The 71,769-nt window shown below is 43.3% G+C and overlaps 2 protein-coding genes across 3 annotated transcripts; both read right to left on the reverse strand.

The window, feature by feature from the left end:
• Positions 1-3,037: 3,037 nt before the first annotated feature.
• CFAP20 (cilia and flagella associated protein 20) lies at positions 3,038-16,357 on the reverse strand. Its single transcript, XM_061387358.1, has 6 exons — positions 15,979-16,357; positions 6,279-6,358; positions 5,476-5,587; positions 4,669-4,857; positions 3,963-4,073; positions 3,038-3,466 (listed from the first exon to the last, which is right to left on the reverse strand). Exons 1-6 carry the CDS (start codon positions 16,060-16,062, stop codon positions 3,461-3,463), a joined length of 582 nt encoding a protein of 193 aa, XP_061243342.1. The 5' UTR covers positions 16,063-16,357; the 3' UTR covers positions 3,038-3,460.
• A 7,779-nt stretch (positions 16,358-24,136) lies between these two features.
• Positions 24,137-59,458, reverse strand: CSNK2A2 (casein kinase 2 alpha 2). Of its 2 annotated transcripts, XM_061387359.1 has the most exons (12): positions 59,001-59,457; positions 58,117-58,228; positions 49,953-50,054; positions 47,095-47,145; positions 38,005-38,064; positions 34,824-34,907; positions 33,907-34,017; positions 33,528-33,629; positions 32,586-32,686; positions 31,639-31,787; positions 30,133-30,226; positions 24,137-24,580 (listed from the first exon to the last, which is right to left on the reverse strand). In XM_061387359.1, the coding sequence occupies exons 1-11, from the start codon at positions 59,102-59,104 to the stop codon at positions 30,150-30,152; spliced, it is 1,053 nt and encodes a 350-aa protein (XP_061243343.1). In that variant the 5' UTR covers positions 59,105-59,457; the 3' UTR covers positions 24,137-24,580; positions 30,133-30,149. The 2 variants fall into 2 exon arrangements, with proteins under 2 accessions (XP_061243343.1, XP_061243344.1); XM_061387360.1 differs by lacking the exon at positions 34,824-34,907 and having other exon boundaries at positions 59,001-59,458.
• Positions 59,459-71,769: the final 12,311 nt, after the last annotated feature.

Genomic DNA, 71,769 nt, shown 5'->3' on the forward strand with positions numbered 1-71,769 from the left:
GTTAAGGAATGGGAACGGTGACTTTATCTTACCCCATATTCTGTGTACTGTTTGAATTTTGCATGAGCCTATGCTACTTTTACAATCCATTAAACACAAACCTTTGCCCCACAGCTTTCTATCCTCAGCCTCAGGCCCTGAAGTTCAGCTAAAGTGCAACCATGAAGGAACACCCCAGGCGAACCCTCACCACAGAGGCAGAGCTGAGTCTAGTCTTCCTGAGCAGCCAGCTCTAGCCTGGCCCAGCCTCCCAGGCAGACATTATCTTTGTTTGTTTTTACAGTATTTTTGTTTATTTGACTGCACCGGGTCTTAGTTGCAGTGGGCAGGATCTTTTAGCGATGGCTTGCAAACTCTTAGTTGCAGCATGTGGGATCTAGTCCCCTGACATGCGTTTCAACCTGGGTCCCCTGCATTGGAAGCTTGGAGTCTTAGCCACTGGACCTCTAGGATATCCCCCGACAAAGGCATTATCTGCCCCATCAACGCCTCTACAAAGAGGACAGCCAGCCACGGAGGAAGCAGGGGAATGCCGGCGCACAGGAGGACAAGGATGGCATATGACTCCCATGAGGGTTCTGTGTCCGTGTTCCACGCCTGCCACCATAAGAGTCGCTCAGCCCGACGCTCTCTAGGTTACAGTGTCCTCATCAGCAAAATGTGGGAAGAGAGGGCTAGACAGGAAGAGCTCCAACATCTTCTCCAGTGAATTCCTGACACTTGATTTTGGCTAACGCTGCCGAGGAGCTAAGGAAATCAGCTTGGGGGGCTGTTCTCTGGCATAGTTGCCTCCTTGAGAAATGCCCCAGGAGGCGGCTGGACCAGCACCGTCAGTCTTACTGGGCTGGCTGTGGGGAAGCAGTGAACATGCTGGTAGCAAATAAGGGTTACCGTAGCAGGTAGGCTGTCCCCCTAGATGGGCCCTGTTGGGAACAACTGCGTGGCTGTCCATTCAAGTTCACACCAATTAACCAACACTCCTATTTGGGAGGGAACTCCTTCTAAAACACACACCATGGCTTCCAAGGAGCCAGCTAACGTGACCCTGCCTGCTCCAGTTTCCTCAATCTAAGGTCACTCTGGCCCCGGCTCCGTGCAGGAGGCCTCTGGGCCCTGCAGCCTGTCCCTTCCTTCCTCCTTCCCTTGGCCCCATAATTAGCTGTCGTCATCTTCCTAGGGAGCTGGAGACTGGAGGGGCAGGGGCCGTCGCTGGTGCCACAGTTCACGTTGGCCGGGGTCCAGCTTAGATAATACATCCCATCACCCTCCACACCCCCTCACTTCCTCTTGGATGGATATGTGAAGCATCTGTGAAGTCAACAGCTGCCGCCTTCCACCCTGAAGAGGGTGGTGAGGTAATCCCCGTACTTAGTCTGACAAGGGCCTGGGGGAGAAAGGGGCTCTGTGTGGAGGAGAGTGCGTTACTGTGTTTCTCCGGACTTCCAGGAGCGCTCCGCCGATGTCCCGGCACCGGAGAGAGATGAGAAGTTGACCGGGTTTTCTCGCCTCCACAAAAGCAGCTTTCATCCCACAATAGACTCCAGATTGGAGGGGAGATTTCACCACACAGCGGCCAGAGACAAGAAACTCTGTTGACGTCCCAGAGTGCCCCACCTCCACCCATTTCTGAGGATTCCTCTGTAACCCAGAAGGCTCAGGACAGACACACGGAGTCTAAGCACGGGAACCCTTGGGTGTTTAAGGATGGAGAAGCAGAGTCAATGTTCAGATGTGACTGGGGGTGGCCCTGAGAGAGCAGGCTGTCACCTGGGCCGACGGGTGCTCTGTGACAGAGCCGTGGTGACTCTCCAAGGAGAGTGACCGTGGCGAAGGTGGCTCCATTTGGTTAGCAGATGAGGAAGGCAAAGTCATCTTGGCTGAGCCTACCTCAGTGTCAGGCCCCCGACAACCATAAGAAACAAGAACTCAGTGAGTGTCTGAGGCAGCAGCAAGGCACCCTCCCCTCCAGGCCTCCACATCCTCAGTCTCAGCCACGCTTACCCAGAGTGCACGGTGCAGAGTAAGGATGTGGGACAACAGGGCTCCTTGCCACTTAACTTCTCAGGAGGCAGCCATGGTAGTGACCAATTCAGCCCTGTGTTTTTTTTTTTTTTTAACTTCTAATCAAAGTAAAAATGCCCACAATTCCAGTCTTATCCTGTGGGATGAAGCCAAATCCGGGGGAAGGTCGGTGAGAGCACGATATCCAGGGTGGCCTTTTGTTGTTTTTTGACTTTGAAATGTTATTACTAAATACGACCTCAAAGAAAATGTTTTTTATAGTATTGAGCACACCAAAAAGTATATAAGCAAAAGCACCATTCTCTCCAGTAGTAATCACTGCACGGTTCTTATGCATCCTGTGAGATCTTGCAGGTGTAGTTACATAGGCTCTTCTCCGCCCCCAAATTGTTTTCCCTCCAGAAATATTCCATACGGTAGAGTTGTGTTAAGGGGTCAACTTTTGTAAACTCAGCTGTCTGTGGCAGGGTCATTTCACTAGCCCCAGGCACATGCCCTAGAGTAACTGGGAGCTGGGAGAGTGGTGTTAAGATGTCAGTTCTTTCAAGTGAGTCTAGTGGTTTTTTTAAACACTTTTCTTCTAGGTTCCTAAACTCAAGGCAAGTACTTCATCTGGAGCTCAAACAAGGAGGCGGTGATCCGTTCCAATGCTGAGGAACACTGGACGTGCTGATGGTCACACAAGGGCAAGTGAGGCTTCAACGTGACACCTTCCCAGGGGGTTTAAGAGCAATCTGGCACATATGCCGTTTTGTCTAAAGCTCCACTTGAGACCCGCTCCCCCAGAATAAGATGATTCTAGGTGATATGCTATTCATGTTTCTTCCCATTTAGTTTATCTTGGGAGTTGTTCCAAATCAGCATCTATAGATGTCCTGTTCTTTCAGTGCTTACTGCAAGCTACTTCACCACATGAATGTATGGGATGTTCTTCGCAAAGAGTTCTATTTTCATACCATAAAGAAAGAGAAATGTCACCAATTAAAAAAAACCCAACACACAAACCAAGAACAAATTTACAAACCAAGAATATAACATTTTATTCATTTCCAGATTATGAGCACTACACAGCATATACATATATTTAGATAACATATAAAAGAAAGAACAAACCGTAGGAAGAAATATCGGTCTGAAACTGCCTTACGGGACCATCTTTAATTCTGTAAATTCGTGGTAAATCTCTCTCCCCACACATCAAGGCAGGCAGTGAGATACACTCCAGCATTCACGTATCAAAGGACGGCTTATCCCCCACTGTACTTACAACGCATGGCATAGTCACTGGCGTCCACGACGAGGGACGCCAAACAGTAGGTAAAAGAATCACAGCACAGTGAACTAATACAAATATCTGTTTTTTTGCATTGTCCTCCAGATAGTTTCCTTTTTAAACTAAGAGTCATATCCAGGGTCTATCCCTTGAGCTGCGTTCCAGTTATTGCTGAAGGGAAAAGAAAAAAAAAAAAGAACAAATGCATCAGTTTAAGTTATTAGAAAATAGATGGTCAATGGCAGCGACCCCCTACCCCTAGGGACACTCAAGGGGATGCTGGCCCACGGGGCAGTGCATACGTGTCAGCAGTGGGCAGGCCCAGAAGCGCCCGTCATTGTGCCAGAGGGGAGGGGTCGGCTGATAACAATTGGGGCTGATGAAGAGGTTCAGATGGAAGATATTCTTCAGGGAAGGCCTGGGAGCAGGAAGAAGCAGGATGCCCCCCAAAGGGGCAGGGTCACTTCACGGAGGTGAGGCAGCAGCTCATGGGATTATTCCTGACTCCCTGCTGGTAGCAGGCCTAAGATCTTCTGATGTAAAGGCCCTCCATACTCCATGTCAACAGAGAGAGGGTCTGCACCTGACCTTGTAGAACGGAGCCCTTTCCGGGGACACAGTTTCTCCAACTCACTATCTGGCCTTCCTCTGAGGAAAGCCGGCTCACCTTTGCCTTGTTCTGAACTGGGAGATACAGTTTGAACTCTGCTGGCAGTTCGTCTTCTGAATAGAGTCTGTCTGAGAAGTAAACCCGTCGGATGCGACAGTTTGCATGGATCTGTGGATGCAAGACTTAAAATAAGTCTCTTAAAGTAAGAGGCAAATAATGACTGTCTTCCTTTTTTTCCTGACTCTCCTCCAGCCCCCTCACCCTGCATGGTGCTGTCACAAGCGTCATCTCTTTGGCATCTCCTCAGCTTGGCTTAGGCGGAGATTCTGACAAGAGGGAGAAGTTGCTTGTTGTATTCTCCACCATGAGGCTTCCCTGGTGGCTCAGCGGTAAAGAATTCGCCTGCAATGCAGGTGTGGGTTGGATCTCTGGGTCAGGAAAATCCCCTGAAGGAGGGCATGACAACCCATTCTAGTACTCTTGCCTGGAGAATCCCGTGGACAGAGCAGCTTGGTGGGCTGCAGTCCATAGGGTTGCAAGAGCTGGACACAACTTAGTGACTACATCACCCCCACACTCCCTACTATTGCTGAGCCGATGCCTGAACAGGTCCTGAGCCTCTGAGGTTAAAGCCCCCTGGACAGTGACTTGGGAACTCTAGCCAGAAAGCCACAGAGTTCTGCCACCTAGGTCACAAGCTCGGAGCAAACAGAGTGCAGCCCCCTCTCCCATCTGGGGCTCCCTCTTGAAAAGGAGCCAGTACCTGCACCCTGAGGGTCTCAATGTAATTTGTGCCATAGGCCCGCCGAGTGAAGTCTGACAGGTTGAACTGAATCTGGTTCCAGCCGTCATCCAGCCGCATGGGCATGGTACAGATGAAGGGCTTGACCCGGGTGGTGCTCTGGTAGTTGCTTGCCCGAAACCGCCGACGCACGTTCTTATCATCTAGTACCTACGAAATATGGAGAGGAAGAATCACAGTAATTCCATCTTGGAGCAAACAACCTTGGTAAGACCAGGACCTGAAACTCCCACAGCCTGGTTTCCCAAGGCTGAGACCCAAGGGAGAATAAACAGACCCACATGGGTCACACTGGATGCAGATGGCCCGGAAATAGTGAGTTTATCTTGTCTGTTGCCAGGACGACATCAGCTGCTTATGACATATGACACATGCATCAGGCCCTCAGACCATAGCATGATTCCATAAACATTCTTCCCTTTGAAAAATTAAAAATGCTAGACTAGAGACCAACAATAGCCAGCCTGATATTAAATAGTAACTTCCCAGATAGATACTCTTCCAATCCTCAAGCTTTGAAATCTTTGAACTATTGATTAGATTTTCTGGATGCTTTACTGCTTCTTTTAAAACTTGGCATGAAACTCAGATTACTAATACTGAAATTATGTCATAATAATAATGGCAGAATCAAGTGTACAGCAGAGGCAGAAAAGAATACATTCAAAAGGATAAAGATACTTTCCTACGGTTACTTTTTTCCCATAAATTGACCAGCCACCTCTCTGGTATAGTCGAGAGTGTACAGATTCACATGCATATGCTTACCTGTACTTCAAAGGTAAAATATTTCTTCAGGTTTTTGATGATCATGACAAGGAAGGGAAGTTTAATTCCCAGTGTTTTCTTTGGGTCTGCAGGACATGTGATATACGTGGTGCTGTAGAAAGAGGAAACACCAATAAACACACCACCAGCCTCTTCCTTTGTGATAGGCAAAGCAGTAACAGCCCAATAAGGTAAGCTGGAAAGCAGATCTAAAAGATCCAAAGATCCCTTAACCCTTAAGTTAAGCTAATGCTTCTAAAAAAAGTGCCAGACTCTGAAACAAAAGCTTAACACAGCGCTAGATACCAAGAAGAAGGTATCTGAAAAGCGAAAGCCAGGCCAGCAGATCGGATGAAGTTCTTCCAGTGAGAAAAGATTTAATTCTGTTCTAAGAAACTATAAAGTGAAAGAAAACCAAAACCAAGACCACTGTAACACTGAAAACTACACTGACCACCCACTGGGTGATTCTGGTAACACCCTCAACCTCCCCCAAAAACACTGGGGTTAAATATTAGTAACTAAGACTTACATAGCCCTTATTATGTGCTAAGCAGGTTTTATATATATTCACTTATTTAATCTTCACAATAATTCTCTAAGGAAGATGTATTGTTCTTATTCCTATTTTACAGATGAGGAAACTGAAGCCTGAGGGATAAAGTGACTTGCCCAGGGTGAGCCCTAAGCAGCAGAGCGGGATTCATACTGGACAGTCTCGCTCTGCAGTCCCCGCTATCAGCCTCTGTGATGTGCTGCCTCTGGGCATACAACGTCTCTGGGAGAACAGGCTGGCAACCTACCTGACATTTGTTCCTTCAATCTCTAGCACCAGGGACTGGATGTCATTATCAGTGATTCTTTTGATGTGGCCATTTCGTACCTACAAGGGAGAAAATTAAACTGGTGAGTACTGAAATATTTGGCAAAAATTTTGTTAAGATTTCGAAGGCTGAATGCAACTATTTAAAGAAAACTACAGTAGTCCAAGAGGCATTAACACAGAAGTTTGTGACATGATATGTTGAAGCTTCTATGTAAATAAGCCACGCAATTACCTCTAGATAGGGCCCAATCACCCACCACAGGAACTGCAGATAGCTGGGCCATCTATAAATCAGGACCAATTTCTTCCCAAAGAAATCAATTCAATTTCAATGTAGCTAATGTTTACCAAGTGTCTGCTAAGCACTAGGAACATTCCTAACAACAACAGCAATCTCAGTCCTAATAAGACCGACAACAAAAATCACAAGGTCAGACTTCCCTGGTATATGACTCTGCCTGCCAATGCAGGGGACACACCGGTTTGATCCTTGGTCTGGAAGATTCCACGTGATGTGGAGCAACTGAGCCCATGAGCTGCAACTATGAGCCTGTGGCTCTACAGCCCGGAAGCTGCAACAACTGAGCCCACGTGCTGTGCTGCACCTACTGAAGTCCATGCACCTAGAGCCTGTGCTCGACAACAAGAGAAGTCACCACAATGGGAAGCCCGTCCACTGCATGGACTAGCTCCCGCTCGCTGCAACCACAGAAAGCCCGAAAGCAGCAGTAAGGACCCAGTGCAGCCAAAAGATTAAACAAACAAATAAATGTGGAAAAAAAATCACAAGGTCATTGGTGTTGTTTCCACTTGACAGATGTGGACACTGAGAGGCAGGGAGTGCAGATGACAAGCCCTAAGTAAGGAAGGCAGGAGTAACAGCCAGGCTTTCCACTGCCCGATACTGCCTCACACAGATGGTTCTTTGGCCAGAAAGGTCAAATGCTGAGTGTCACTGACAGGGAGGGTGGCAACCCAAAAGTGAACATATTATTCCCCGAGGTTTACTCTGACTTCACGCTTCCATATCTTCTTTTCCCTAAGTTTCTACTTTTTCAAGTATGACCTCAAGTCCCATCTGAGCCACACACAGACGCCTTCTTTAGTACTGTCAGCCTACACTGACCTCTCTTCTCTCTGATTTGCTTCTCTGGCTCATGCAGCCCAGACTACGTGATTCAGCACCTCACCCTGCGTTGTTTTGCACTGTTTGTGGCATATGTAGGGGTATATGATGGAGAGGAATCAATATGCAGTATGGACTCCTCCTCTCAAAAATTATTTAGGAAAGCACAATTATCTTCAAGTATTACATTCAAGCACTGTAGATGGACAGAACAGAGGCACACGGAGGCACTTCTGAGATGGGGCTGCCTCTTCAGGCTGAAAGTATTAACTAACACATGAAAAAGATCAAGCAGGGTTAGAACTGCATGCACCGGAAAGGTGAGCACATGGTCTCTTAATGGGTAGAGGGAAAGCGGCTGCTTGCGCCGTCACAGTCAGTGATTATCACGTGGCTCGCCATCAGACTTGCGTATAGGGAGAGAATACCGCACTGACTGACAGTTACACTGTTCAACATGGATTACTGGTAACATGGCATTCTGTCTTGAGACCTCAGCCTCTGTGAGCTCGTTTACTGTGAATTTGATCCACTTGTGGTGTGCTTGGTATTCCCCAGGTGACATTGGGTATTACTGCCCATCTTTTTCTGCAAGATGTAACTGAATTTTGTCGCCTCCAAAAAGTATAAGCACAACGGTAAGGATAGAGCATGAAACACTGTATGTTCTACAATGCTCAGTACTCTGCTAGGCATCAACTAAGCATTCAAATATTTGCTGACTTCTGGAATTTGTCACGCTAAGAGTTGGCACATCTGAAGAGATTCAAGGAGGGTTTTTTAAAAATTCCTGGATGACATATCCACCATGGACTATTATGGGAGGCCAGAGATCCCAGGGTATATCGCAAAGACAGTGCAGTTGCCAGCATCAAGAATGCCTTCCCACAAATCACCCTTCAGGACCCATTGTCAGAAACAGAATGCTGGGTGCATGGGCCCCGGGTCTCTGCCAAGGCAGCATTTCTGGATTCTCAAGTCACAGACACCACATTGAAGCTCAATCAAAGCTGGCAACATCCAGTGCCCTCCTGCTTTGAATTCCGGGCCTCTTTCCAGAGGAGATTAAGAGCACAAAGGCTTGGATCTGTGTAGCCCATGCCAACACTGCCCACCTCATTCCCCACATAAATGCTCCCAAAGTGGCAATATTCCTCCTCTATTTGCTAGCCCACAGCTGCTGTGGAAAATCAGGCTGACTCGCTGGTAAAGGAGGAATTCATCCAGAAATTCTTCCATATAATATGATGTAGTCATATTGATAAGAACTGACAGTACCCCACTAATTTTATAACACACCACTAATTATTCTCTGAAGAGTAACTTCATTCTTTCTTAAAAAGGTACAGAATGCAACAAACCAAACAGATGGGTAAAAACAAAGAATTAAGCAATCAGGGTCCAGAAACTACTATTGCTAAAAGGCAACACATTGCAATTTATCCAACATTGTTTAAAAGTGTGACCTCCTGGTCACACTGGACCACCACTTCTGTGGTCCAGTGGTTAGGAGTGGAACTACCAATGCAGGCTGCCTGGGTTCGATCCCTTATCAGGGAACTAGATCCCACATGTGAACTCCCAACCAAGAGTTCGAATGCCACAATGAAAGGTCCCTGGTGTTGCAAACAAGACCTGGCACAGCCAAATTAAAAGAAAAAAGAAGCAGCGTGACCTCAGATCTTACATCCTGGATGGTCTCTCAGATCACAGTGGACAGGAAGCCTCCCTCAACTTCAGAAAATTCTGCCAGATTACACAGGGAGGAAATGTTAGGAAACTTGCCTTCTGCCCATCTCAAAGTTTACAGCATACGACTTCACTCCAGTAAATGTGACCACTCAGGTCTTTACAGAAGAAAACAATGCCTTATACTGCAAGCAGAAGCCAACAGACTAAAAGCCAAAACAGACTTTGTGTATTCTTACAGATTTCTGGCCCAGAGGCAAGTTAAAGCTGGACTGTCAGAGCTTCTTAAGAGAAATTTCTTTCACATCAACATCCACACTCACAAACTTAATTCTTACAAAATTAGTTAATGCAGCCCATAAAAACTCAAAAACCCAGAGGAGAAAAGGCAGTTTTTTTTGAAGGAATACCCACCAGTTTCTCTAGAGTTTTAACCTGCCCAGTGGTGAGAAGAGTCTAAATAGAGCTATGCCCAAGAGCAAAGTTCAATCCTCAAAGAAGAAAAGCAAGTACGGTCATATCACAAGCTGCCAGAGCTTTAGAATCAAATTGAATTAATTTCTTAGTGAATTATGATTTTTCTTCTTCATTAAGTTTTAAGCACTATAGATACAAATTCACTGGAAGAAAAGAGTGGAGTGGGGATGGGTGCAATTAACCAGAGATATGAGCAGTTAAAGAGTAGGAAACCTCCCAAAACCTTTCTCTAGGCTCTCAAACTAGGATCAAAGGAGAAAGAGAGGTGGTCAATTTGGGGCAAGGCCTCCCAACCTCCCTGGCAATCTGCCTGTCACTGCCTTAGCTTGTCAAGGTCTTCCAGGAAGCAACCCCCTCCTCAGTCCAGCTTCTGACAAACATGGATAATAAGATACGTGGCCTCAGAAAGTATCAACTTCCTTTCCTTACCTCCTTCCAGTTCAGAGGCCACTAGGCAGGCCTCGCTGTGAAAAGAAGATAAAACACAAGAGGCGGCATTTATTGCTCGTGGTGAAAGTAGGTTTTATTTTACTTCCTTCATCTAAATTAGAAAGTATCTTTTGTTTCTGAATTGCTGTGAGTGTGTGCTCAGTAGCTGCAGCCATGTCAGACTCTTTGCGACCCCATGGACCCATAGCCCACGAGGCTCCTCTGTCCATGGGATTCTCCAGGCAAGAACACTGGAGTGGGTTGCCATTACCTCCTCCAGGGGATCTTCCTGACCCAGGGATCCGACCTGCATCTCCTGCATTGCCGGTGGATTCTTTACCACTGAGCCATTGGGAAAGCCCTCTGACTTGCTAATTCTTTTTATTTCATGACAGGTTCCTGCAGTGTGACTTATGAGTGTTTCATTCCTCCAAAATAATAATAATAAAAAATAAAGCCAATCTTACATTTTTTAATTTCATGAACACCTCCCCTCCTACCCCCACTCCCACCCCTACCCATGAGCTGGAGGTACTTTAGAAGCTTCAGAACCCCAGGCTACTAGCAATTAGCCATCAGAATGGGTCTCAGCCTCTGCAGACAGCAAAAGGGAGCCTTCAAGCCCTTTTTTGCAATCACTCTCCCAGGCTTTCCATGGTTGCTGGGGCAACTAATAAAGAACACTGATTTTTTTTCTTTCCCAAAGTAAGCCCCAGGGAGGAGGGTCACGCTGAGGCGGGGAAAATACTACTGGGATGGGGAGGAGGCTGTCCAATGCTGCTTTAAAAATAACAGGAGCTGTATCCACTCCCTACTCCCACTTTTCTCTTCTCTGGCCCCACCCACTTATCGTGGCAGACAGCTGAGCCCTTGGGCCATCTGGCATCCTAGTCTTAATGACACATGTTCCAATTTACATTAAGCCTTTAGAGCTGTCCATTTCAGCGGCAAAGTTTCCACCCTGAGCTAGGGGCTGGGCTCTAAGTCAGAAAACAGGCAGAGGGAGACCTCTGTGGGGAGAGCTGGGCATAGCGGTCTCAAGGCCTGGGCCTTGCAGGCGCCAGCGGGTCAAAGGCTTCTCTCCCTTTGCGGCACTTAACAGGGACTAACCAAACAGCAGACAGGCGACTCTGCATTTACAAGCAGCCTTTTAAAGTAAAGATGATTCTGTGTACCATAACCAGTCTCTTCCTAACAATGCCTTGGAAGGGCAAGTGTAAAACCCAGGCCTTTGCCCAATTACAGTAAAAGCTATCACTTGGAATAATGAAGAACATCCTCAGACTGACTCAGGGATAGTCTGAAAAAAAAAAAAAAAAAGTGCTACTACTTTCATGTCCAAACGCTCTTAAGTCTACTATTGGAAACTGCATTAATTTAACGTGTGCTAACACGGTTTGCTAATTAAAAACTAGGGTGTGGGGACTTTTTTTTCTGCAAAGAGCCTTCATTCATTTTTAAAATTAGGAACTGAATGGGAATCTAATATCTTCCAGCAACAACCACAAAAACTATGGTTCTAATCCTCTGGGAATGTGGAGGATCAGCAGCAGCTGAGAAAAAGACAAGATGAGAGGAAAGAAAGATAGAGACGCTTATTATGAATTATCAATCACATGTAGCAGACTTTAAGGATATTGCCGGTAAAGCCTAAAAGTTATATGTTTTACACTGGTCTAAGTGGGAATGGAATCTCCTGGTATTTTCTTTACAAATCAGAAGTAATGTTTACATTAAACATAAAGAGCCCTTTAATAATGTAGTATTTGCTGATCCCAGAAGTTAAGGGATTGTTAAGAAATCCCTGATATGTGTTTGTGTTTAGTCACTCAGTCCTGTCTGACTCTTTGTGACTTTTTGGATTGTAGCCCACCAGGTTCCTTTGTCCGTGGGATTTTTCAGGCAAGAACACTGGAGTGGGTTGCCATTTGCTCCTCCAGGTGATCTTCCCGACCCAGGGATTGAACCTGTGTCTCCTGCATTGCAGGTGGATTCTTTACCCCCTAAGCCATCAGTGTGTGTGTGCTCGGTCACTTCAGGAGTGTCTAACTCTGCAACCCCAGGGACTGCAGTCCCCCAGGCTCCTTTGTCCCTGTCAGTGGGATTTTCCATGCAAGAATACTGGAGTGGGCTGCCACGCCCTCCTCCAGGGGATCTTCCCAACTCAGGGATCAAACCTTCGTCTCCTGCATTGCAGGTGAGTTCTTTACTGCTGAGCCACCGGGAAAGCCCCTAATTTCTCCTAAATTCTTGGTTTGAAAAACTACAAAGGTCTCTATCAGGAAGCTTACCATTCAGCCAGGAATATAGATCCTGAGAAACTAATTTCAAGTTTGATGAAAAGGAAATGGAAGTGGATATAAATTAACCTAACCTGAGGAAATGCCTTTGACCTGTGACCTAAGACTAATAAAGGCGGAAAAGAAGAAGTGGGTCCCAGCAGAGGGGCCGGCAAGTGCAAAAGCCTGAAGCTGAGAGGCTTCTTTCAGCTCAGTAGGAAGTCACTGCTAGATGGGGAGGTGAGCCTGGAGAGCTAGTTAAGCAAGTACCAGCCCACAGGCTATGTGTCCTGAGAGCCATGTTAAGGTTTTGGACTGGGAAAGCCATGGCACAATGACTAAATTATCCTAATTTCAGAAGTCTGAATTTACTGGACTTCCTGTTCTAGGCATCTGAATATTGGGCTCAGTTATAAACTATTCCTTTACTCTTGAGCAAATGCCTCAGTTCCCTGCTTTATTTAATACTGTATGCCCTAACTGTTGCTAAGCATTTATATACCTCTTCATTTAATCATCATAACCAGGAGAAGCAGGTGGCGTTATTACAAGATGAGAGAACTGAGTGAAGTATTGTTCAAGGTTACACAGCACAGGACATTACGTCAGAGCCAGGACACAAATTCAAGGTGTCCGACAACACCCAGCACTGGGGTTTCCAGGTGAGATACTAGTCTTCCCCTTAAGGAACCTGTAGTCTAGCGGAAGATATACAGTAAATAGGCAACTGCCATACGGTGTGATACAGAACACCACAGGAGCACACCCGAGACATAACTGAAGTTCCCACTGAAATAATGTTTAAGCTGAGAGCTGAAGGATGACATGGGGGAAGGGCTAACTTCAGTGTGTCAGATAAACGCAGATATTGTAAATGTAGCCACACCCACAAAATGAGTATGACTATGGCATTCACTTCTCACATTCACAAGACACAGAGCCTAAACAGAAACCAAACCTAATTTTTCCAAGACTGTTTTTCACTATAAACAAATGACAGAAACTCTCTCTATAAATTCAGGAAGGAGAATAGTAAAGTTTTGTGAAATCAAAATATGTAATAACTAAAAACAGGCAGTTATAGCCAAAATGCACCTACTGGCAGGAGGCAGGGTCATTTCTAGGTAAGTGTGGACTATCCTTCCTTTCTTTATTATAACTCTGCCTTATTCAGAATCATGGGAGTGGGGAAAATGTCTTCTCTAACTCTATCTTCCCAAATCTACACAATGCCTCACTTAGCTGTTGCTCAATAAATCCTTGTTAAGTATATCAATTCCCAGCGTTTCCCCTTCTGGACTGGATTCCCAACACTGTCTGAGGACTTCGTAATATAGCTGAGAAAAGGCACACATATACATATACCAAAGCCTGTGGATCTGGCCCCAAACTTTCCCTTTTTTCCTTCCTTTCCTTCCCTTGTCCCAAGGGGAAAAATTTACAGATAAACACTTTTTCAATCTAAATAAAAAGAGTAGAAACATTTAACTCCCTATTACAAGAATTTCCCTTAAAATGAGAATTCCTCTAAAGGTTTTCTTTGCCAAAATGTCTGCTTAATTTACTCCACATAGCCCTGCCAGTTGATCTAACAATATTTTCACACACGTTTATGTCATTAAGGTACCATCTGACCTCTAGTGGCGTTGTTAAGGGACACAGTGCACTATGGTTACTCTGCTTTTATATTCTGTATGTAAACATGTTGACTAGTCAAAAAACTGCATTTGAAAAATAAAACATACCATAAAAGATCAAGCCCAGAAGGGTTAAAAGGCAACTCTGATAGAAGTTTCACTTAATAGAACTCTTAATAGCCTTTCTAACACTGGAATTGGACTTAAGTTCTTTGACCTGCTCTGAAAACCTCTTCTCCTACATCAAGTCCCATTCTCTATTTCAATTGTCTCCTACTGACACTTTTGTTTCAACTGGCACACAATCCACTCTCTCCAGACTTTGGACAGTCCACAATTAAGGCAAGCCAGGTGGCTCAGTGGTAAGGAATCCACCTGCCAATGAAAGGGACATGGGTTCAATCCCTGGGTCCGGAAGATCCCCTGGAGAAGGAAAACGCCAGCCACTCCAGTATCCTTGCCTATAAAATCCATGGGGTTGCAAAGAGTCAGACACGACTTAGCGACTAAATAACCACCACCACAACAGCTGAGAAGCCATCATGCTTACAAAGTTCCCAGGTACACTCATTTTGAGCTCTCTTTGTAGAGGTGCAATTTCAGAGTTTACAAGGTTTTTTAATCCAATGTGAACAAAACCATGGAACTGACAAACTCAGTAATGTAGGAAAGCAACTAAGGAACCGCTTTCTTGTGTAAAAAGCAATTCCCAGCATTAGATGTAGTTTGGGGACAGAATCACTGTGAAAGAAGAGAAGCTGGTCAGATTTCTCACACATGCATAAGGCCAAACTCGTTACATTCAGATCTTTCAACTGTCTTATAAAAATGACACTGTGAATACACCACCCCAAAAGCTGCTCTCAGAATAAAGAATTCCGTAGCAGCAACAGGCAGAAAGAAGGCTGTTTGTGTTCTCAGTCTCTCTGTGGCCGAAAAACCTTCATCTGTGGATGTGGGAAGACAAAAACAAGGACTTGTTCTGAGATGAAATCCAAGATTGTTGGCCTCATTGCCAGTAAACTGCTTATTTAGATGATCCCACATCCTTCTCTATAAAAACAGCATTCAACATACCACCTCTCTCCATTTTCCTTGGAGGAGTGCAGTACTAAGTCACCTGTCTTCCATGGTAAGAGTGCTTTATATTAACTTTTATTTTAAAAAGAGTACAGAAAACTGAGAATTTGCATAAGAAAGGAAATAGCACAGTAGTTAAGTGAGAACCAACTCATAGATTGCTAGGCACACATGCCCCCTAATCAACATCTCTAGAATGTGGACAGGGTCACCATCCTCTGGAGTCAGTGGAAGCATCACCCAGTGGATGCCTGAATAAAGACGATGAGGCTTGTACTTGGCTTTGAGCACGTTAACCTAGACAAGACTTGTCACCATTTTACAATTTTCCTGATGGAGATCAGTCACTGAAGGCACAGCACAGACCCCAAGTCACAGTGAGTGTGGAGCAGGTGCCAAAGACCACTGAATTCCGGCTCCGTTGGGATCAGTGAGAGGAAGGGAGCAAATGAATGAAACCCAAACATAACCGAGTTCTGGCTGTGCCTCTATAAGGGAGCCTGGGACAATGGCTCTGTGTCCAGTGCCCAGCACAGAGCCTGGCACAACACAGGATATCAGTAAATACTTGTGAAATCAGTGAACAGCAGTTTCTTTCATCTGCACTTTCCCAAAGCAACCTCATGTGACTTGACGCTTTTCACACTGTTAGATGGGTACTACCAACCCCACCATGTAAGTGGGGAAATCGAAGCTAAAGAACCGCATGTCCGTCAAGTCTGCGGCGAGAGACACTGGTCCACACCACGGCTGTAGGACACTTAAACTCCAGCCACGCCCACCCCACATGCACCTCCGCTGCTTACACTATGCCCTCACCTCGCGCCTCAATCACCCCAGGCTGGGGCCAGGGCACAGCAGAGATCGCCGGGCCTCCCCCAGGCCCCAGCTCGTCACAACTACCTGCCACCCCAGACCCAGCCCCGAGACCTCGCCCCGCCGCCGCCCTCAGTCCCTGACCTTTTTGTCCCAGATCTGCAGGGGTTTGCTGCCGATGCTGTAGAGGATGGAGAGGAAGCCGCTCTGGAACGTGTTTTTGAACATCTTGCCGGCGGCCTTCTCAGCCTCGCCAAAGCCGACCTAAATATGGGCACCAATTGGCAAAGGCAAAACAGGGGGCTGGCTGGTCCGAAGAAGGGAAGCTGAGCCCCTGACGTCCAGATCGGCGGCCACAGACACCTGGACTTGGACGCGGGACGCTAAGTCCGTGAAGCTACGCTCCCAAGAAAACAAAACCACCACAACACGGAAAACCACAGCAACTGCCGCCTGCACCGCACTCCCCTCCTTAAATGGAGGCGGCGGGCCTCCCGCCGCCAGAGATGAATCCCTCCGCTCACCTGAGCCCGCCCCCTCAGAGCGCAGAGCCCAATCCCGCCACGGGGATTACGGACTTCCTGTTCCTTTCGCTCTTAAGCCCCGCCCTAGTGCCGCCTCCTTGGGAAAAGAACGCCCTTGCCGAGGGACTATTTTCCCATCGTTGTCCCAGAGCCGCTTTTAGAAAGCGGAAGGAGACAGGATAACAGAATGGGTTTGCACCTGCGTGGTGTCAAGGGAACCTGGAGGGGATGGAGTCTAAGAGCGTGAAGGCCAGGTTCCGCCCACTAGGGCCTAGGAGGAGTTAGAAGCGGAAAAAAAGTGGGGAAAGGCAGGACCTGGAGTCCTGAGACTAACAAATAATTGCCTGTTGGCCGAGTACAGGATAAGGTTAAAGCAGCTAACCAGTATTACGCAGTAAGTGTGCTAAACGCCTTATAGGCATCATTGCTTTAATTATTGACCGGGTCGCTATGAATATGCAGCATAACCCGCGGAATGAAGTCAAAGCAATCCTTGAGGAAAAGTTACCACCTTAAATACGTGATTAGAAACAAGAAGGTCTGAACTTTAAATGCAGACATTAATGCAATTAAAATAAAGTTGGTTGAGTTGAATCAACAGTTGTTTGTTTGTTTGTTTAATCAATTCTTAGAACCGTTTTTAAAAGACATAAACTATGATATTTCAAGTGTGGAAGAAACATCAAATGTTGGAAACCATCATTCACTCAGCCTCTAGTGTATGAACTTCTAGTCCCTCTGTTTCCAGCCTTCCTTCCAGGCTCCATATCAGTCATCCTACAACATTCTCATCTCCTGTTAACTTGTTGCTGCTGCTAAGTGGCTTCAGTCGTGTCCAACTCTGTGCGACCCCAGAGATGGCAGCCTACCAGGCTCTTCTGTCCCTGGCATTCTCCAGGGAAGAACACTGGAGTGGGTTGCCATTTCCTTCTCCAATGTATGAGAGTGAAAAGTGAAAATGAAGTTGCTCAGTCGTGTCTGACTCTTCGGATCCCATGGACTGCAGCCCATCAGGCTCCTCCGTCCATGGGATTTTCCAAGCAAGAGTACTGGAGTGGGGTGCCATTGCCTTCTCCGACCCTGGGTAAAGTCCAAATCCTGTTCTATATTTAAAGTCTTCAGAACTCACCAGGTGGGGCATCCAAGTTTTGTGGTGCCTACTGTGATCAGGCTTCCCCGGTGGCTCAGGGGTGAAGAATCTTGCAATGCAGGAGCCATAGGAGACTTGAGTTAGTTGTCTGGATCAGGAAGATCCCTTGGAGAAGGATTCTTGCCTGGAGTATCCCATGGACAGAGGACGCTGGCAGGCTACAATCTATAGGGTCGCAAAGAGTCAGACATGACTAAAGTGACAGCATGCATACACTGACCACTTCTATTTAAGGCAGTTTTGTAATATCATTTTGTAATTAAGAGAATAGGATATTTGAGTCTTCTTAATCATGACTGATTTCTTTGCATTGATTGCTGAGGAAGGCTTTCTTATCTCTTCTTGCTATTCTTTGGAACTCTGCATTCAGATGCTTATATCTTTCCTTTTCTCCTTTGCTTTTCGCTTCGCTTCTTTTCACAGCTATTTGTAAGGCCTCCCCAGGCAGCCATTTTGATATTTTGCATTTCTTTTCCATGGGGATGGTCTTGATCCCTGTCTCCTGTACAATGTCATGAACCTCATTCCATAGTTCATCAGGCACTCACTCTATCAGATCTAGGCCCTTAAATCTATTTCTCACTTCCACTGTATAATCATAAGGGATTTGATTTAGGTCATACCTGAATGGTCTAGTGGTTTTCCCTACTTTCTTCAATTTAAGTCTGAATTTGGTAATAAGGAGTTCATGATCTGAGCCGCAGTCAGCTCCTGGTCTTGTTTTTGTTGACTGTATAGAGCTTCTCCATCTTTGGCTGCAAAGAATATAATCAATCTGATTTAGGTGTTGACCATGTGGGGATGTCCATGTATAGAGTCTTCTCTTGTGTTGTTGGAAGAGGGTGTTTGCTATGACCAGTGCATTTTCTTGGCAAAACTCTATTAGTCTTTGCCCTGCTTCATTCTGTATTCCAAGGCCAAATTTGCCTGTTACTCCAGGTGTTTCTTAGAATGAACACAAGCTGGAATCAAGATTGCCGGGAGAAATATCAATAACCTCAGATATGCAGATGACACCACCCTTATGGCAGAAAGTGAAGAGGAACTAAAAAGCCTCTTGATGAAAGTGAAAGTGGAGAGTGAAAAAGCTGGCTTAAAGCTCAACATTCAGAAAACGAAGATCATGGCATCCGGTCCCATCACTTCATGGCAAATAGATGGGGAAACAGTGGAAACAGTGTCAGACTTTATTTTTTTGGGCTCCAAAATCACTGCAGATGGTGATTGCAGCCATGAAATTAAAAGATGCTTACTCCTTGGAAGGAAAGTTATGACCAACCTAGATAGCGTATTGAAAAGCAGAAACATTACTTTGCCAACAAAGGTTCGTCTAGTCAAGGCTATGGTTTTTCCTGTGGTCATGTATGGATGTGAGAGTTGGACTGTGAAGAAGGATGAGTGCTGAAGAATTGATGCTTTTGAACTGTGGTGTTGGAGAAGACTCTTGAGAGTCCCTTGGACTGCAAGGAAATCCAACCAGTCCATCCTAAAGGAGATCAGTTCTGGGTGTTCATTGGAAGGACTGATGTTGAAGCTGAAACTCCAGTACTTTGGCCACCTCATGCGAAGAGTTGACTCATTGGAAAAAACTCTGATGCTGGGAGGGATTGGGGGCAGGAGGAGAAGGGGAGGACAGAGGATGAGATGGCTGGATGGCATCACTGACTCAATGGATGTGAGTCTGAGTGAACTCCGGGAGTTGGTGATGGACAGGGAGGCCTGGAGTGCTGCGATTCATGGGGTTGCAAAGAGTCAGACACGACTGAACTGAACTGAACTGAATTGAATCATGACTGATGGATTCATAAAACATGCAACTTTACCCACATATGTGCTGCTGTTTGTACTAGTAGTACTGCTCCTTATTTGTGCCCTCCAAACAGAGGGATTGATCAGTTCTATTTTGCATGAGTCTTATTTTTTTGTAAGTTTAAAAAGGAGAAAAAACATGTGGTATGTTTAACTATATACCCTGCATTATTGACTTTATTTCTGATGGGAAGGAAATTCTGTTTTGATCCAGCTTTGATGAGACTCAAATCTTCTGCTTACCTTTGCAGATTTTACAAAATCATATGAACTACTTGAATAATTTCTAAGGCCCCTGCCAGGGCCTTGGAAGGGACCCAACAAGATCAATCAAGCAAGCTGATGGAGAAAATGAAAGTGCTTGCTTCTCTTAACTACTCGTTCTCAGTGAGTATCCATGTGAAAACTGTGTTCAGTTTTTTCTTATGTGGGGGTTCAAAGTTTACTATGATCATGGCCTTGGCTAAGATGATTTGATGATTTGATCAAAGATATGGCGGACATAAATGAGAGGGTTTGCTCCTATTGTAGACTTGATTTCGGCAAGCTCCTTCTGGGGGCAGACTGTGTCTTCTGGGCATGTATCCCCTCACCTACCACAGTACCAGCATGACAGACACACAATGAATGAATGAATGGATTAGTGCTAAATGGTTACCTCTGACGTTGCCTTCTTTTCAAAGTAATGTAGAACAAATTTAACCTAAAATCACCTATCTCTCTCACAGAAACATGCATTAAACACTATACAGTCAACCCTTGAAGAGCACAGTTAAGGTCACCAATCCACTCCTCAGAAATCTGTGTGTAACTTATAATTGTCCCTCTGTATAGACTGCTTCCTCCATATCGCCAGTTCTGCATTCTCAGATCCAACCAACTGTGGATCATGTAGTATTTATTATTGAAAAAAATCAACATATAAGTGAACCCTGTAGTTCAAATCCAAGTTGTTCAAGGGTCAACTCTATTCCTTCAAGATTGTTTTCTCTTCATCAAGAAAGCTAAGGACTAAATACATGAAAAATCTTGATATGTTGCTTCCTTCAATGATTATGATTAGAGCAAGGTGGATGAGTCAGTTTTAAAAAGTAATAAATGAAAAAAAGCAGAATTTAATGAGGTAGTACTTACAATCTAAGTAGTGTATGCAGAAGCTCAACTGAGGTTAATCAGGCCATTAAAAGATGCAGAGGATGTAAAAGTAAAGTAACTGCATGAGGGAAAAGATATGAGGTGGTCTTGAGAATCCCATTACTATTACTATAGGATTGACCAAAAATTTTGTTCGTGTTTTTCATACATTAGCTTGTATGGGAAAACCCCAAATGAACTTTTTGGCTAACCCAATACAAGCAGGAGGGTAGAACCACTGCAGAAGCAGCAACCAATTCTGTGCCCAGCTGAGAATCTCTGGCCATGAACGAATTAGAGTCCTGTGTTTAGACAGAATATCTCACCTTGGTGGCATAGGTGTCAAAATACAAGATTATGGGAAGTAGATCAAATACACAATGTCAGTAATACATGTCAAACAGAGGAATACATTTCTGATTATTGTGATGTTTTGTTGTTTAAGATATTTGAAATAGTTAACCCATTTAAAGGATTAGAGGATCTGGTACTTCGAATTTAATTTGAAATGCTTAAAGGAATTTGAAACTAGACCTGTAATTATAATTTTAAAATGCTATGCAAGTTTAATTAAGTTTGTAAACAATGTTCAAAAGATTTTGATTGATTAAATCTATGAGTTTAGACTTAGATATGTTAGTATTTGAATGCTTAGGAAGATTTCAGCAGATTTTAGGTCTTTCATATAAACTATGGGAAGTGTTTGTGCAAATCAAACAGATTAAACATGTGGTTTACTTTCAATCTGTCTAAGGAAACTAGATTAAGTATGTGGGTAACGTGTATAGTTTAACCCTGGAGTCTCCAACCTCTGGGCCTCGGACCAGTACGGATACCTCCTGTCAGATCAGTGGTAGCATTAGATTAGAAACAAAGTGTGTAAAAAATGCTTTTGAATCATGCTGAAACCACCCCCCACCCCCGGTCCATGGAAAAATTGTCTTCCATGAAACCGGTCCCTGGTGCCAAAAATTTGGGGGACTGCTGGTTTATCCCATTAAGTTTTGAATTAATTGAACATCGATCAAAGATGAACCAAAATAAATGTTCAGATTTACATACAAAACAAAGCAGTCGGTAGTTATAACAGGATTTGTAAAGACACAAGACAAATTAGACTTTTAATCATACAGTTTAATAACTAAGATATTAAAAAAAACCCACCTGGAACTGTAAAAATCCCTATTAGTGCACAAAAGCCCTAGTTACTTGTGAAAAACCAGTGGACAGCATCTATTCATGTCAGTCTGAGGCCAGAACCCCAAGCACCTGGCCAGTAAAGGACACAAGGGACTTGCCTCACACTGGAGGGCAGTCTGTTCTTCACCCCTCCTTGCTGACAGGAACGGGGAGGTATAGTGATGAGATGAGAAGTTGTGCCTGGAGTCACCTCTTAGCTGGGAGCAAAGATGGAAGAGCACCTGAATGACAGGTGCTCAACTGGCAGACCGCTGAATCCTAGCTCCAGTGGTTATATCCGAAGACACTGGTAAAAGAGCCAGTGCTGGACAGATGAAGCTCCTGCTAATCTCAGAAGTTCAAAGGGGACTGTGTTGGGACTCTGCACGTTTTTGTTATTTTTGAAAACTTATTTTTAAACTTACATACACTAAAATGTACACTTTTGGGTGTGGTTTTGACCAAGTCATATAACCATCACCATGTTTAGGATACATCGCCCTCAAATTCCCTCATGCTATCTGTCCCTTTGCAGTCAAGCCCCCCAATCCCACAACCCCCAACCTTAACCCTTGGCAACTGTGGGTCCGTTCTCCATACCAACAGCTTTGCCGCTTCTGTGCCTACGTGCGTGCTAGGTTGCTTCAGTTGTGTCCCACGAGGCTCCTCTGTCCATAGGATTCTCCAGGCAAGAATACTGGAGTGTGTTGCCATGCCCTTCTCCAGGGGAACTTCCCAACGTAGGGATCAAATCTTCGTCTCCCTCGTCTCCTGCATTGCAGGCAGATTCTTTACCACCAAGCCACCAGGGAAGCTTCTTTTTCCTTAATGTCATATAAACAGAATCATCTAGCCTTTTGATACTGGCTTCTTCACTTAGAACAATGCATTTGAGATGCTCATTAAAGTTTGCAGAAGATTCTGCAAAGAGTTGCTCATGCATTCCACCATCCAGTCCCCTCTGGCCAGGAATATTTTAAAACATTTCTACCTCTCTGCATTCTTACTTTTGAAGGTTTCTCCATAGCATTTCAAACATTAAAAGGCAGCCATTTTTCATATTTAAGATAACTTTTCCTTGTAATTTTTTGAGAAAAGAACTTTAGAATTTGATTCTGAAATTATGTGATTATTTCATGATATTCTGTGACTCATCATTAATTATCATGAGAAAAATAACAGTTTTAAATTTTTATTTCTTGGTTGTGCTGCAAGGCATGTGGGATCTTAGTTTCCTGCCCAGGGATTGAACCCACTCCCCCTGCATTGGAAGTTTGGAGTATAAACCACTGACGCACCAGAAAATTCCTGAAAAAAATATTTTTAAAAGAAAATACTGAATTCTCAGTTCACAGGATTGGAGTAACATCTAGTTACACTTATTTTTATTTTGCAACTTTCTATATTAGAGCCAACACCCCTTCTTCAAGTCTCAAATATCCAGTAGGTTTCTGGAAAGTTCATAGGCCCTGGGCAGGCCTGACAGAGCCCAAGAATTCCATAGCTTAAGGCATCATGATGCCAGCCTACACCAGTGAGAGAAGGGAACAGAAGACTGCTTTTTCTGAACAATGCCCTTCCTAAAATAAAAAAAAAAGAAAAAAGATATGGCACAGTAATTCTTTTTTAAGATTTTATCTCACAAACATACAGACTGTGTAAAAATATTGTGTAAATTTGTTCATTGCAGCAATACTGGCAATAGTATTGGTAAGAGTCTATCCATAAAGGACTGCTTCAACTATGGTACATTACACAATGGAATAATATACAGCCACGAAAAGGGATGAGGTAGATCTATACATGCTAACAGTGAAAGCACAAGTTGCAGAAAAAGAAGGTAAAATCTACCTTTCTGATAAAATCCATTTTAATTTCAAAGTGTTAGTAAATTCATAGAAAAAAAGTGAAAGATACACATCAAATTTGACTGTGGTTTCATTTTCTCCCTGAACAGACATGTCTGGAGCTCCTGTTCCATTTTCTTTCACCTTTGATGGGCTTCTTCTTCTCCCAGGATGCTCTGAACCCAAGATCTGACTCCTTCCCCACCTTGGGTCAATGAACTGAACCAGCCTCTGAGGTCAGATTTTTCTGAAGTAGGGGGCCAGGGTGGACAGGATTTGGGGATGGAATGGAATACTGAAACATGCGCAGTGGAAAGCAAAGCAGGGATTAAGGCAGCTTCCTGAGTTCATGAGAGAGAATGTTTACCTGCCACCTGAACGGCTGTGTGACTCACCTGCTTTGGAAGGAGTGGTCTAGGGAGATGAATGCGTTCGAGGCAAGGCCCGCTTTCCTGGCTTGCCAAGTCTTGCTGGAATCACCTGCAGTGCCCCATCACCAAGATGGGTTCACATACCTATTTCATTTCTCATCTGTCCTGGAAACTGCCCTCCTCCCTCTGGCTAGAACCTGGCTCAAACGCTCTTCTATCTCACTCTGTTCCTCTGTGGCCATGGGGTCTCATTTAATGGCCCTTTCCACACTGAAAACTCACCATACGTTTCTTTTAAAACCTTTTATTCAATAATATATACTTTTAAAATTATAATATGTAACCGCCCGTCATGCCATATACACCCCATGCCCCCACTGGAGTCTGGTCAGCTGGTTAACGTGGTCTGCTGGAAAAACAGGTGGCCACAGGACGAACCAGGGGCGCAGGGGAGCAACAGTAACCAACAACCATTTCGCATACCCTTCACATTTCCCATGCTTTCTGGGTCAGGAGGAAGTCAACAGGAAGCCAAAGGCGTGAGAACCTTTTACATTCGGAAGTGAGGTTTGATATACGGTGGTGGGCTGCCCTTCGGTTGGTCTAGTTCGTGCTCGCCAAACCCGCCACCGTTTTGTGTCTGCTCACGGAACGTGATCTCTCTACACACGTTAAGACGTTTGATTTGGTTCTTGTTCTGCTTATGGAAAAGTGGGAGGAACAGCAACAGACCTGGGGAGAGACGGGAGGAGGGGAAAGACGGCATTAATCAATCTGACTGGGAGTGAAGAGAGGCCTCCACGGGCGAGTGGCTCCCTTCTGGGGAGCTGTGGAAATAGTCTACAAGCCTGACTTGCACATGTGGAAAACCAGGTAAGGACTGACTGGTTTCAGGTTTCAAATAGTACCCTTTCCCATCACCACTTGCAGAGGCAGTCCTGGCCCCTCCTCTGCTCTCAGGTCCAGGATGCTCATCTAGAAGCATCACTCTTGACCATCTCGGGCGAGCCCAAGCTACAAGTTCAGTAGCCCAGCTCCAGAGTCCTCATTAGATCTGACTAGGTTTACTCAGGATGTCTTTGGACCAAGAATCAGATGACTGTTTACACAGGGAAAGGCCCGAGGTGAATAAAGAGCAAAACGGGAGCTCAAGTATTTTTAACTCTCCCCTGGAAGTGGCTGTCTGGCATGGCCTGAAAACCTCATTCCTCCTGCCATGTCCAGCACAGCAGAGTGGGCGGTTGAGACGCCAGTGGCATTCTAGAAGCAGCATCTCAGAATGGTACCGGCAGTAATGGAAGGACAGTGCACCTGAGAAGTTGTCATACGGAATCATCTCATGACCCACTTTCTTTGGATACAGGAAGGGTTCAACTGCTTTGTGTTTGAGAAAGGCTGAATGGTGCATAAGGCTAAGAAAGAAATGACTCTTCAGCAAATGATTTTCAAGTGTCCAATTCCACCAAGGGAGCAGTGAGAACAAGGGCAATAACAAAAGACTCCATTGGCCACACAACAGCACGTGCCTGCCTGTGCTGCAAGGAATGGGGCTGGGGAGAGGTTTTCTTTCATAAATGCAGAAAACTGCCACAAAGGTTAAAGTTGTGCAGCGAAACAGTCAACCCCAAGCAGGGTTCTGAGTTGTACCTGAATTCAGGATTAAGTACCAAGAAATAGGACTGTCCCCCTACCACCCTAGTTCCATCACTTCTGCTAGAGGAGTCTTCACACCAAGGTGATTAACTGCAACCGCCCACCCACACATCTTCTCAATTCCAGGTTTATTCCTCCTCTCCCCCAAGAGACAGGAAGTACAAGCTTAAGGTCCTCGTATGGCAGTGGCTTGTGTCCCACTTGGCAAGGCTGGTGATTGTCAACATTTTTATTTATGAAAACAGATTTCACATGACGTTTTTCTTTCCTCTAAAGGGCAGCAGCACAGAAATTATACATCAGTCATCTAGTGATACAAAGTGGTGGTCACCCAGGCAGTGTTGCTTTTCTGCAAACAGGAGACAGTCGGCTCCGAGGTTCTGGAAGGTTTATTCAAGCTTTTCACTGGGTGTCAAGATTTCTGTCCCAACCTCTTTAGTCACCATTTACAGCAAGAAAAGCCAGCAAGTGAAAAACTGTTAATTTATTGATTCAGTGAACTTAAAAAAAAAAAAAAAACAAAACACAATCCCCAATACATGCAGTTCAGGATTAAGTATCACATTTGCAGCACATTGTTGAGTCTCTACATAGAAGTATGCATCACCTGTATAATCCCATTCCATCACTTCCCCCAGCCTCTGTAATACCTGGTTGGGGTTATTTCCATTGACACATCCATATAGCTCCAAAGCATTTATTACTGGTTTTGACCCAGATGTTTCCTCGCCACCTACCCCCCCCATATCCCCACCCTGGGGGTACTTTTTAATGACAAGATGTCACTCAGTCATAGATTTAAGCAGCTCACTGACAAACTTTGGCTTGTCTGCTCAAAGGGACCCTGCTTTTGCTTTTGGGTTTACATCTCAATGGCCTTGACGCTGATCAGTTACTATCCACTCCTATTCATGTGTAGGAGGGCAGGTTGCTTTCTCCTGTGTATGCTTGTGCAGTAACACAGGTTTCTAGATGAATCATTAATCTGAACTGGCATTAAAGGAGACTGTTGACGGGGCTCTCTCAGATCCATTTCAATGCATATATAAAAATTCTTCCAATTGTTTGTGTCCCCAAATTATTTTGCTTCCATCCTCATCACAGCAGCACCTGGGAGAAGCTAAGTCATTTCCCTGAGTAGGCGCAGGCGGAGGCCCACGGCCGCGGGCTCTCTCTGGGACTCAGCACCTGCCTCGAGAGCACCACCGTGTGGTCCCTCTGGAACCAACCCATGGGGGAGTGCCCATCTCAGGGCGTGTTCCAGAACTTGAACTCTGTGCCCTGCCTTGCTTTCACCCCTCAAAAGTCATGTTCCTTCCTCTCAAGATCTACCTTTGCACTGTTTTATTTTTAAACTGATTCCCTGTCTTCTTTAAACAACCCGCTCTCATGTCCTCTATCCCTGCCCCAAGGATTACAAACTCTTCTGTCTCCTCTAATCAATCAGATGGAGAGTACCTTCCTTCTCTGCAAGGGAATACACATGCTTTGAGCCTCATGAGTACTGGTGTGCTGAAGAATGCCTGTGAGGGGACCCAGCAGAGGGACCGATGTCCACACGCCTCATGGAACTGGCACTGACACCCCTCTGAGTGCTAAGAAGAACTGGGAATGCCTGGTCTGCATTATACACTCCGTGTATACTTCTCCCGCCCAGTCACCCACCGCTGGCTAGAATAGGATAGGGGTGGGCCAGCTGATAGGATCCTGGGGAGAGTGAGCTGCAAGCAAACCCGATGAAAATCTTAGCACTTCATCAGTTCTGCTCTCACCATGGGATTTCTCAGCTGAAGCAAAACCTTGCAGTTAGACCCACTTGTGGCCAACAACCTCTGATACACCCATCTGTATTTGGCACAGGAACCTTCTGTTCTCGCCACGCCAGGTCTATGTTTTTGAACATAGGCAGTACCTGAGATGACAGTGTAACACTACCCTGTTCCCCACATTATTTTTGCTTTTCTTTAGGAAACAGTAAATCCTTATCTTAGGCACTTTTAACCTGTTATAAGGTAATGAAGCAAACAAAATGTCTAATGAAACTTACTGAGATGAATTTAAGAAATAATATGCTAACCGGAAAGGATACTGGGTGGGTGAATCTACCATAGCTTTGTCTAGATATAAGACTAGACTCACACACACACTCTCTCATCCGTCTTTTGAATTTTCCAAGACTGCTTCCTAACCCAGGAAAAGACTCTAAAATCTCAGGGGAGCTAGGTCCATCTGCACACAAAATGGTTTTGGAGCTAGGAAAAGAGGAAAGGTCTGGACTAGACTCAGTTCAGTTTGGGAAAGAACCAGTCATAGTCAGCCAGCCACAAGTTGGGTGTCAAGACCGGCCTTGGAAAGGAGTGAGCATTTTAAACTCAGTTATGCTTTATGTCTAAGGCATGAACAGAGGTAAAAAGTAGCGGTGGCGAAAAAGTAAACTGCATGCATAAAATGGAACAATTACTCCCTTGCCAAGCTGCAGCCACAGAGCCTGAGGACAGGCAGGTGAGCTGTGTCTGCACATACTACATCCTGATGAGAGAGAGAAAGGCAGAAGTCAGTCACCCGACCCTTCTCCAGATGCTTGTATTGCCTCTGGGGGACTCAAGCAAAAGAAGCAGGGTTACTACTTCATCAAGACTCTCCAGCAGGCTCTCCCTGCCTGGTCCAGACAGGTGACGTGAAGGAAAAAAAAGAAGAGTGGGGGAAGGGAATGGGTGACAAAAGAGGAGATGGGTGGGGCAGGAAAGACACACAGTGGCACATCTCCCTAGTAAATAATAACCAACAGCTTGGTGTCGCCTAGAAGGGCATGTCAGAAGGTGTCTGACAATCTGAAACACCTGTGTGTTGCTGCCTGCCATATCAATATAGGTTCAGCCAAGAAGTGCTGTCCAGTTTCTTATTTTCAGGTAGAACAAATGTGTACATTAATATACAGGACGTGCAATGAAGGCAGGAAGCACTGGTTTGAGAACCTTAACTGAATGCATTTCCTGGCTTTGGGATCTTGTTTTGTTTGTATTTTAAGTTCCCACTGACCAAAGGACAAAAATAGAACCTACATTTAGAGATAGGACCTGCTACCAATATCAATACAATTTTATTGGAATATGGAATGTAAACAGATGCTTTCAAACAATCTAACCTTATAAAAATGTATGGCATTATTAAATAGTTAATAAAGAAATCCTAAAGTGTGATGTGGTGGTAGACACCTTGAGCTCTAGCCCAGTGTGAGAGGTCCCCACAGTTGTGGCATGGCTCTGCAGCTGGGGTCAGGGGGCTGCGTGCAAACCATGTTGATAACAGGTCCCCAGAGTAACATCAGCCCCCATTTTTCAAATCTTCTTAAACAAAATACAGCTTCCTTTGCTTAACACGAAGGCTAGCACAATGGATCCCTATCTTTGACACCTGTCCCAGCAGCTCCACTACCTCCCCAAGTCCCATGTATATTGCTCTCTCTGGTCGCTTGGGTTACGGGTGACCCTGCCCACATAACACCAGTCTCTGCATGTGAGAAAGACTTTTCTTTGCCAACACATTCATGGATACCTATAAGAGCTCAAAAATGCAGATTACCCTGATTACAGAGGGAAACTGTTTCTCATGGGGATAAAAAGGGGTAAAGGGTAGGAAAGGAGGACTTTCCCTCCCCTGCCACCCAATTTGTCTTTCCTGAATAAATTCTAACAGGATGTTTTTATCCTCCCTCCCTGAAGACTGACTTTCCAGCTTTAGTCATGGTTGTGAACAAAAAAATCTTTGTTTCAGAGATGTGCATTAAAATAGGTACACATACAGGGATGTGCTGGGAAATGAAGTTTTCCTTAAAAGACTGGAAAAAGAAAAAAAGCTACATGAAAAAAAGAGCAACAAGATTTTAAGGTTAGGCAAATCAACGAAGGTTACATACAGTAAGCTCCAAGTTATGCAACTTAGCATTCAAATTTTGATGGACCTGTCCGAGGCATCACAAGGTTTAAAGTGATGCCTCCTGACATCAAATGGGACTCTGCTGAGAGTGACTGCAGTTTGCTCCCAAACGAATACACTTAGAAGAAAACGGCAGGGATGAGGTACATTTCCCAGAGAGCTCATGTCGTTAAAAAAAAAAAAAAAGAAAAAAAAATACATAAAACATGAATCTGTAAAAGAGTTTAGAAGAAAAAAAAAATACTGTCACTGTTTTAGTATCTCCTTTTCATAAATGAGGCTGGTGTGTCAGTTCAGACTGCTAAAACTTGAGCCTGAATCTCACCAAAGGAAACCCAGACCGCAGTGGAATAGATAGGAAGTCAGATATTCAGAGCTTGTTGACTTCAACAGGTTAATTCAACAGTGGTCTCCTGTTAAATAAAGGAAATGTACAACAACTCCGAGTCTCTCATCTCCCATGCATTCCAAAGGGAGAGGCCCCTCAGATTCTCAACTATGTGCATCGTCAGGCTGCCCAATGGCAGCTCCCTGTAGACTAGTGCTGGGGAGTTTCTTTTGACAGACTTTTAGGTCTTTACTCTTCTTTGCGTTTAGAAGGAATGGCTAGAATTTCTTTTTATCACACTGTAGTTTTCCTTCAAGGTTTGTGTTTGGTTGGTTGGTTTTATTGGCAAGCATCAATGCTGCATTACCCGTCGCTTTCCAGTCTTCATCGGGCCGCCGTGAGACCACTGGAAAGTACAGCGTTATCTGCACAAGGCTGGGACTGCTCCTTCACCACAGGGTCTGCAAGAAACCAGGAGGACACTCAGCAGAGGCAGGACCAGCCCGGGTTAGGGGCAGACACCATGGCAGACCCGACCTTCCTCAGTGAGACAGAAACACAGGAAACCAGGGTTAAGAGGGCAACAAAAATCAGAGATGCTGAGAAATGACTGGGAAACACTCTCATAGTCAGCTCATACCTCTTCAGAGTACACGTGCAACTGCTGAGAATTAGGGAAAAGAGAGGCACAGAAACACCCACTGTCCACTGTTCAAAATTTCTACTCATTTTCTTATGTGTTATTTTCCTTGACTACTAATGACATATCCAACTCCTAATTTCTTCAAAGTATGTGTGATGATAAACACTTCAGAGAATGGAAAGGGTGAATAAAAGGAACCATTAGAAGGTCTATGGATTTTAAGCAACAGCATAAAAAATTTTTTGTAAGTATACCATGTATTTGGAAAAGCAGACAGATCATGATTTGCATAATACAAACATCAGTGTTCGTAATCCAATCAAACTCAGAGTAAAAACAGCTTTCTGTGATGGAACCTGGAGAGACGACATCCAGTTGCACTCGAAGAATGAAGGGTAAGATTTTTTAAAATCTGCTTTCAACTACAGTTCATGGGCAAGCAGGCTCACAACCAGAGAGCATGAATTCTTTGGGCAAGATTTACTTAATCTCCAGAGGGGGAAAAAGAAGGAGGAAAGATATTGAGGAAAGATAGCGTACTGGTTAAGCAACAGACAGGTTGAAAGGTCTAATCTTGCTTCAGACAGAAAACTAAGACAGGTCACTTAACCTCCCTTATGCTCAAGTCTCCTCTGTGACTGATTAAATGACCTCACACTGTCTCTAATGAAAGTCTGGGATATCCTTTATCAGAAGGAGAACCACATGCATGCAGATAAGTAAACAGTCACATGAACTGAGTATACACACATACTTCAAAGTGAGACCTAAGAAGTCAGTAATACAGATAGGATCTTAGCGAGGGCTTTCCATACTTGCTGTCCTTTCCTCAAATTCCTTGTATTTATTTAACTTCCTTCTTTAAAAATATGCTATGATCACCTTATTATTTTCAACAAGTCACTTGTTTTTTTGGAGGGGAAAAAATCTTTGATTAGGTTTCCACACAAATGTATGTATTTTAAAACTAAGTCTTAGATACTTCTGATCTATCAAGTTGGGGGTCATAGGCAATGGTCAAACAGACCTGACTCAGGGGAACTATAGCAATGAACAAGCAAACACCTGTGAACATCAAGAAACAGATCTGCAGAGTTATTTCAAGAGTCTAGAACTAATGGGGCCAAAACCCAAGGACAATTCATCCAAATTTCCAGAATTCTTTTGTCTGGCCTCAAAGATAGAAGGTGCAAGAATCTCCCTTTGACAAACCAGGCCCCAGAGACTCACAGAAGTACGGGTGCTCCATGGCCTCTTTGGCAGTCAGTCTCTGTTGATGGTCATATCGCAGAAGTTTGTCCAGAAGATCCAGGGCCTCAGGGCTGACGAGGTGTCTGTTCTCACTATGGATAAAATTTTCCCAGCGTTTCCGTGAATGTCTGAGAAGAAAAGTAAAGCATTAGTATTCTGAGGTTAAATTCCACAAAAATCCTTTTTAGGGCTAAAGCCAGCAAAGTCTTAGAGCACTGCACTGATTATAAGCTGGTTAAACCTCACTGTTATTGGTACCACCTGTCACACCCCTACCCCACCAGCACCCTCAAATAAAACAGTACTCTGAGATGGATACATACTTAATTAAAATGTCTACATTTGGTACAAAATTTGTGGAACCTTTCTAGATAATGTTTTATGCCTCAGGCTTTGAGTCAATTCTGGGTGAGGCATGGAGGTAGGTGAGTAATCTTTATTGTTCAGCAGATATATTTAGAGAGCTGGCCGCAGAAACATGGAGGTTCCACAAAATTACTCTCTGAAAATCATCAATACAACATTTACTTCTCAACACCATTGTACTGTATCTGAAAATATGCTTTAAAATTTGCTCTTACAGAAAATCCATTATACAGAATAAGAAGAAACTATAATTCTCTTATTCAAAGAAGAATCACAGCATTCTAAGATTCTGCATTAAAATAAGCAGATGCTGTTCCAGAAAGTTCTTTCCTGTGGCATGATTTTTGTCTTCCATTTTCTATTAACGGAAGTAAAATGATTAGAAGACAGATGTGTTAATGCTAAAATAGCTCAAGTTAAAATATATATGGGGGAAAAAAAGAATATCTCAATTCTGATATAATTAGAAAGGGGAAAGAGCTTCAGAAAGTGATTTCGACTACCCTTTCCCCTTCTGAAATGGGATAAATTCAGAGCCTCTTTCTCTCTCTCTTACTTACTGTCCCAGAATATCGTTGAAGTGCGGATCTAGGTCTATGTGATACTTCTTCAGATACCCATACAGCTCATCTGTACCCAGAACCTTGGCAATGCGAACAAGCTGAAACACAAAACAAACTGACCAAATCACTGAGCACAGAACTCACTGCAAGCCCGCGGGGATGCTGGACCAAGGAATTAGAAGGCTTCCACATCACTACATTTCCGGGGAACAGATACAGATCTGAGCCCAGGGCAGACAGGCAGCAGACTCACGGATATGAAGTTCACATGAACGCACATTTTCAAAATGCCTTTAAAAGGATAACACAACTTATGACAATAATCTTTTAGAAGCTGATGATTATGGGGACATAAAACCTAATACCTATGGGCTCCCCTGGTGGTCCAGTGGTTGAGAATCCGCGTGCCAGTGCAAGGAACATGGGTTCGATCCCTGGTCCCTGAATATCCCACATGCCATGCAGCAACTAAGCCCATGAGCCACAACTACTGAGCCTGTGCTCTAGAGCCCGGGAACTGCAACTACGGAAGCCCACATGCCCTAGAGCTGTGCTCTGCAACAAGAGAAGCCACCACAATGAGAAGCCCGCGCACCAAAGTGACAGAGTAGCCTCCACTCTCTGCAACCAGAGAAAGGCCATGTGCAGCAATGACGACCCAGCACAGCCTAAAAACAAACAAAAAACAAAACCAAACGACTAGAATCTTGTACAAGGAGGTACTTAGCTTTTTTATAGACTCAACTTGGAAGTTGGGCATAAAACAGCACTGTCTGTCTCTATCTTTGGGACCACAGATAAGATTCTGTGAAATTCTTTGCCCTGAAGAAAAGCTTACACTGAGTGGTATTTAGGGACTCAATGACAGCATTCCTATCAAGATGCTATTTTCTTGGTATCTGCCCCCAAATGGATGGGAGTCAGATGGTATTTGCTTACCTGGTCATAGTTATCCTGTCCATGAAAGAAGGGCTCCTTTCGAAAGATCATGCTCGCTAACATACAGCCCAAACTCCACATATCCAAGCTATAATCATACATCTATGGAAATAAAGACAACCTATCAGTGAAGGGGGTTTTACAAATGTCATTTTTCTGACCTGAGTTTCTAATCTTCTATAGATATTTTAAAATTCAAAGCCAAAAAAAGGAGCTGAGACAAATCCATCATTATCATTTTATCATTTTGGGATAGAATATAGACTGGATTTGAATGTAACCAAACTGACTATAAATAAAAACCAGGAAAAAGAAAAAGCCAGGAAAAGCCCTAAGCAAATGTAAAAAGAACTCAGCGGTGCCTCATTAACAACTTTACCTGATAGTCCACAAGGAGCTCTGGTCCCTTGAAGTACCTGGAGGCCACTCGGACATTGTACTCCTGGGCGGGATGATAGAATTCTGCCAGACCCCAGTCTATCAGTCGCAGCTATAAATACGACAGAAATAAAACACGTGAAAGGAGTGTCTCCAGATGCCTCTGTCTTACAACAAGGCCACATCCCATTTGATAATCTTTGGCCACATAAAAAATGTTATCAAGTGCACTGGCTAAAGGCTCATGTACTTTCTGGGAACTGCTAAAAGGTCATTTCTAGAGCAGAGCACTTGGTTGCAATCTTAGTTGTTTTTCCTTAACATTTAAATTATCCTGGCTTATCATTTCTCTAGATCAATAAAGCTTAAGCTTGTCTTCTGCCCCCATAACCAGCTGCATGTGTTAACCTATCGCTCATTACTCACAGTTTCCATTACAAGCTCTAGTCTTAACAGAAAGGGTTGGGGACATGTGCCCCACTCCAGGACTGAAGCACTGCTCTAGCTCTTCACTAATCTAACACTAGTTGATTCATCCACTCACCAGTCAGGGGCAATCAGAACTGAGTTTCAAAAACAGGAGGGACCCATGTGTACTTTTACGGCCAGGCAGATTGGTCTGAGGGTCATGAAGAAAGGAAGTAAAAATCACCAGCTGTAGTTTCTTTTTGAGGCCCTCTAGGAAAACCATGACCACAGTAAACAAGTGACTACAGTTAGGGTCAGCTGTCTACTTTCCCTGTGCGCTACGCTTATGTGAAGTAGAAACCAACACTGGAGACTGGAGAAATAACAGTATCATAAGTCTGCCAAAGGAAACAGCATGGGTCTTTAGAAACCACCTAGGTACTGGCCAGAATTCGGGTCGGCCCTGAGCCTTCCAATGAAAGGCTTGTTGCTGCCTGGCTGTAATGGTACCTTTTTCTGCTGGTGATCTATCATGACATTGTGAGGTTTCACATCCCTGTGCATGATTCCCTTGCTGTGGCAGTAATCCAGAGCCTATTAGATAAGAAAGCACAGAGAAAAGTAAGCAAACCCTCAACCACCCATGCCCCCCACTGCAAGTATATGCTCATTGTGACAGTTTGATTTGAACACCATCTCCCAAAGGGTAGTCTTACTGCCTGTAGTAAAAGAGAAAAAACATGCTCCAGAAGGCACCCCTTGCTCTCTGGGCACACTATGCTAGCAGCTGGTAGAAAGGGGGCTGTGGAGAGGACACCAAGGGCTATTATAGAAGTTTCTTTACAAGGGGGATGACATAGTAATACTTATTCAGGTACTCCTCTCCTACTTGGCACTGGTAGCAACAGACCAGCCACCTGGATTTAGAAATCATACGTTGGCTTAATTTGGTGTGTTTAAAACCAGATTGAGGAACCACACTGGAGTCACTTCTCATAATAGTTGGAACAACACATGAAGGATCCACATGGACATGAAAAATGACATCCCAATCTTATCTGCAACACGGCTAGTCTTTCAGGTAAGTGTCCCATATGAGTTCTCTAGATTAACATATCTTCTAATATTAGTACTGTCCTTAAAAACAATCCCTGAGCCAGTTGGGCTTTACAAACTATGATTATGACTCTAAGGGAGAAAATTGCTTCCTATAAGATCACTGATATGGAGCTAAGTTTTTTAAATGTATAAGTCAATGGTTTTTTTACTAAATTCCTCAAGTCGTGCCACCATGACCACAATCCAGTTTTAGAACTTTTTCATCATCCCGAGAACTCCGTTAAGCTTCCAATCCTGTCTGCTGCTCCTTTCCTCCCCTCTCCTCCCAACCACTGCTCTACCACCTGTGCTACAGGTTTGCCTTTTCTGGATCTTCAGAAAATGAAGTAATACAATGTAAGTACTTTATCTCCTCTTATGCAGCACAATTTTCCTAAGATTTATCCATGTTGCTTTGCTGAATCCCTGGCTTTTCCCCACAAGATGCCAGCAGCATCCCTCCAATTGTGAGAACCAAAAATGGCTCCAGACATTGCCAAATGTCCTGAGGGACAAAGTGAACCTGATTGAGGCCCGCTGGGATTAGAATACCAAGGGCACTGTACTAGGAGTATGTAAGCCAGAATACGATCCATACGACCAGCATTCCAGGAATATGCAAATTTTGCTTTTCCCAGACACAAAAGAGTATACAGTATATGATGCTTTTCACATGAAGGTCAAGAACAGGTGAAACCAAACTACGGTGGAAAAGGTGAGAATATAATCTACGCAAAGAGAGAAATCTTCTGTAACTGCACTGTCCTATATGGGATTTCAATTTAATTTTTCTCTTTGTCTTGTTTTCTATCAACAGTGGCAGCAAGACTCCACATTGGCTCTGGGGCAGTGTGTAGGGAACCAGGGCTCCCGAGGACCCACCTCCCTAAACCGGAACCAGGAGCTTGGACAGGAAGCCTGAGTGAGTCACCAAGCGATCCCTCTGCAGCCCTGGACCTCAGTTCCTTCAACATTTTCTACACTTCTTCTTCCCTATCCCTATTTTTCCCCATCTTTGAGAAAACGTAGCAAGTATTGATTCTGTCATTTTGCCCAGTCTTTGCCCAAAGGAATAAACTAATTAGGACCACAGTACCTAAGGTGTGAAAAATATCTGAAGAAAGAAACAGCTGAACAAATATAGTAAGGGGATGAATTCTTTCACCAAGTTCACTATTTGGCTTCCCTGTGGAGGTACTGACTGCTCTTAAATTCCTTGGGGGACTTACTTCAATTTAAAAACCTGATAGTTTCTGACCATTAGGCATGAAAGATATTTTTCAAGTTGCATCTGGGATTCTCTGCCTCATTAGCAGAAAGTATGACCCCCACCATGTAGCTGCTGCCTCCAGAAGGCAGAGAGGGCATCTGGCACTGGGGGGCCACTGAAATGACCAGCCTGCAAAGACGTGTATTATTACTGTTATTGGGATGCTGTGACCTAATCCAAGGACACCTCTACATTCTTCCAGAGGTTCTTAAATTGAGATCCATGCATTCCATCCTAAAACTTTATGTAATGTTATATGTATATTTTTATATGCATGGGGGTGGCTCAGCTTTCATTAGATTCTTACTGACCCCTGACCCTAAAAAAACCATTAGTCTACTCCATTGTACAAACCTTTTTAGAATTCTTAAGTTTTTTTCCTAGACAAACTAAAAAAGATCATTCCTTAGTCAATCAATAACACCTGAAAATTTCAGTCCTGGGATTAGTAAGTCTCCTAGAAAATCCACTCATCGCCTCTCCTTGCATGTCACAGTTAATTAGCTAGGGCTAAACACGTAGGTTACAGGGCAGGTTGTCTCATATAAGAAAGGGACTATAAGAAACAGCAAGAATAGGATGGCTGTAGAATGTCCACGATCCTTGGATGCATGTCCTTCCATGATGTAACTTAACACCCTGCCCATGAAAAAGTGGCATCTACTACTTCACCCTTTGAATCCAGGTCTGGCCACGTGCCTTGCTTTGGCCAATAGGGCATTAGCAAACGTAACAAAAGCAGAGGCTTGTAAAGGGCTTACATATATCAAGGTTTGCCCTCTCTTGTTGTTGGGACTTGAGACCACCACAGGAAGTAGCCCAGACCAACTTTCTGAAGGATGAGACCTCAAGCTACACCGGCTGCCATCCCAGCCTAGACCTTCTTGCCCTAGTCAAGCTGACCCAGATCAAAAGACCCACCCATCCAATCCAGTGAATTATGGCAAATAATAAAACTGTTTTCCAAAAGTCACTAAGTTTAGGGTGATTTGATATGTAATGAAAACTAATAAGCATTAAACAGCAAAAAACAAAACAATTAAAAACCAAGAACCAACAAGAGTTATGAGGACAGAGATTCTAACCTGTGTATAATGTTCCCAGTACCCCTAACCTGGCCATTTTTCTCAGGTCCACTGGAAAGTTTCTATGTAAAGATCCCACAATGAAGGCCTCAATAAGTTACCCACCCACCCCCACCTCAAACCCATTAAATTCTCTGGGTGTCAAGATATATTCTTCTTGAGTTCTATTATGTTCTCTCAAAGAACTCCTTTAATGAATAATCCTGAAAAAAATTCACTGTTTATGACTGTTACTTACTTTAAGTAGTTCATACATATAAAACCGGATATCAAAGTCTGTCAGGATCTGGTACAGTTGCTGGAATGGATTTCAGAAAACAGAAAGTTAATTTAGTCTTACTGCCTGTTGCTATCCTGAAGTTTGTCATTATTCCCTGTAAACTTAGTGCTTACGCCACTCAAGAACCCCAGAACCTCTTGCTACCTGATTTGGAACAAATGAAGGCAAAGACTAAAGACAAAGGTCTAATATTTCAGTCTTCAGAAGAAAAAATGAAAGAAATTCCAAAAGCATTAAAAAAAAAAAAAACAAAAACCCATTTGCACCAACTTGGATCTTTTAAAAACTTGTGTTAAGTGCTCCATGATTTCAACAGTCACAATTACATTATTATAGAAGTGAAGTCCAAGCTGTCCAACTGTCCTCATATTCTTAATGAACTTCAAACAAATGACCCCCACTGCAGCACCACAGTTTACTTTAGAGAACCGAGTTCCCAGGGGACAGTAGAACCTGAAAACCTCATCAGCCCACATGGTAAAATGGTGACAAGACAGACAGTCTGCTCATGAAACACGAGCAAAATGAACTGCTATAGCATTTGGAGATGGCAAGAGACTTAACGAAATAAAAAAACCCCCCAAAACCCTCCAATCCTCCAAAAATCAGTTTCAGGCTGGAAAAAAGAACACTTTATAGGCAAAAACTGATGGTAACTAAAGACACAAAATGTTTGGGGCGTGGGGGAGGAATGGTAGGGTGAGATGTTTAAAAAAAAAAAAAGGAGGAGGAGGAAAGGAGGGAGGTCTGGATGGATATGGGTTCTGAAAATGATTTCAGGCCTAACTGACACAAATTACAGTTTTCATAACTGGTAATCAAAGTTTGTTTTGGATTGAGAATTTTGTTTGTTTTTTTAAATGTCAATTTCTAAGAGACAGAATAGAATCTAGCATATCCAGGTTCATTTAAATCATCACAAACCCCTGTCGGAAACTGTATTAATAATAATAATAATAATAATAATAAATAAATAAATAAAAAATAATAAACTGACAATAAATAATAACTCTTTTCCCATCAGTTCAAGCCACATCTTCTATAAAATGACTCCGTACACCTTTATCAAACCTACTTTGTTTCTCTACTGGAAGACTCAAGCCACGTAGGGACTCTCTTCAAGGGGAACAGAACAGTGTATACACAGTGTGTCTATGTAAAAGGGGGGGAAACTACAACATACGAGTATTTGTATCTGCAAGAATGTCTATTCACTGTGTACCGCTTTATATTAATATTTTGCTAAGTGGCTTTAGTTGTGTCTGACTCTTTGTGACCCATAGACTATAGCCCACCAGGCTCCTCTGTCCATGGAATTCTCCAAGCAAGAATACTGGAGTGGGCTGCCATTTCCTCCTCCAGGGGATCTTACCAACCCAGGGATCAAACCCATGACTCATGTCTCTTGCATTGGCAGGTGGGTTCTTTACCACTAGCACCACCTGGGAAGCCCATATATTAATATTTTAGATCCATGTAAACATACTACCTGTTCGAAAAAATTTTTTAGGAAAAACAAATTTTCCAAGAATCAAACCTAACTCTAATACCAGGACTTAGTCTCTTTCTCAAATTTCCTCTTATAAGTAACTCTCCCTCCAGTTTAGTAAGAGTTATCTGATTCACTCAGAGCACTACAGAGAATGAAAACATCCTTCCCAGTACACTGGTGGTGCCTTGGAGCTGCTCCACTACTGGAGGTTGACCCTGCTTGGACTGAACCATTTTCAGGCCCAATGGCAAGAACATGCCACTACTTCTGCTCAGGAGAGACTCACTCATAACAAAACACCCAGGCATTTTGTTCTCCCCCAGGTCTGCATAGCAAGAAAGGCTTCTTCAGCAGCACACCAACCGACAGCCTATATGTAGAGACATAGGCCGGGGATACCATCTCCTTGAGTGCCAAATCAGCTCTTTCTCTGAGAGTTAAGGAGATCACACCTAGCGATGGTGCCAAGTTGAACCTCAAGTCAATAAACAGACCATGAAAGTGGAAAGAGCATTTTCTAATAATCCTCAGAGGGCTAGAATATTCTATTTCCAGAAAACAAATGTGGGATATTAATTGGATCTTTATCATGCATGGAAGGCTTTCCTTTTGTACCATGCGCTATCCATACCAAGCAATGGCGTAAGGCATAAAAAAAATGTCCTTGGACTGCCAACACAGTACTTCCAGCTACTCCAACCAATATCACTTTTAATGCAATCAGATCAGATCAGATCAGTTGCTCAGTCATGTCCGACTCTTTGCGACCCCATGAATTGCAGCACGCCAGGCCTCCTGATACAAAAACCACCTGCTGAATATAGTGTTTAGGTCTAACGCATCATGAAGTCCTGAGTGACAGACTGACATTCCCTCTCATTTTTCAGCTCTGGGAAGGAGGAGACCAAACTACACCTGTAACAGGACCCAAGAGTCTACGTTGGGCTTCCTCCAGCTTTTGTAGCTCCTTCTTCACTGAAGTCCTGAGGAGTTCCCCACTCTGATCAAACAAATCTGTGTTTTTCACCTCTGTCCTTCCCTCTGGCAAATCTAGAACGCCTGCCCTGCTACCTGAGCCGGTAACCCAGGCTCCTGCCCACAGCGGTCTCCTCCTCTTCTGAATCCCAGGCAGGCCACTGTTCTCTCGGGCACTCACAGGACACTGACAGCAGCAGTGTCCCAAGTGAACATTCCGCACCTGGGCACTGGCAGTGACCTGGAATTCTCAAGATACCTTCTCACTCTGCTGTGAACAATGAGAGGCTTCTCCACTTTGCCCACACGCCGAGTCCTATGCTGCCACCCCTGCATATCACACAGCATATGCATGACAGGGTCGAATGGGTGCCGTGGCTGCTGGCAGTCACTGATCTGGCGACTCAAGACCTCTGAACTTTCCCTCCCCCAACCAAGCATGTCCAGGTACAATCCTGATAACCAGGTACAACTCTGTCTATATTCTAAATCCCTGCATGGCAGAATGACATGTTTTATATACCTCACACCACATGTGGCATTTCTGTGCTTGCACATAGAAAGCGGTCAATAAACATGTCTTTGATGATGCTCACTAGTCAATAGAAGAGAATTAAAACTGTCTTCAAGAAACACAAGTACTAAGGCTTCATGACAAATTAGGAAGAGAAATTTCACAAGAACCACACTTCTCCTCTATTCTTCTTAGCTAAGTGGAGAACATTAACTAACCAACTGCCAAATACTGACAGGAAGTTAGTTTTACTTACATTTTCATAAAGTTTAAGTGACCTTGAAAAACAAAACAACCCTATGCTTCCTGGAAGTCTACGAAGGTGCTAAGGAAGAAACTATTCACCAATCCTAGTTTGGTTCCAAAGCCTCAAACACACTGGCATTGACCTCCAAGTCAGTTACACACCAGGACTATTCAAAGGGCCCAAGGTAGACATTTCCTGGACCTTTTAATTAACCTCAGAAAGTCCGAGAAGAATGGGAAAAATGAAATCTGCTTAAGAGAATCACAGTGCCCTCTTGATGTAAAACCAACACCCAGAAAGGAATGGCCACAAGGGGGCCTCACTCATGCCGTCTACACACAGACAGTTTTAGAGGTCCGGTCACAGTGCAGCTTCAGATTCCAAGCCTCCATTCCCGACAACTGTCATTCAAGAGGAATTCTCACTTCAAGAAGGTTCGCAACCAGACACGGGAATCACCAACACAGCAAACTCTCACCGTACACACACAGTCTGCACATTCCCTGCCATACACAGCTTGGCTACATCCAGAAACCAGTGGTCCCCACGAAGGGAGAAGAAAAAGTGAGGGGAGTGTGCAAGTGAAAGGTGTCGAATGCAGCAGGCACTGTTTACACACAATCCCAAAATCCAGAATGAAACCAAGGGCAACATTTTTAGAAATTTAAGGAAGCAGAACAAATCATTAATCAAGCACATCAAAGTTATCACAAATTACCTGAAACATGCCTTACAGAGAAATAACAAAATGTCAATCATCTATAATAAAAGTAAATTTTGTTGCCCCAATTAAGGAAACTTTTAGTCTGTGAATGCACCATCTCCACATCAAACCTTAACAGCATTAACAAGGCCTCAAGATAATCAGGTAGTCAAGGCCTAATTTTATGTGAGTGATATGACATTTTCCATGGATTAATATCGGTCTACCATCTTCTCAAGATGGAATCCATTTGGGATGTCTTATAAATTTTTTAAATGCCCAAATGATATATATTTTTACTTAAAATGCATATTCACTTTTATTTACATTTTCCCAAAGGCATGGAAAACTGAGACCCATGTCTCAACAAAAACTCTTTCTACCTTAAAACAGTACCTTAGCTTCCTTGAAACAATTTTGAGTTTGGGAGTTTTCTATAACTACTCATTCCAATTTCAAGAAGCTGGCTTTTTCTATTCATTTGTTTTCAAGTTTTGTCTTTTATTCTAAATATCACCATGTATCTTTTATCATCATTTTGACATATATGAATCAAAACTGATGATTTTAAGGAGAAACTGACCAAAGCATTACCACTACCACAAAATAAAATCAAGGGAAAAAAAATCAGCAAGGCCATAGAAAATCTGAATAAGATCTAAATTAACAAGCTTGATATAAAAAATGACCATGTACCAAAGCCACAAAGTAACCATATACAAATCCCAAATATCAAAATTATACAGATCATGTTTTCTGGACACAATGTATTCAATAAGGAAACAATTAAAAGAATCTTTTGGGAGGGTTGGGGGAGGGGGGTCATGCCATGCAGGCATGTGGGATCTTAGTTCCCCAACCAGGGATCCAACCTGTGCCCCCCTGCAGTGGAAGCTCGAAGTCGTAACCACTGAACCACCAGGGAAGTCCCAAGAATCATTTAAAAAACAAAACAAAAACACCAAGTGGATCCTGAATGGACATTTCCAGGACAATAATTACTGGGAAACTTTTGAATATAAACTCTATACAGTATATTAGATGGCATTATTATATAAAATTCTTAAGAGTACTAACAGTATTGTGGTTATGTAGGAAAATGGCCTACCTAGTTCCAGGGCTGGCATATCTGAGAGTGAAGTATCATGATGTCTACAACTGTCCTCTAAGATAATTTCAACAAAAAGATAGAGGATAGGGTGGAGGAGAGGGAGAAATAACTACAAATGTGGCAAAACAGTAACAACTGGTAATCTAGGTAATGTAAGGGCTTAACTGTACTACTGTTCTCAATTTTCAGTAGATTTTTAAATTTTCAAAGTGAAAAAGGTTTGAGGGAAAAATTCCAAATCCACAAGTTTGGAATTTGTACTTGTAGTCTGAAAACTATATAGGCATGAGTTACATAACCATTGAATGTGGCTAAAGTGGTGCTCAGGGTTGTATAGACTTAAAGCACACTTACTACCAATCAAGAAAGACAGCTGACTTCAACTCAAGAAGTTAACAGGAAAAATAGTGAAAACCCAAAAAAGAAAATAAGAAAGAAAGAAGGAAGAAAATAATTAATACAGGAGTAGAAACAGAATGAAATAAACAATTTAACAAAAACTATCTGAACAAACCAAAAGCTGATTTTTTTGAAAGCATTAATAAGAGATCTCTAACAATCTGAAGTTTTTTAAAAAAGACAAAAAAGAAAGTGAAGGTGCAAATAATATTACAAATGTAAAGGAAGGTGTAATTACAGGCCCATTAAAATTTTAAATTCTAAGAGAATGCTGTCAGTAACTTTATGTGAATATAATTTAGACAGCTTTAGAAATAATTATCTAAATAGACCTAGGAAGATATATAAAACTGGAATAAAACTTTAACCAAGAGTATATTTTAAAAAGGAAAGTGTAGTCCGAAGTCTCTTCTCCCCACCTCAGAAGACACCTAGATCATTCCCATTTTATGTAATTTTTCAGAGAACAGAAAGGAAAAGTTATCTAACTTATGAATTTGGTATAACCTTGATAACAAAATCAGAAAGACTCTAAAATAAATAAAAACAACCTTTCCTAATAAGATGGACACAAAAAGCCTGAAGAACACAGACATTAAATCAACCAATTTCCCCACTTACGGCCAGTTATACTATCCAGAAAAGAAAGTGATTTTCCTGTTACAGTCTGCTCTTCCAAAACACACACAGGCTACCTGATATTTAAGATCTTTTAAGTTGACTACGATGGCATGGCTTGAACATTCAAAAAGGACCTCCAGTTTAATAACATGGCAGAACCAACCAATCCCTACCTCTGCTTCTTCCCAAAGTTCCTCAAAAATATCTGTAAAAGAAGCAGGGGGGGAGGGGATTCACCCACAAAACTAACAGAATGGGAAGAGACAACCAATTTTGATTGTCCAGTTGACTGAGCAGACCAAAAAAACTGAGAATTCTGCCAACATTCTGCCAGCAGACGGGGCCCAGTAAGTAGCAAACACTTCACACTGAAAAACTATAGAAAGGCTCAGGAATTGATGACTCCAGGTATCACTGAAAAAGGGCAAAGAGACTGAACTGCAAGTAGGAAAACATTTTCAACACCACACTGGAAAGGGAAAATTAAGTCTTAAGTCCACAAGGTACTTCCTATAGCTCTCTCCTCAACTAAGATTCTGGCAGGCAGGCTTGCATCCTTGAGACAAGAGCTGACAATCAGTAGTCAGTTCATTAACACTACAGTAGGCACAGGCGTTCAAAACCTGTGACATTTCAGACAACTGTAACAGAGATAAAAACCAAAAACACCCCCAAAAAGGGAATCTGGAAGAAAAACAGAAAAAGACACGAAGAAGAAAACATAATGGGGGGGAAAAAACATATTCTCAGTGAGAAAATAGAAGATATGACATAAAACATAAAGAACAGAATACTATTTTTAAAAATTCAGAGAAGAAAACAGAGTTCCAAGATAAGAAGTCTAACATTTGAATGAGTTCTAGAAAGTGAGAACAAAGAAGAAAGGGAAGAAAAGAACATTAAAAATATTTTTTCAAAACGGACGGACATGAGTTTCTAGACTAAAAAGTCCTCAGAACAAAGGATGAAAGCAACCCATATGAAAGCACATCACTGTGAAATTTCAGAGACTGAGAATAAAGAGAAAATACTAAAAGCTTTCATAAGAAAAAAAAGGCAGATCACACATAAGATGAAACCAGTGGCTTCAGTGGTTAATAGTGGAACAATGCCTTCAAAATTCTGAGGCAATTCTTCACTACAACATAGAATTCTCTATCATGGCAAATATATTAATTGGGAGGACAAAATAAAGATGTTTTCAGATATGCAAGCCTCAAAAAAAACACCAATTTCCCATGATCCTTTTAAAGGAAGCTCCTAGAGGATATATGCCATCAAAACATCTCCTTTGTACAAAGTCAGATTTCTCTAGGAATTCAAAACTGATTCTCTGTGTGTCATTAAATCAACAAAGCAAATGTCAACTTGAGAAACACAAAAATGGTGAAGTAAAATTTTTACATGTGTGGCTGTATGACTGGTAAACATTCATTAAGGAAGCAGAGGCACTGAAACCTAAGGGGTTTCACTATGAAGTTCCATTAAGACAATCTTTTAAACTTGCATTACAAAAATGTTTGGTTTCATTAAAGCCTGTTTGTTAAGAAACACACACACAATCCCAATGACAGACATTCTTAATAAACCTCAGTTGTTCATAGCAAAACTGTGATCAGTTACATGTATCACCACAGTACTCTACCAGCTAAGCACTGCTCTGCTCGTTAATGAATATACATCCCACTGTTCAGAGTTCACCTTTAAGGAGTTACATCACAAGGAAACTTGTTAATTGGGAAAAGCTATACAACTGTCCCACTGCTGACTGAGGATTCAATCAACCATGGACTGAAAAAACAAAAATTCCACAAAGTTGAATTTGCTGTGCTCCACCAACTACCTACACAGCATTTACTCAGTATTAGGTATAACAAGTAACGTAGAGATGATTTAAAGTACCATCTTTTATGATGTGCATATGTTGTAACATAACATATGCAAATACTGTGCCATTTTAATATAAATGCCATTTTTATATAAGCCTTGGGTTTTGGTATTCTGGGGAGGGGGTCTAGAACCAATCACCAATCTCCCATGGATACCAAGGGATGACTGTACTGAATATAAAACCTGCTTACTGTTTATAAGGCATAATACCCATTTGTGCATATTTTCACTAATTGACTTTAGAGTGATTACTTAAGAAAAAGTAAATGTGAGGATAAAATTCTTTTATTTTCACCCAGAAGGATCACTCCCCATTAGCACAGCATCTTTCAATTGCTGACTGGGTTTTTTCCTAACTTCCACCACAACAAAATCACAAGCCTTTCTACACTGATAAAGAATTATAATCACCTAAAAAGCCCCTAAAAATCAACACTATTATTTGTTTTTATATTGGTTTTCATATTATGCTCTACCATGCTCAGTATGTCTGATCTCTTATCAGAAGGTTGCAGTGTTTGAACAATAAAAAACACAACTTCATGAAAAATCAGCTTAAAACCATGCTTTTAGAACACTTTAAAGTCTAAACTAACATGCACTATAAACAGATGAAAACCCCCAAAACAGGGCTTTTCTAAAAGCACAGTGATTCTGTCATTTGCTTTATATACAGTGTGCATGAACACACACACCATTTGATAGCTTGAATCCAAGGTACAATACCGACTCTTTTCACACAAGTTCTGTATCCATTTACCACTTCCTATTAGGAATGTAAGATTCCTATCAAAATTAACATCCACCCATCATGTCTACAACATGAATATTACAGATGAGGGATTAACTTAGACCCAGCCTAGTAGTAATTCCCAGAGTAAGCAAGGCAAAGAGTAATGCTTAATTTTACCAACTGCAAGAATCTAACTCCTTTCTGGATCCTGTACTAATGCTATAAGAAATTCATCCAATGTTATCTCCTGCTCTCAGCAATGACCTTTCCTGGTTCCCTTGTGCTCCACAGTATCAGCAGTAATTATCACCACCTCCCCACTCCCCATTAACCCCATGCCAGAAAGAAACAGCATATACGCACCTTAAAATCTGTATTATTGATATATTCAAATACCAAAGCTGGTGTCTTTGACTGCAAGAGAGAATATTAATGCTTCGTTAAGTATTCAAACAATAAATTTAATTTGCTTCTGTCATACTGGCCCATCCCCAAATCCCACTTGGATGAAAGAGAGATTCACTCATTAGGGAGAGCTTATTAAGAAAGTATGCCCTTGAAATGTTATGTCTGAAATTTGCTTCGAAACAATTGGGGATGGTGGGTGGTGGGGAAGTAGGTGAGGTCCAGATGAAACAAAGTGCCTCAAGCTGATTAACGAGCTACAGTGGGTGATGTGTGCAAATAGGTTCATTATACTATTCATTTTACTTTTGTAAATGGTTGCAGTTTTCATTATAAAGGTTTTGTTTTTGTTTTTTAGGAGTCTATTCTCTGACCAACCTGTCAGTGGGCCTGGCACATTATGTGAAGATGTATATGCTCTGCAGTGTTCCAGCCTGTCAACTACAAAGAGACTAATAAGTTTTCACCTTGGTTTAATGAACCAAACGCATTTTACAAAACTATCATAGGTCTTGGGAATTTACCATTGGTCTTTCCACAATCAAAAAAAACTCCCAAGTCTATGATCGTCACTAAGGTATAATGTGAAATTATGCCGTGGCTAGGGATAATTAGAGAATGTCTCTTTTCAAAGATGCGCTCCCCTCCAAAACCATATAAAATCAAATACTTTTAAAGCACTATAAATTTTAATGTAATGAATACAAAATGGTCAACATTTGATGTTCAAAAGTCAGGTTTACTTAAGGTAAAATAATGCTAATTGGCAATAATAAGCTTTTAAAATTGAGAGAAAAGCAGGGGCTTAAAGGGCTATAGGAAGAAATAAAATCATGAAAATCTTTATGACTGTGCAGTTCTGCTCAAGGAAGTAGGTAAAAGTTACCTAGCAAACAGGCCACAGTGCACGCATGCATGTCTTTACCAGAACAAGGAGCAGTCCAAGGATTCCTCGCTAGCCCAGTGTTGAAAGGTTTCAACAAGACCACCAGATCTCTCTATAGGCTAGGAGCAAGCCTGTCCCCCGACAAGTTAGGGGACGACGGTTCCCTGTTGGTTTTCATTCACTTTGATTTACTTGTATTACGTATCATGTAAAACACGCATGCTTTAAGTAACATTACAAATATGACAGGAACCGCTAAGTTCTGTTAGCGCACACACACATGTATAAGACAAGAGAGAGATGCACTGGGTGTGAAACTGCATACTGGCTCACAGTGCAGGCCCTTTCCAAGGACCATGCAGTCCAGAGTTACTGTAAAATCAATCTGAACTGATTAGGCTGGGACACATTTTTTTTTTTTTAAACATAGTAAACCTTTAATGTTCATCCACTTAACAGTCATTTTCCTACTTTTGGAACTTGTGTGTGTGTGTGTGTGTGTGCTCAGCAGTGTCTGACTCTTTTGCGATGCCATGGACTGTAGCCCATGGAATTTTTCAGGCAAGAATACAATACTGGAGCAGGTTGCCATTTCCTTCTACAGGGCATCTTTCCGACCCAAGGATTAAACCCGCATTTCTTGAGTCTCCTGCATTGGCAGGAGGATTCTTTACCACTGAGCCACCTGAGAAGTCCAGGCTGGGATATATTTTTAATGCCAGTTAGATATAATCTAGCATGTAACCATTCTTCTCAATCTTTTTAGGATCCAAAGGAAAAACTGTAATCTTGGGAAACTTATTTAACCTCTGCAGGCTTCAGTTTTCTTACCTGTGCACTGTGACAACATGGACAACAATGGTACCCACCCAACTGGACTGTTGTAGAGATTAAATGATATAATTCCATTAAACACTCAGAATAATGCCTGGCACATAGTAAGTGTTCAATGCATGCTAGCTACATTATGAGAATGTCTTTAGCAGACAAAAGCAAAGATGTTCTTAAAAAACTATCATGGGAGAACAGAGAAATATTTGAGGTAGAAGAGGTAAAAGAACAGAAATTGGATGGGAAGCTTGCCTAATCATAAATACTTAAGGTTAGGTTAATTCCAAGGAGACGAGAAAACAAAATTAAACAGCATATTTTAAATGGATAAAAATTAAGCATTTTAACAAAAATATTTAAACTGCATCTGCATATACCATGTGAGCCCTAATGGTGGATGCCGAATTAAAGACCAGTATGAGAAACAGCAAGATCGTGACCTCAAGGGGTCTGTGATCTGTTCAGCTCTCCACGGGAAGTGTCCACATGGACACACTTCGTATCTCCTTCTGTAAACCCAGATTTTCAAATGTCAGGCTTACTTAAGTGAGGTAAAATAATGTTAATTGGCAGTAATAAGCTTTCAAAGTTGGTAGAAAAGCAGGAGCATAAGGGAGCTTTGAAGCAAACGTTCGTGGACTGAATCAAAATAATAAGGTATAAAACTGGGAAAGGGATTTTTTTTTCCTACAAATACTTTTCAGTTCAGTTCAGTTGCTCAGTCGTGTCCGACTCTTTGCGACCCCATGAATCGCAGCATGCCAGGCATCCCTGTCCATCACCAACTCCCGGAGTTCACTCAGACTCACGTCCATCAAGTCGGTGATGCCATCCAGCCATCTCATCCTCTGTCGTCCCCTTCTCCTCCTGCCCCCAATCCCTCCCAGCATCAGAGTCTTTTCCAACGAGTCAACTCTTCGCGTGAGGTGGCCAAAGTACTGGCCGCCATGATTTTTTCTGGTTTTCAAAATCGTTTAGTAGTAAAGACAAACACAATCATTCCCAGCATATTATAACAATGTTTCCCATTATTTTCAGGTTCTCTCTCTCTCATACACACACACTCTCTCTCTCCCCCCTTCAACAGCTAGGCACCTACCACAGGGTCCTTCACAGTGTCAATCAGCTTAATGATATTTGTTCCACCACGAAGGTTCTCCAGAATCTTAACCTCTCGTTTTATCTTCTTTTTCTTCACTGGCTTAAATACACAAGAGTAATCAGAAGTAAGACTCCTTTTGAAGTTAATAAATAAAACTTTAAAACAATATTTCTATCAAATGGCTATTGCACTATCTTGCACAAGGGCATGTCTAAATTAGAAGAGATTGGGGAAGAAAATGAGGTTTAAGAGGAGCCTGTCCATAAGAATTTTTAAGATTATGTGAAATAATTCACAGACTCATACAGCTTACACGTCAAATCTTTTAAGTAGTTACATTTAGGACACATGAAATTTTGAATGCCTATGTCATACTTTAAAAATAAAATGTTTACTAGTTAACTGCCCAACGGCAAACATTATAGCTCTCAACAGCTGTCTATCATGCACTCATAAATGGAAAAACTGAAACGAACTGGTAAGACACCTGCTCTTCCAACGGGTTGCATGTAATTTTGTCTTCTAGGAGTGAAGACCAGTTCACTGACATCAAGTTACAAACTTGTTTCCCAGCTGCTGGCTCCCGTTTCCTGTCACCACTCCCATTTCCTTAATATCTAGACTCTGAAATCAGCTCAGAGCTGTAAAGCTTCGCAACAGACCCCATTCCTAAAGGAAGAGATGATGGATCACGAAAGGAAAAGACCAACCTCTGACACAGCAGTGACTGCAAACCCCTGTTACCCACTAACCTTTCAATCTGCTGGATAGGCAAACCGGAAACCTTAATCAAAAATGTCAGCATTATGCATGTTATTTCTTGTCATAAATGGGCTAAAGAGTCTGAAGAATAATTAAAGCAGCTCTAGAAAAATAAGCATTATCACAATCAATTATGCTTCATAAGTACTTAAACAGCAACTAGTATATAGGAAGAAGTCGATAGATGTTAGGTCCATTATTTTCATGTTTCATTCTCACAAAATTCCTATGTAGTAGACTCAGCCAAGTTGAGCTATTTGCAGAAGATCACACAGCTAGTAGTAAAGAGCAGGGGCAGGATTCAAATCTAGCCGGCTTGACTCTGCAGGCCTCGCCCTTAGCCACTGTGCTTTCATTTCCCAAGTGTGGCCATGGGAGCATCGTAACTTACGAAGAGGAGTACTGCCTCACCGAGACACTGTTACAACAGCACAGGCATAGACAAAAGACAGCCCAGTGGATTAGCCACGATGGAAAAGATGGAAAAGACTGTGTCTATGTGGTGGCGGCGGCAGTGGGATGGGTGGAAACCAAGATACACACAAGCCAGAGAAACTACCATCTCTTGCTGGTCACCAAGCTACAGCTTTGAACACCAAACAGAGGAAGACTATAAAGCACAGAACACCTGCATCACCTGTAAGAGGGCGCTGCACTGAGGGACTGGAGCCTGGCTGCACTCTTCCAAGCCAGCTGCCACAATCGTGCCCACTCCATTTTGTCAGGATTCTCAGCAGAACAGATCTGGCTACTGTGCTTCTTTCTCCATGTCCACTTAGGAATTTTACTATTTCCCCTTTTCATAATTACAGAACTCAATACTTTGGAAAAGTGAAGCACTCAAACATCAAACACAAACTTGGTCAGAAAACAGCCAGAGAAGGATATACTACAAAATAAGTAGTCTACAAGCTTTAAAAATGTTTATGTCACGAAACACACAGACTAAACAAGTACTCCAGATTAAAAAAATATGACAACTGAATGTAACGCATGATCTTAGATTTTCCTTTGCTCTACAGAACATTATAAGGACAACTGGCAAATGAGAACAGAGGCTGTAGATGCATCAATATTAATTTTTGATTTTTGATCATGGCATTGAGTTATTTAAGAAATTGCTTTTGTTTTTAGGAAATATAGGAAATTAGGGATAAATAACATACTTTCAAGCACTTAAGACAAGTAAAAGAAATATAGTTATATATCAGCACATACATACATATCTGTATGTGTGACACGTGGGTGTATATATATAAAGAGAGAAAAAGATATTTAAGAAATCTGCATGAAAGATACATGGGAATTTTTGCAATTTTTCAGTAGTCTGAAATTTTGTCAAAAAGTTAAAAGAAAAACCAAATGTAACCAGTATATTCAACGTAAGAAAATTCTGGGGTTTTTTTTTGGCCACACTGTGACGCATGTGAGATCTTAGTTCCCTGACCAGGGATCAACCCTGTGCCTTGCCACAACGGAAGCTCAGCATCCTAACCACTGAATTACCAGGGAAGCCCCAACAAATTCTAGAGTTGTCATCCACTCCTGGAAAGTAGTTACAAATCTGTGGGAGTGGCAACAGAGGGAAAAAAAAAACAATGGCCAGAAGCCTGTGTTCACCAAAACCCTCCTCTCCCTCTAAAAGTGAACAAGTACAAGGTAACCATTAAATAAGCTGCTTCTAGGACAATGTCCCATATAGAGCCTTGCCTTGTTCCGTTATTCAGCAACGTATCAGGCAGGCACCCAGTTCCTGGATAATCCAGTTCAGATGAACATTATCTTTCACTGTGTGTAAAGGTAACTCATAGAACAAGTGAAGCACATTTGACTGCCCAATTGTCACCTGTCAGACTGGGGACAGCAGAACAAATCTGAAGTGGCAAAATGGAGCCACAGTGCAGCTGGAGTCCTCACATACTAAGAAAAGACCAAAAGACTGTAAGGAAAGTGATGAACAGTGCAGGATACTACCCTCCAAAGCAGGGGCACCAAGTCTCTACAGGAATCAGGCTTCAGATAACTCTCCCTAGCCTCAAGCTTACTCCTCTGAACCTGAGACCTCCAGAAGCCGAAAAACCAATGAATGCCCAGATACTTATGACTGTGATGATTTACATTCTATAAATAGAATTCAAGAGAAAAAGTTAGGATTTATAAGGGAGGATCCTTGGCATCTGAAGGCAGACAGACCATGAATTTGTACAAAAATGAGGCTGCTCTGACCCTCCAGCCCACTGTCCACACTCACTCACCACCACTGAAGTGGAAAATACATTTCCACCATTTCACATTTCATCTCCATGTTGAACTAAAAGCCCTTCTCTCGCCTAAGGTTCATTTATCCCAATTCAGAGAATATCTGGCTCTAACTGAATAAGTTTAGCTATTAACAAAACAACTTATACTCAAAGTCTAGTAAATAAAAAAGCTAAACAAAAGAAATTAAAGTATTAATTCAAGTTTTAATAATAAATGAATTTTGGCATACACCTAAAGAGAGTATTTAAAGGGGAAAAACGCCTTTAAATTTTTCTGTTCAAGAGCTCTGAAAAGAAAGAAAAAAAAGATTTTTTTCAGGTTTCTGCCCTCAGGTGAAGAGTCCTAGGTAGTCAGCAATCTTGGTTTAATGGGATCCAAATCTTGTTCAATGCGGTCCTGGTTCTCTTTCCCTATTCAGCAACATTAAACATTTTAAAACAAAGACCAATTTAGTGATGGCTGCTCAGAAAGACGAAAGTTGATAAAGTCAGTTATCTGTCCTATTTACTTACTCAGAGCTGATCTTTAAAAAGCCGGATCTGAGAATGATTTCAACTGCTAGCATTTAATTGTGACTGAATTTGCAAGCTAATGTCTACTAAAAGGCATTAAGAATTATGACCTCAATAAATCCCAGCAAATATTAACAGGCAAAGTCCTATTTTAATTTCTTTCCAAGCACAACTGAACTGATACATTCAAGGAAGGCAGGAACACAGCTCAGAACCTTCAAACCTGGGATTATTTTTGTTCCACTACCAAATCAACAACTGCCCCACTAAGATTTTAATTTCATCACCTGCAATAAACAATTACAATGAACAATGGTTGTCAGGACTGCAGGATAGAACAGAAAGAATGCTCAGTCTGGATGATGGCTTTTATTTTATTACCCTGGCAGAATCCACTGCAACTGACCTAAATATCAACATTATTTGTGCAGTGTTTATTCTTCACAACAAATTTCCCCCCGATTTTTCAACTCTCATCTTCCCCAATATACGATCAATTTCTTGAGGGCAATTGTTATCCTCAGGATTTAAAAAATTTTTAATTTAAAAGTGAGGCACATAGTAGGCCTTTTGCATCTCACAGAGAGCATGATACAGTCCTTTCTCCTATTGGCTCTGCCCTCTTAGCAAGTCATTAGGATGAGATCTGGAGGTACTGTATGTGTTAAAAACAAAAGTATAAGAACACTGGTCCTTATGATGTCAAACAAGGAAAATAACATTTCACTTATACGTTAAATATGCTGCTGTGGATACAAACCAGAGAAGCCAAGTCCAAGTCCCTATAATAGCTCTCCAGGCTTTCATCTACCCCACATGTCAAGCAGCAACCCACTGACATCAGGTATTTCCTTCACCTGACGGAACACCTCCAAAAATCATTAGAAACAAACAAATTCCATTTGACTTATAGTGCATGCTCATCCATCTTTCCAGTTCAGTTCAGAACATCCAGCTGATGTCCCATTCGTGCCCCTCACATCTACCAAGATTCTGCAGCAGGGATGGAAGGTCATGAACCCAATGCTTCTATCTCACAGGCCACGGGACCCCGAGCAAGTTGCAGGTTCTCCTGGGTCTTGCTTTATCTGTAAAAACAGGTTTGGGTTCTAATAATGTCTATGCTTCCCTAATGTGATTCTGTTTCACAGGTTGACCACACTCTGAATCTCCGACCCCACACTCACAGCACTGGATACAGCACTGACTCGTTCACAATTTTTAAAATTTGTATTATTTTTAATACTTTAACAATCCTCTTTTTATATCAAGAGACGTATTAGCATTAATGTCTTGTTTCACATAGTGGATGTCTTGGTACACTTGCCTAATAAAGCAAACAGAGGGCAAAAAACCTACCAGCTGAGAAAGTAGAAATAGAAAAAAACATCACTTTCATAAAACCTCCATAGCCACCAGCTTAACTGTGAAGTAACTAAAAAGGATCTGGGATCAATCATCTTTAACACTACCTCCTAACAGTACAAAGTTAAACTTGTATTACTACCACTCTTTGTTTGAAGCTTGATAATTAATTTGGGGGGGGTGGGGACAGGGAACAGACAAACTCTATATGAAGTAATACCAACAGGAAGCCTAAGATGAGGATTTCCAGTACTTGTAGCATGGGTCCAAAAACCTGCACTTTTGTTTTTTAAAATGTGGTATTGCTTTTAACTTCTATTTAGAAAATAGTTGAATTTGCAGCCTCCCAAGGACTTCAAGAAGAGATGAAATCCACACACAGAGGTGATACTCACAAAGTGCTAAAAGTTGTCCAAAGTGGCCAGATGCTTTTATTTCTGTGTACGCTCTCCTAAAAGGTACTACAAAAGAACTGAAAAAATGATTTTTCAAAATCAAAAGATGAAACTTTAGGCATGAAAGCGGCTTTCTGCCCTGCTATATTAACCCTTACCATCCCCGCCCCACTTCTCAAAACAACTTCTGTCAAAAAAAGACACAGCCTCCCTATTGATTGGGAAGTGTTCTCTGAAGATTTCGGTTTCAGAATCTCAATTCCGGCCAAAAACATTCTGCTCACCAATTTCTAAATTCCTAAAACCTCTTATTAATATTTAGACATCTACTGATGTAAATGAAGAGATAAGAAATTCCTCTGTCATTCATCATCCAACCATTCTCATATGTTGGAAAGCACTGGATGGAAACATTCACCAAAGCAGCAGGCCGTTCCTGTCCTCAAGGAACGTACTCTGTCTCGGTCACCGTGTGCACATCAACACAGAAGTTCCTTCCTGCGGCTGAAATCCAGTAGGCCAAGATGAAGAGCAAGCTCTCTCTGGAGTCCTTCAAATTATGAGCAACTGGCATTCTGTTAAGGAACTAATTTCCCGTGGCCAAACATGACAATAGTAGTATTAGTCATAACTCTGACTTATCTGAATAGGGGCACATAACTTTGGATAAAGGCCCTATTCTTTAAAAAAAAAAAAAACAAAAAAACAATATTTTTAATCTACTTTAATTCAGCCTGTCGGAAAGAGAAAAGCCAACAATACCATCAGTAGTTTCTTAGCCCATCCTTCAGACAGAAGAAAATCTGGATAGAAATGTCACAGTGCTTTGAAAAACAAAAGTGAGTGTGCTTTTCATCAGCAGAAACAAGGTGGTGTGGGCTGCACCCCGAGAAGGACTTGTGTGGAAAAGATACAAGAAACACTGAGCCAGCTGGAACATCAGGGGGGCCTCCCAAGTCTTATTTCAGAACAATGGAACTTTCTCTGTGCTCAACGTTAAGATCTTACAACCCAATGCCAAAATGAGCAGTAAGAGACAGGGAGAAATAGGAAACAGGAGCCCTGGCTGAGGGTTACTTCAACACAGTGATGTCAGATATGTTTCTCTGTGCCTACATTTCTTGTGGGTTAAATATAAACTTCAGCTTCCATACAGAGTTCCCTAAACATATCCTGTGCATCTTCAGAGCAGGGAGAAAACCATCTAGTAACTGAGGCTACGAAGTTCTCTACAAAGATGACCAAAGAGCAATGTGACGCTTCTCTAACTGAACATACTGTTACTTCCATGTACACCTGAATGTTGTTCCTTTTCAAAAAAGACACCACAGGAAGCTGCACGCTTACTCTAAAGATGCTTACTCTAAAATCACATGAAAGTTTAGACATTTTTCTGAAATTGCTTTAGCGTCAGCAGTTCATTCTTCCAAATGCACAGCAATGGAATGTGGATATTCCTAACTTCAATTTATGCCTTGCTTGCTTCCTAGAGAGATTTTAAGCAGCTTATAGTAAAAACATTTATGCTAATATACTAAGAAAAAAGCTGTATGGCTTTCCCAGGTGACTTCTCTGAAGAAAGCATCTTTTTAAATATTTATGCCTGTGAAGAAAAACAATAACAAAAAAGATGACATGATTCTGTGGGTGCAATTCATATTTAGGGAAGAGGAGAGTCAAAAACTCCACATTTTCAATATCAGTTCCTCACTTCTTACCCCCAGCATTTCTGACAGCACAAATAAGTAACTTGCCTATTTCTCTCAACCGTAATCCTGTCTCTTCATCACTAGGCTAGGCTGGTACTGAGTATCAGTAGAGTCGCTCATTCTTCTGAAAAGCGATTTTCAGACAGTTCAAGCCTGACCCCTCTTTTTAAATAGGGACACAGCTGCCCTAACTCTATTTAAGATGACAAAAAAAGCTTTTCAATCCTACATTCTTATCCACAGAGCCTCTCCAAAATGGCCATACTGGAACTCCTGTTTGTGTAAAAGTGCTTATATTAATTAGCTCTTTGGTCACCTCAAGATTCCACTAAATGACATGCACACAAGTGAAATAATCTGGCAATAATGAATACCCTTCACAGATTCTAAGAACTATTTTTTAGTCCATCCTGTAGAACATTATCAAAGCTACACAACCAGTTACCTGGAAGAGAATTTAGCCAACTCTTCATACTTCCTAAGATCATATCTCCATCCAAGAGATGACATAGTGTGTATCTGTTAGAAACTTAGGCTGCTAAACCAGATTCAGGCTGGTTTGTTCCAATCATTATTTTAGCGATTCTAAGTGTACTCTCTACTGCTCCCAACTTCACTTTTACTGGCTGATAAGCAACTATGAACCTCCCTGGCCCTGCTGGCTCACTGTATGTACCCCATCTGAAACGTTTATCACCAAAAGAGAAAAAACAAGCAATTATTCACTGGGGTGTCTCCTTGCACTCAGGCTTCAAACTCCTCTTTGAAGCTACTCTGTTTCCATCTTTCTTTCTGGAATAACAAATTCAGTGCTTAAGGAGCCTTTGTATCAACTGGGCTCTTCATGAAGAGGCTCTACTTGCATGTGAATACCTATTTAGTTTGTAACAAATGGAGGCTCTTTGGAATATTCACTTTGGGAGCCCATAATTACATTTTAGAACAAGGATGTTCCTGAACTACAATGTTTAGATTTGAAAAAGGTCTGTGTGTAAAAAAGTTCAAACAAAAACAGTGTGGGAGGAGTAGCAGAGGGACATGGGGCAGAAGGTTTGTAAAATGAGTTTGTCCTGCTCATTCTAGAATGTGGTTGGAGTAGTTTGTATCCTTCTAACCTGGGAAAAAGAAATTTTAATGCCACTCATAAAACACTCACCTTGAGAATTTTTACCACCACTCTCTCGTTGTTGGTGATGTTAATAGCCTCAAATACTTCACTATACTTTCCTCGACCAAGTTTCCGAACCAGTTGGTAATCATCTTGATTACTGGGAAAGACAAGGAGGACACATAAATGCCAGGACTTGGGGTTAACCAACCCTATGCCCACTACACATCCTCATCCAGGCGCTTCCATTGATCAAGCACTTGGAAGTGTCTATATACCTCATGCCGTAACTTAGTCCCTAAATGAAAGCCACAACATAAACCTGGCTCTTTTCACTGGACGTAGTTCCTAACCTAAGTGGTCCCTCATAACTAGGGGGAGACAAGGTGGGAAGGCAGGGGTCTAAGCCAATCTAGAGAGGTGAGCACAGCATCCATCCTGGAGGCTCACAGGTGGCCCTCTGCCCACAGCACCTGCCTTATTACTTCACTCCCGCAAGGTAGACAGCGCCCGCTTTGAGAATCTGGACGTCTTTAAAAAATTTCCTCCCACCCAGCCTCATTTCAAAAACCTCAAAAAGGCAGAGAATTTTAATAGCTCAAGAGGACAGCTGCTGACTTCCCACCCCAACAGAAACCCCAACGCGTGAGAAAGAAGGGCTGCTCCTTCACTTCCACCAGGCTCTGGTCCCTGGATCCCTACACTTGTCAGTAAGAGAGCACTCCCCGGGGTGAGAGGGGTGCGCACGGCTGAGAGGAAGGGACGAGAACCGGGGAGAGAATATGGTGGGGAGGGTCTGCTTCCCACTCCAGAGCCGGAGGCGCGGGCCCAGCAGGGAGACAGATCGCAGGGGGCGAGTGCGGTTTGCGGCGGGGGGCGGCCGGGTGGGGGTGGGGGTGCGAGGGCCCGGAGGGGGGCTGCGGCGGCTTTACCCCCAGCTCGGGACGTGAGCTTCATAGTCCCAGTACTCGCGGCTCCTCAGGCTGTTCACCTCCGCGTAGACCCGGGCCCTGCTGCCCGCGGCCGGGCCGGGCATGGCGGGCGGGACCGGGGGGCGCCGCGGGGCGCCGAGGGTGGCGGCGCGGCGAGGGGCGCGGGGCGACGGGCAGAGGAGGCGGCGGGCAGCGGGCCGCCGGAGGAGGAGGAGGAGGAGCGCGGCCGCGGGCGGCCGCGCCAGGCCGGGCCCGCGGGGGCGGGCGGGCTGGGGGGCGCAGGGGGCGCCGGCCGAGCCGGCCCGGCCCTGGAGCGGCCGGCGGGGCGGCGGGGCGGGCAGCGCTCGCGCTCCGCGGCGGCCTCCGCTCGGCTCGCGGCTCCGAGGCGGCGGCGCTGTCGGCGGCACCAGCAGCGGCAGCCGCCGGCCGGGAAAGGGGCAGCGACGGCGGCGGCGGCGAAGAAGGAGGAGGAGGAGGAGGAAACCCGGAAAAGGGGCCGCGCTCACCAGGAGCGGCCGCCGCCCGGCCCGGGTCCGCCCAGGCTCACAGCGCCCCCTGCAGCGCGGGGGGACCCGCCCGGCGGCCCGGCCCCGCCCCGGCCCCGCCCCTCAAGGCCCACTTCCAAATCTCCCCATCCTGGGTCTGGCCCGCTGCGCTCACCGCAGGGTCGACCCCACCTGCAGGCTGCGGCCCTAGAGCCTTATGCCTCGTATACCGTTTTAGGCCTCCCCTAGAGACCCCTGCCCCAGACGCTCTGGCCTCTAGTCATCCAGAGTTTACCCACCCCAACCTCCCGGACGGACCTGTTGTGACCTTTTTGTCACCCAAACTGTTCCCATCAAGTCCCTTCCTAATGACTTGCTCTTAGCTCTCAGAACCGCTCAGTCGTAAGAGTTCCCCTTCCTTCCCAGAGACACGCCGTCTTCCACTCAATGGACCTTGACCTGTCACCCATAGACCCTTGAACCTCAAGACTTGCCCTTCTCTCTCATCTAGCACCTTCCTCATAAAACCCTTCTCATACACTGTCCCCAAAATTTCCTTCCAGAACCTTCCCTAAGACCCCTCTGTATGTTCACATCGGACACTTGGTTAAGCTGGAGTCAGCCAGGTTGCTGGCTGTAAAGCTCCTATTTTTCCCTCCATAATTAATAAGCCATACTTTGAGATCATGTAAATACTGTGGTTTTGTTTGGGACCACAGCAGGAGAGGAATTGTGAGAGTTCTGCCTGTAGGGTTGGGCTGGGGGTTGGGCATGGACTGAGGGTGGCCAACCAAACCTTGGCCTATTTTATTATGTTGCTTTCTAGCCCTGAACATTCTTCTCTCTTTGATCTTCTGGGCCTTTCTTTTGTCTTACTTTCCCATTCCACGTGTTTTTTTTTTAATCAACACAACTTCCTCGCACAGCCCAGTTTGCTCTGATTCTAATCTTTTTTTCATATTCTATTCTCTAGATGAGACTATGTTTCCTCTTTTTTTTGATATAGTTAAGAGCACAGACAGTGGAGTCAGATCCATCCCAGGTTTGAATCCCAGCCCTGCTACTTACAAGCTCTGTGACCTTGGGCGAACAACTTAACCTCTCTGTGCTGTAGATTTTACAGCATAAAAACTGTAATGGCACCTACTTCATAGGGCTATGGGGAAAATTAGACAAGTTAAACCGTGTAAAAGGGGCTTCCTTGGTTGCTCAGTGGTAAAGAATACTTCTGCCAATGCGAGAGACATGGGTTCGATCCCTGAGTCGGGAAGATTCCCCAGGAGAAAGAAATGGCAACCCACTCCAGTATTCTTGCCTGGGAAATCCCATAGACAGAGGACCCTGATTGGCTACAGTCTACAGAGTCACAAAAGAATCGGATATGACTTAGCAACTCAACAACAACAAAGCATGTAAAACTCTTAAAATCTGAGTGTCTAGCACATGCTACATGCTCAATATTATTAGGATCAGATCAGGACCTTCTCCTGTGACTTTTCCCTCCTGGAGATCACCATGCACCCCTCTTTCAGTTCTTTCTAGCCTCCCAGCTTGGCAGGGTCACCTCCACCCCCTCTACTCCCATCTTCCTGTGCTTGACTCCTTTTTCCTCTTCAAGTCTCAGGTTTCAGTTCATTTTAAATGTTGGAGTTGATACTGCTTTATCTCAGCATCCACCAACATTTTTCAGAAAACTGTGTATTTTGTAGCTAGTTTCCTAGGACATTGTCCTCTTTAAAAACAGCTTGAGAACAAAGACTGAGTAGATACTTAGAGCTGGCTCACCCAGCATTTGCCAGAGCTCAAGGTTTTCATTGAATACAGTGTTGCTGCTGCTGCTGCTGCTAAGTCGCTTCAGTCGTGTCCGACTCTGTGCGACCCCATAGACGGCAGCCCACCAGGCTCCCCGGTCCCTGGGATTCTCCAGGCAAGAGTGCTAGAGTGAGTTGCCATTTCCTTCTCCAAAGCATGAAAGTGAAAAGTGAAAGTGAAGGCGCTCAGTTGTGTCTGACTCTTAGCGACCCCATGGACTGCAGCCCACCAGGCTCCTCAGTCCATGGGATTTTCCAGGCAAGAGTACTAGAGTGGGTTGCCATTGCCTTCTCCGAATACAGTGTTACCCTGCTGTATTCATTGAAAACAAAGCGTGCATTAATTACGAAGGGGATTGTGGAGATCATCACTCTAATCATGAATCAAACTTAAATCATCGATAAGGGACCAACTGACTCTCTGATATGAGGCACCAATAAGGGACACAACATTTGCCCCAAAACTTTAACTTGAATCCAAACTGGGGAGCATTCTGCAAAACAGCACCTGCACTCTTCAAGAAGGTCACTGTCACAAGAGAAAACAAGAAAACAAAACTCCAGAATTATGGGCTCTCGATCAAAGGCGCCTGAGAGAGATAACTAAATGAAGTGTATCATCCTAGATTAAATCCTGGATTTAAAAAAAAGATAGGAAAGGCAGGGGGAGGGAGAAAGAGAAGGAAAAAGAATACAGCTAAAAGGTCAGTACTTACTGGGACGACTGGGGAAATTTGAATATAGGATGTAAATTACATAAAGTATTGTGTCCATGTTAAATTTTGTGAGTGTGAGGATTGCCTTGTTAAGGCGGGTGACTCTCCTCCTGATCTTAGGAGTTACAAGCCAAGAGTTTAGGGATGTGGTAACATAACTTCTGCAATTTACTCTCAGATGATTCTCCAGAAAAACATGGGTTCCTGAGTGCACATGCATACATAGGGAGAGGAGAGAGAATAGGAGAACATGTTGACCATATGTTGACAATTAAAGAGTGTGATTGAAGATTACATGAGTTTGTGATTTTTTGGTACTTTGAAAATTTTCAAAATAAAAGCTGGAAGAAAATGAAGTATTTATGGGTTAAGTGGGCTTTGGAATTTAATTGCCAAACCTGCCAGCCTCTGTTACAGAAGAAGACACAATCGTTCTCAGATTCTTAGTGTAGCCCTAGGGTTTCTTTCTGACAAGTCCCTGTGAACTAGTCTAGACAGAGGTTTTTGATCCTGAGCCTTTGGCTGAATTGCCTAGGTTTTCGGAAACCTGACGCTGTATGCAAATTTGTGCAGCAATGTGTGTGTTTGTGTGTGTATGCGTTTGGGTGTGTGTGCATTCTTTCCTTAGCATCCATAGAATTCTCAAAGGAAGCCATGACCCAAAAATGGTTCCAAGCTACAGGTCTAACTACTAGGTCCAACCCCAGCTGTGGCCCCATTCCTCACCTCCACCCTCGCCCACCTCTGGCCCCACCTACCATCTCTGCACCTGCCTTTCAACCCTCACCGCCTAATGCACACCCATTTCACGTAACCTGCTCCCACACCTGCGGGATGTCTGAAGACTCACCCACACAACAGTCTGGTGCAACATGCCCTTGGATTTGGCTGACACTTCGCTAACTCAGTTCTGAAACCTGCAGTCAGCCCTCCCACGGCCAAATGGAATATGCATTTGTGGTTTCTTGTAGGTAGGTTGGGCACCCAGTGGACTTGGTAGAGAGACCCATCTCCTCTCTTTCCTGCTGGTTTGCTGTGCAGCGTGCTTGGTGTCAAATAAGATGGGCAACTGGAGATGGTACCAGTGCAGCTCTTACTGAAGGAATAAGACTCACTTGGGTATGGAGAAGGACAGGCTAGTGTCTTTGCAAGGGTGGCCAACAGGGAAAGGACATTCCATGAACCTGAATTGACTTCCCCTAATTACTCTGTGTGTGGGGGCTTGGGGATGAGTCTAATTCAGGGTTACACAAGGGAGAATGAAAGAGAGCATCTTGAATCAACAAGCCCAAGAATTTTGTACCAGCATCTGTGCCCCTAAATTCTATCCAATACTAAAAACTAACCCCCAACCCTCCAAATTTAAAAACCATCATAGGAACACTTTCTGTCTTCACAAAGCTTATTTCCAAAATATTTGAGAGGTTTACAGGCATTTATGCTATATTGCAGGCTTCCCTAGTAGTTCAGAGGTTAAAGTGTCTGCCTGCAATGCAGAAGACCCGGGTTCGATCCCTGGGTTGGGAAGATCCCCTGGAGAAGGAAACGGCAACCCACTCTAGTATTCTTGCCTAGAGAATCCCATGGACGGAGGAGCCTGGTGGGCTACAGTCCACAGGGTCGCAAAGAGTCGGACACGACTGAGCGACTTCACTTTCACTATGCTATATTGCTGGTTCTAAGAACCTAGCCCAGAAAATGATGAAAATTATGAGCAGAGAATTATTAATAGTATTGAAATTTTGTGTGTTCAACATCATTGAATCCTGCAAAAACTGCCAGGCTAAAAACTGACAGGACTGTATGGTATGTGAATGATATTTCAAGAAAACTGTTTAAAAATCCAGTGAGATCGGAGCTATTGTAAGGATCTCTTTTTTTGCAGTTGTGGAAACCATAACTCCAATGACATGGATAATTGAAGCAGAGCCTGGATTTGACCTCTGGTCTTTCTAATCACCAAGTCCATTTTTTAACTCATTTAAAATTCAGTATATGTCCCCAAAGACCTAAAGGTGTTTATCATGAAAATCATCATCTTTACGGACTTTCTCGGTGGTCCAGGGGTTGCTGCTGCTGCTAAGTCGCTTCAGTCATGTCCGACTCTGTGTGACCCTATAGACGGCAGCCCACCAGGCTCCCCCTTCCCTGGGATTCTCCAAGAAAGAACACCGGAGTGGGTTGCCATTTCCTGACTCTGTGTGACCCTATAGACGGCAGCCCACCAGGCTCCCCCTTCCCTGGGATTCTCCAAGAAAGAACACCGGAGTGGGTTGCCATTTCCTTCTCCAATGCAGTCGTGTCCAACTCTTTGAGACCCCATGGACTGCAGCCCACCAGGCTCCTCCGTCCATGGGACTTTCCAGGCAAGAGTACTGGAGTGGGGTGCCATCAGTCCAGGGGTTAAGACTCCATATTTCCAAAGGAGTGGGTACAGGTTTGATCCCTGGTTGGGGAGCTAAAATCTCACATGCCTTGGGTCCAAAAAACCAAAACATAAAACAGGAGCAATATTGTAACAAATCCAATAGACATTTTAAAAAATGTTGTGTGTATGGTAGTCACTCAGTTGTGTCCAACTCTTTGGGACCCTACGGACTGTAGACCACCAGGCTTCTCTGTACAGGGACTTCTCCAGGCAAGAATACTGGAGTGGATTGCCATTCCCTTCTCCAGAGGAACTTCCCCACTCAGAGATCGAAATGTGGTCTCCTGCATTTCAGGCCGATTCTTTACCATTTAAGCTACAGTAAAGTACTAAACTAGAATGAAGGTGAGTGTAGTGTTAGTCACTTAGTCGTGTCTGACTCTTGGTGATCCAATGAATTGTAGCCCTCCAGGCTTCTCTGTCTATGGGATTCTCCAATCAAGAATACTGAAGTGGATTGTCATTCCCTTCTCCAGAGGATCTTCCTGACCCAGGGATCAAACCCAGGTCTCCTGCATTGCAAGCAGATTCTTTACCGGTTGAACTTCAGGGAAGTACCATTTAAAAAATGGCCCATGTTTAAAAAGAAAATCTTAAAGAGAATTATCATCTTTAAAGTCATGAAAATGTAGACCAGCCTACAGATCCCAACTGAGGCAACCGATTAAATAAACAGTGGTGTGTCCCTACAGTAAAATATAGGCATCATTAGAAATTACGATTATCAGGGATTTTTAGTGATGACAAAAATTTTATTATATAAGGTTTTTTAAAACTTACACAAGTAATTGTGATAGCAGAAAAATACCACCATCCCTGCCTTGTTCCCCAAAGAGATCTACTTTCTAATCTCTGTGACCTGTGAACATGTGACTATGTTACTTTACACGGAGAAAGTCTTTGCAGATGCAATTAAAGGACTCTGAGATGGGGAGATTATCCAGGATTAGCCAGGTGGGCTTAATGTAATCACAAGCGTCCTGATAAATGAAAAAGAGAAGCAGGAGAGTCAGTCAGGTAGATGTGAAGATGGAAGCAGACGTCAGGATGATGGAATTGCTGGCTTGAAAGGTGGAGCGGTCCACGAGGCAATGATTGCAGTCAGCCTACAGACTGGAAAAGGTAAGGAAATGGATGCTCACCTAGCACCTCCAGAAGAAAGGCAGCCTTGATTTTAGTTCAATGACCCCCATTTCAAACTTCTGACCTCTTGAACTATAATAGACCTGTGTTGTTTTAAGCCACCAGGTTTGTGGTAATTTGTTGTAACAGCAACAAGATGCTCATAACTCAACAAGAAACTCTACAAGAAACAGTAGAATATAGTTACTAAATATTCCTCAAGAAACTCATTCAGCAAAGTCAAAAGTGAACAGTGTCTTCTTTCTCTTCCACACTCCCACAGTTTGATGTGTTTCCTTCTAGGCCTTTTTATCTTCAGTTCAATTCAGTCACTCAGTCGTGTCCAGCTCTTTGCGATCCCATGAACTGCAGCACTCCAGGCCTCCCTGTCCATCACCAACTCCCGGAGTTCACTCAAACTCATGTCCATTGAGTTGGTGATGCCATCCAGCCATTTCATCCTCTGTCGTCCCCTTCTCCTCCTGACCCCAATCCCTTCCAGCATCAGAGTCTTTTCCAATGAGTCAACTCTTCGCATGAGGTGGCCAAAGTATTGGAGTTTCAGCTTTAGCATCAGTCCTTCCAATGAACACCCAGGACTGATCTCCTTTAGGATGGACTGGTTGGATTTCCTTGCAGTCCAGGGGACTCTCAAGAGTCTTCTCCAACACCACAGTTCAAAAGCATCAATTCTTCTGCGCTCAGCTTTCTTCACAGTCCAACTCTCACATCCATACATGACCACTGGAAAAACCATAGCCTTGACTAGACGGACCTTTGTTAACAAAGTAATGTCTCTGCTTTTGAATATGCTATCTAGGTTGGTCATAACCTTCCTTCCAAGAAGTAAACGTCTTTTAATTTCATGGCTGCAGTCACCATCTGCAGTGATTTTGGAGCCCCCCAAAATAAAGTCTGACACTGTTTCCACTGTTTCCCCATTTATTTGCCATGAAGTGATGGGACCAGATGCCATGATCTTAGTTTTCTGAATGTTGAGCTTTAAGCCAACTTTTTCACTCTCCTCTTTCACTTTCATCAAGAGGCTTTTGAGTTCCTCTTCACTTTCTGCCATATAAGGGTGGTGTCATCTGCATATCTGAGGTTACTGATATTTCTCCGGGCAACCTTGATTCCAACTTGTGCTTCTTCCAGCCTAGCGTTACTCATAATGTACTCTGCATATAAGTTAAATAAGCAGGGTGACAATATACAGCCTTGACGTACTCCCTTTCCTATTTGGAACCAGTCTGTTGTTCCATGGAACATGGAATATAGCATATGCTTTTCTGCTTTGCTTTGCACCAAAGTGTATGTACATATTTTGCAGGTAAATTCCCAGTCTTGTAACAACTGTGTAGAAAAGGGACTGCAAGGAGATACATTAAGTTCCTTTGAGTCTTGTAATCATTTATTTATATAATTGAAGAAATAACTAATGTTTAGTGGCTGTTGGCTTACCTTGGCCTTTCTCCCAATGCATATGGGTTAATGGGAGCTTTTCACCAGTTGGGAGGTTGTAATGAGGTGGGGAGGTTTCCTGGTGGCTTAGACAGTAAAAAATCATGCCTGTGATGCAGGAAATGCAAGAGACAAGGGTTCCATCCCTGGGTCGGGAAGATCCCCCGGAGAAAGGAATGGCAACCCACTCCAGTATTCTTGTCTGGGAAGTCCCATGGACAAAGTAGCTTGGCAGGTTGCAGCTCATAGGGTTGCAAAGAGTGAGACCCTGACTGACTGACTTAACATGCATGCACGGGCTGAACTCTGGTAATAGCCACCACATCCCCTGGCAAGACCACTGTACTTCACAAACATTTATCCTCATCTGGGCAAACCAACTGCTCTTCCAAATTGTCCAGAATTACCATCAACTCCCACCTCTCATCCATCACCAAGTCCAGCTGGCAGCTCACTTCCACCATCCTGTCTTGATTTAAGGCTGAATCATTTCCTCCTTAGCTTTTCTGTGGGTCCTTTTCTGCAGCCATTTCTTGGTTGTCAGGCTTACCATGTACTAACCAGTGTGTGTGTGTGTGTGTGTGTGTGTGTGTGTGTGTGTGTGTGTGTGTGTGTGTGTAGGAGGGTCCTTAACCTGGGTCAGTGTGCTAGAATTCAGTGGATTCAGAACCTTGGGTAAAAAAAATTACATCTTTATTCACTAACATCTAAATGAAATTTAGCATTGCCTTCCGTTATGGATGAAGTAAGAAAAACAAAAGTAAAAACAAACAAAGCACAGTAGTATTAGTGGTCCCTGCGAGTTTGTCGCCTGTGGAAATCCCAGATATGTGTTTGTTACTTTACAGTTGGTCTTATTTCAAATGAGAAAAGTTTGCTCTCCAGAAGGACCAGCTGTTCTGAATGTTGGAGGCAGAAGGATCTGGTGGAATCCTCCTGACTTTGGACTTTTCCCCTTGGATTCCAGTCCCTACTCTGCCACCATGACGCCTCTGTTTAGAAGACTCTGAACCTGAGATTTGATACTTTTTATTTCCCCTAATAGATTCTAGGGGATATACCCCGAGGAATAAGAAAAACACACACACACATAAACCAATAAAGAAGCAACTAAACGAACAGGTGATGTACTTGCAAGCTTTACTTTTTGTTTTAGAAAGGACATCATTTTCCGGATGCTTGAGGAAGCCTTCCTCTGTTTGACTGGACAATGACACGGAAAGCCCAAATGCTAGTATTGGGCTGACCCTGTGAATGGAGGGGCTGCCACCTCTGCCGCTCACAAGAGCACAACGTACAACAGAGGTTCCTGCGGATGGATTTCCAGCCCCAAAAAGCGCAATCCAGGCCCATGAGGAAAATCACAACTCCACACCCCTAACTGGGGACCAATCTGTTCACTGAAAAAGTGGAAGAGGAGACCCAGACCACAGGGAGAGAGACAGGAGGGAGAAGGTGGCCCTGGTGGCAAGCACAGCAGACACCTGTGGCATTGCTGGAACCATCGTGGAGTCAGGCAGGGACTCACCCTAATTAGCTCAAGAATTGGTTACTTCTGCCAACACCATAATCCTTAGACCCTCGTCCTAATTTTCCATTTCCCCACTAATATCCTTTAGGGCAAAAGGATCTCCTCCAGGACCCCATGTGGCATTTCAGTTCAGTTCAGTCACTCAGTCATGTCTGACTTTTTGTGACCCCATGGACTGTAGTGTGCCAGGCCTCCCTGTTCATCCTCAACTCCCAGAGTTTACTCAAACTCATGTCCATTGAATCAGTGATGCCATCCAACCATCTCATCTTGTGTCGTCCCCTTCTCTCGCCTTCAATATTTCCCAGCATCAGGGTCTTTTCAAATGAGTCAGCTCATTTTTTCAAGTTGAGACATAAAGGACATATACTGAGTCTTGATAACATCCATTGCCATACAGTAACTATTGTCATGGTTCTTTAATCTCTCTCAGTTGAGGACAGTTCCTCAATTTCTTCTAGAAAATTATAGGCCAGTACTTTTGTAGCTTGATCCTCACTTGGGGGTTATCTGATATTTATTCATGATTTGATTCAGATCGTGTAGGCTTGACAGAAATATTGCAGAAATAATGCCACGTTCTTGTAGCACCCATTCGGGTGACGTATCATTTCTATTGTCCTGTTTGCTGTTGCTGTTCAGTCGTTAAATCATGTCCAATTCTTTTGCTACCCCATGAACTATAGCCCATCAGGCTCCTCTGTCCATGGGATTTCCCAAGCAAGAATGCTGGAGTGGGTTGCCATTTCCTTCTCCAGGGGATATTCCTGATCCGGGATTGAACCTGAATCTCTGCATTGTGAGGCGGTTCTTTACCACTGAGCCACCAGAGAAGCCTATCGTCCCCTTAACCTGAGGTACTAACTTCAATCACTTGCTTATCATGGTGTGTGTGCTCAGTTGCTAAGTTGTGTCCAACTCTTTGCAATCCCATGGACTATAGCCTGCCAGACTCCTCTGTCCATGGAATTTTTCAGGCAGGAATACTAGAGTGGGTTGTCATTTCCTTCTCCAGAAGATCTTCCCAACCCAGAGATCAAAACAGAGTCTTCTGAGTCTTCTGAATTGGAAAGTGGATTCTTTACCACTGAGCCAACTGGGAAGCGATTATCATGGTAGTGTCTGCCAAATTTCTCCACTATAAAGTCACTCTTTTTACCTTTTTAAGGGATACATATTCTATAGGGAAGTGTTTTGAAAACTGTAATTATCCTGGTCCTCATCAGACTTCCCATTTGTTTCTTTATATTGATATGAAGGAAATGGCAACCCACACCAGTATTCTTACCTGGAGAATCCCATGGACTGTAGACTCTCAGGCTTCTCTGTCCATGGGGTCACAAGAGTTGGACACGACTTAGTTTCTAAACCACCACCATTGGTATGAATTCATAATCCATAGATTTCTGTTTTATGTATGAGTTATAATCAATTCTTGTCATTAGTTATTTTGGTGTTAAGACTGTCCCTTATTTGGCTAGTAGGAGTTCCTTCAAGCTGGTGCCTGTATCCTTTTGGAGTTCCATCATCCTTTGAGCACTTTCTTATTTTTTGACACCAAAAAAAAAAAAAAAATGTTACAAGTGCATCTTGTACTTTCCCCGTCCCAGGCCAGGACACCTGGAATTTCTCCAAGGTGTCCTGATTCTTTTTAGTGGAGAAGAGTATTTAGAAACCAAGATCTGGGTGCAATGTATGCTCATTCTTTTTGGAATGAGCCTTCTCGGGTGGACTGAACTATATAATATATATATTCTATATATATGTAAAATGTGTGTGTGTGAGTGAGTACGTACATGAGTGCACTCACATCCACACACCTTCTATATTTATTTCTCTCTATATCTGTGTATATTGGAAACCATGAGTTAGGACTCCCTGCCTCCATTGCAGGGGGCATGGGTTGGATTCCTGGTCAGGGAAACTGAGATCCAGAAAGCATAAAACAAACAAACAAAAAGAATAAAGTAGAACATTTGTATGCAAAGTGCTTAGCACAATGTGGATTTCTCCATATCTCCAATTCCAGTCTAACACCATAGAATTCATCCTAGTTTTCCCCCTTCTCCATTCGTAACCCTCTTTTTCTGACAGCGGGCAACTTGGTATATGCAGGCCATTTTAGATGGAGGAGGGAGTGGTAAGAAAGGTCTCTCGGAGGAGGCAACATTTACGCTGAGACACGAAGATGCTGGGAGTGTTGTAGGCAGAACGCTGTAGTCCTTGTTGTGAGCAGAAGCCCATGGGTGTGTCTGAGGAGCAGCTGGAGTGCTGTAGGTGAGTCAGTAAGCAGATGACATCCGCCAGGTAAGAGGGCCTAGTTCAGGTAGCAGCACCCTGTGTGGTGAAGACTTCGATTTTTATAGTAACTGAGATAGGAAGCCACTGGAGCATTCTGCATGCAGGAGAGGAATCTTTTAAAAAGGGTTGCTGTGACTGAAAATATGGAAGCCGGGAGCCCAGTGGGAGACTCCTGCAATAAACCAATGGGTGAGCTACGGGGCTAGGAAGGTGGTGAGGAAGGGTCAGATTCCAGAATCATTTTTCAGGGGGAGCCAACGGAATCTGTAATAAATTAGATGTAGCATGTGGGGTGTGAGAGATCGGTGGTGGCATATGGTGCTCCATAAGTGCTTGTTAGGAAATGAATCAGTAGGAACCTCTCTTGGTGGTCCAGTGGTTAGGACTCCCTGCCTCCACTGCAGGGGGCATGGGTTGGATTCCTGGTCAGGGCAATTGAGATCCCGAAAGCATAAAACAAACAAAAAAAAAAGAATAAAGTAGAACATTTGTGTGCAAAGCGCTTAGCACAGCGTGGAACATATAATAAACTAATCGTGATCACATGTTTTAATCAGTTGATGAATGGAGGTGAAAACTTATGCAGGAGGCTTCTTATTCCAACTCTGGCCCCATCCTAGCCTCCAGCAACCTTACCCCTTGAGCAGAGCTCAACCTTTCAACCTGTCCCTCCCCACCCTTCCCAGTGAGTCAAAACTCCCACTTCCTCTGAGCCATGTCTCTGCAGGATGTGGGTGAGCATCTGATAAACTAATAATTCACAATAAGGTATTGATATCTAGCGAGATGCCTACTCCTCCCAGAAGCATTCACATTTTCTAAAAGGTGGCAATTTATTTACTAAGCACTGGGTAAGGGTGGAGTCTCTGACAGCGTAGCAGGGTGTTGAAGGAGGTCATTTTGTTCTGGCCAGT

Source organism: Bos javanicus, chromosome 18 (assembly GCF_032452875.1).
Source record: "Bos javanicus breed banteng chromosome 18, ARS-OSU_banteng_1.0, whole genome shotgun sequence".
Lineage (NCBI taxonomy): Eukaryota > Metazoa > Chordata > Mammalia > Artiodactyla > Bovidae > Bos > Bos javanicus.

What these genes read in the sequence shown, in the direction of transcription:
- CFAP20 (XM_061387358.1), bottom strand. Translation starts at nt 16,062, where the DNA reads ATGTTCAAAAACACGTTCCAGAGCGGCTTCCTCTCCATCCTCTACAGC. An exon ending in ATTGAAGGAACAAATGTCAG is followed by an intron (nt 5,588 to 6,278) that starts GTAGGTTGCCAG and finishes CTCTTTCTACAG; the next exon opens with CACCACGTATATCACATGTC. An exon ending in ATTTTACCTTTGAAGTACAG is followed by an intron (nt 4,858 to 5,475) that starts GTAAGCATATGC and finishes CATATTTCGTAG; the next exon opens with GTACTAGATGATAAGAACGT.
- CSNK2A2 (XM_061387359.1), bottom strand. Translation starts at nt 59,104, where the DNA reads ATGCCCGGCCCGGCCGCGGGCAGCAGGGCCCGGGTCTACGCGGAGGTG. An exon ending in TGGTGGTAAAAATTCTCAAG is followed by an intron (nt 50,055 to 58,116) that starts GTGAGTGTTTTA and finishes TGTGTATTTAAG; the next exon opens with CCAGTGAAGAAAAAGAAGAT. An exon ending in AGCTCCTTGTGGACTATCAG is followed by an intron (nt 33,630 to 33,906) that starts GTAAAGTTGTTA and finishes TTATTTCCATAG; the next exon opens with ATGTATGATTATAGCTTGGA.